This window comes from Motacilla alba, chromosome 6, assembly GCF_015832195.1.
Source record: "Motacilla alba alba isolate MOTALB_02 chromosome 6, Motacilla_alba_V1.0_pri, whole genome shotgun sequence".
Lineage (NCBI taxonomy): Eukaryota > Metazoa > Chordata > Aves > Passeriformes > Motacillidae > Motacilla > Motacilla alba.
This window is the reverse complement of record NC_052021.1, coordinates 28,365,365-28,420,800: the sequence shown is the minus strand read 5'-3', so window position 1 is coordinate 28,420,800 and position 55,436 is coordinate 28,365,365. Positions and strand designations below refer to the sequence as shown.

General features: G+C 41.0%; 1 protein-coding gene across 5 annotated transcripts; it reads right to left on the bottom strand.

The window, feature by feature from the left end:
• Nucleotides 1-27,937: 27,937 nt before the first annotated feature.
• TRUB1 (TruB pseudouridine synthase family member 1) lies at nt 27,938-55,044 on the bottom strand. 5 transcript variants are annotated; one of them, XM_038140891.1, is made up of 8 exons: nt 54,859-55,043; nt 53,125-53,217; nt 49,802-49,857; nt 36,695-36,776; nt 32,345-32,417; nt 31,002-31,147; nt 29,838-29,894; nt 27,938-28,463 (listed from the first exon to the last, which is right to left on the bottom strand). In XM_038140891.1, exons 1-8 carry the CDS (start codon nt 54,998-55,000, stop codon nt 28,249-28,251), a joined length of 864 nt encoding a protein of 287 aa, XP_037996819.1. In that variant the 5' UTR covers nt 55,001-55,043; the 3' UTR covers nt 27,938-28,248. The 5 variants fall into 5 exon arrangements, with proteins under 5 accessions (XP_037996819.1, XP_037996821.1, XP_037996820.1 ...); XM_038140892.1 differs by having other exon boundaries at nt 28,249-28,463; nt 31,008-31,147; nt 54,859-55,042; XM_038140894.1 differs by lacking the exon at nt 27,938-28,463 and adding an exon at nt 28,480-28,704 and having other exon boundaries at nt 54,859-55,044.
• Between the last annotated feature and the right edge of the window lie 392 nt (nt 55,045-55,436).

Here is a 55,436-nt window from a genome sequence, read left to right as displayed (position 1 = left end):
CCCCTCAGGCTTCTGAAAGGCACATCCACAGCCATGAGCATTATTGAAATGGCTCAAAGAAACACAAAGGTATTTGTACTGCAGAAAGTCTGGAAACATGAGTATGTGTATCATCTTTACTCAGGAAGAAAACCAGCAATTTTCAAATACAGAAAAAAGAGAGAAAGTAAATTGAAACCTTTACACAACCAGGTTTTGCCCATTCCATTTAAATTCTGATGGACAAAAAAAAGGGGAACCAGATCCCTGAAAATGTTTCTGTACCTGTGCAGATCCTTATCCATCCTATCCCTGTTGGTACAATCCTCTGCTGAGCTTTACCTTCCTGACATAATTCTCATTTTTTCTCATGCATTTAGAGCAGCACCAGTGTCACTATGACACACAAAAAGAAGAAGAAGAAAAATGTTAATGTAAATATGGGACTATGAAGGAGGAGACCTGGTTATTATTCCCTGCTCCTCTGGTGCCTCTCTGCCCCTCAGGCTCCAGGAAGACTGCACTCCTTGGTATCTGTGACATCTTCAGACAATGGCACACTGAAAGAAACTAAAATGCAAGCAGAGAATCAATATTAAATGCCACAGTCATCTCCAGTACATTTTATCACTATATTTAGTTGGATGCTTTTTCCATGTTTGAATTATCATGAGCAGACCCTTGTCATGCCCTCCATCAGCCAGCCTTTCCCCCTCTTCCACTGTATCCCTGCAACACCCCTAAAAAGGAGATAAAATTTAGTATAACATTTGTAATGGCCAAATTAACTGGCATTTCCAGGCCACCTCAGCTGCCAGAGCCTGTGATGGCAGGGGATGTTTTGCCAGCACCACTCTAATGCAAAGATATATATTTATATGCATATATATATCCAAGAACAGTGTGGGAGCTGCTTCCCAAAAAATACTGAAAATCACTGGTGACATGAGAGTTATTAGAAGATATGATTTCTACAGTGTCAAATAAAAGAAATCATGAAAATAAAAGAAAAGGTTCTTTCCTGGAAAGTAAATGTTTCAAAGCTGTTTAATTAATATGATGGCTTAGTGGGTGCCATTAAGCACCTCTTTAGGATAATTTTAGTCTCAGCAGGGGTGTGGATAAATAGGAAGTAATTTTACCTTGTTCCAGATATGGCATCATTTTATTAAATCAGGAGGGACCAGGCTTTCCCAGTCATTGCATTTATTTGACTGCACTCGGTGGTAACAAATTCTCCCTCTGTTTTAAGCATTACAGTAGAATTGAGACCATTATTAAGAACAAAACAAAACAAAACAACCCAAGAACTAACCAATAAACAATAAATTAGGCCTGTACTGCCCAGTTCCACACTACACACCAAGAAATGTGAGAATTTGAGGCCAAACTTGGAGCCAAAGGGTGCTGTCCATCTGTGAAGTAGAATTATATTTCTGACCATTCTTCTGCTCTTGGCCAAATTCAGATCCGCTCATTTTTGTTTTAAGTCCACAGCATGCAAGAAAGGACAGCAGAAAATGCAATGATTCACCCAAACATGGTGTTTCCAGTGAAGAGCTCTATCAGAGCTTGTTGTGTCCTAATACAATTTCTATATGGGACACAGAGACACATCTCTGGTAATGCTTCCACAGTTACGTTCCCACCCTTTCCTAAGCAAGCAAACTTGGCATATTCCTGTTATTTCACAGATAAAACCATATATTTTAATAAATCCTACAGACTTCTCTTTTTGGAGCATTTCTTAAATATGCGGAAACTGAGAGCACCCTTGGTGTTCTCCCAGATTGCCTTTCTAGCAAGGAGAGCTATTTTGTATGAATTTCCTCATGAAACAAGTAAAGAAACACTTTACAAAAGTTCAGCAATTGATTTTGACACAAGTGAAACCCTGAAGCCGAAGTGCAGGGTAAATCAGATGGTACAACCTACCTGACCTCACCTTACACACAGACTGACAAACAGATTTACAGGGCTTCAAACTCCTGCATTCATTTTCTGATACTTAGAAGTTTAAATATTTAAATCTGGATTTAGTTGTTATCCTAAGCAGCCTCCTGCAGGTTTACAGGCCTAAGTTCTTCAGATCTGCCTAATTCCAGTCTGTCTTTTCCTGACACATTGGAGCAGGTTTCAGCCAACACATTTGTTTCTGAGCTGTTGCAGCACCTTCAGGGTGTTCTAAAATGAGTGTGTGGCTCATCCTGGGAAATGCTAAGGAATCTTTAGGGTCCAAGCCTCAGCTGCCCCAAGGTTTTTTGATATGCAAGTTAAAACATGAATTGAGAAATATGTCCAGCAGTACCTAGGACTTGGCACTTGCCTGCTTCCATTCCCAGAATCACAAGAAAGTGAAAAGGAGAAGTAAACAAACAAATAAACAAACAACAACAAAAACCACAACAAAAAAAACTCCTCAGCTTTTAAAAAGGAATTAATGTTTTTGATATCTCCAGCATCTCAAAACTGGAATACAATAGTATAACAAACCATCTCAATACATCAGGACGAATAAATAGTGTATGAGATCATCTTAATAACACACTCAGTGTAAGAGACAATGAAGTGATAAGAATTTCAGGAATGTGTTTATAATAATCAAAATAAAAAGAGGACAGAGATAAGAGCACAACCTAATACACATTACTTGCATTATCTACAGTCCATGCCAGTCTTAGTTCTGCTAAATGCTTTTGCTGCTCTCTTACTATCAGGCACTTTTGTGGTATTGGTTGTGTCCCTTTCCCCACTGCAGTGTGAGAGTTTAATATAGAAGATAATATCAGTGTTCAAAGCCCTGCTGCTCTCTCTCCGAGGGTGTACCTGCTGTGATAGGATGCTGCTTCCCAGTTCTGAGGAAGACTCTTTGTCAGCCCGTTCCCTGAATTTCTTCACTCATTGTCATTACAAGTAGATCACAGTGATAGAGCAGCCCCTGCTCACATTCACACTCCTTTGCCTGGCCCTGATCAAGAAACTCCTGCCTTGTTCCACCTCTTGGCACCAGGCACTGGTTTTCATTTTGGTGATGTAACTGTTTATTCATTAACTTCATTGTGTCTCGTGGCATGACAACATTTGGGGGAACAGAGGGGGAGGCTAATTCCACACTGCACCCTAAAGAGCCTTAAAAGTGTCTCTATACACTATAAAATCTGATTTTTCATCCTGAAAGAATGGCTGCCTGCAAACCCAGCCAAGCAATACAGCAGTCAAAGATGCTGTTGTCAAGCCTCCCCTTCAGAGCAGCTTCTTTTTTTCAAAGCTTGAGCACCATTAAAAGAAACACTGAATTTACACCTGAACATGTGTCAGTCAGGTGTTTCTCTTCTTAGATTTAAATATATTTTGATCACATATCACCATAGTGCTGGTTACCAGCAGGGTTACTGGGGTAGCTTATTTGTATTGGAGGAAAATGGCAGCTGAGGAAATGAAGATATGATGCAGGAAGCTATAAATTATTTCAGCATCATTTTAAAATCCTTGTGCTGGCAGTTATTAAAAATAAATATTTGTTTTTCTCCTTCTTTCCCCCTTTATTCCACAAGGCAGCAGACAGTTTGTGACAGAACCTGAACTCTGTAAATACCACATTACCAAAATTCAGGACCTGCCTCCCCCAGCACAAAGCTTTGATTTTGACAGTTACATGAGAAGCAAAGCTTCTGGAGACTGAGAAGTGAACAGGGCAGCTGAGTGTCAGCCTGGCTGCCTGCTCCTGCAGGAGAAATGCCCTAACACCCCCAGTGTGCACTCACCAGCAGCCAGTCTGACATCTGCCCAGGCAGTTTCCTCTTGCTATTGCCATTATAAATCTATTTGCAAAGCCAAAGTCTTCTAATCATTCAAAAATGTCTCATTTGCACCCTGGCTGTACCTGGGGCCAGTGGCTGTAGAGCAGCACTCCAGCCAGTGCTGTGATCTCTTCTGCCTCCAATGCTTTCTGACATTCCCTGGCATTTACTCCTGTTCCCCACAATTCCTTCATGGCTATCAATATCAACATTCCTCTGACTTGCCTTCACTAAGATGGACAATCCAAGCTCTCAGGTTTTGATTTTCTGGGCCCAGGTTTTCTAAGCTGAAGACATATATCTATGTCATGAATTTCCGAGGTGGAATCAATCCCAGTTTTTCAATGTAAAATCTTGCAGGCCAATTTTCTGAAGTGCAGCACTGTCTGCTGGATGTCTCCTTGAGCACTCAAGCTCAATAGAATTGAAGAAAAGCAACGATCACCCCGTGACAAAAGAAATGAATGTTAAGCAAATATTCTTAAAAATTTATTGAAACAAGTCCTTGAAAATTAGCTTTAACACCAAGGGGAACCCAAAACCTTAGGGAGTTCCTTTAAAAATATTAATGGAGGAAAATACAGAATTTTAATGAATATATGCTAAATATCTTATGACTTGAAGCACTTAAGATGCAATTGATCTCACCACAGTGGTGACAAGTTAGGGAGCAGTGAGAACAGAGACTTATCATCAGATAAAAAGCTCAAAACAGAATTACATTCTTTGCTTGTCACCAAAGCACTAATGCTGAGAGGGTGTGGGAAGGCAATTTACATACAAAATTGGAGCCACATAGCTAATGTACTCTGATTTTTCACTTGAACTACATTTCACTGACAGAAGGGTCTTTTTCTGTAGGAAAAATGGGTGATTGTGTTCTGCATGCACTATTCTATTTTTTTCACTAGAAAATTATTTTGTGTTCTGCTGAAAATTGTAAGGTAATCTAATGAAAACTGGCCATCCCCTGTCTTCTCATCATTTCAAAGCCCCTAAAAATACTATTTACACAGTATGCAACTGGAAAGCTACACTGAATAATGTATAAAGAACACATTTCTTTGAATTTCATAGCCTTTTGATGGCAAAAACTTGACAGACTGAAGGATGTTATTCTGTCATGTAGCAAGCTAGATGAAGAGATGTGTAAAGTTTTCTTTCTTCCAAGCACACCCATCTTAGACGTAGATACCTGGAAGTGCATTTATGTGGCTTTTTGTTGGTTTGGTGGGGGTTTGAGGGCTTTTTGTGATTTTGTCAGTGGTGGTGGTTGGTTACTCTTTTTGTTGTTTTTTTTTTTTTAAATATATACATTTGGTAGTCAATTCTGAAATCTCTTCCTGAGTGTTGAACTAGAATCACCCCTTCTTCCCTATCACGTGAAATCCTTTCCTTGATGCCTCATAACTGATAGCACAACTGAGTGATCTTCTAAATTCCAAGGAACTCTTCTGTCTTCCCCTCTGTGATGCTCCATGGCAGCAGCTCACCTGCACCTCCTGGGTCCTGGTGCCTATAGCAAAAGGATTTTCCAGGGCTGGGGGCAAGGCCCTGCCCAGAAACAGGCTGGATGTGCTGGATTCAGCCTGTCACTGAGGAAAGCATGCAGCCAACAGGCACACAAAGGGACAAGGAATGTTTGTCCCGGTGCAACACCTGCCCTGGGAGAACAACTTCACTTACTCATGGATTGATTTCCCTCCTCACCCGTTCCTTCACAGCCACGAGGCAGGAAATCTCTTCAGCATGAGCATGTATTACTGCACACTTCATTCCACAGTTCCAGGAAATTCCTCAACAGCTCTCTCTGCTAACAGGCACACTATTACCTGTGCTTTATTCCCGCTGAAAAAATTAGTCACCATGCACCATCTGTTTTCCCCTTTAGTCAGCAGCCAGTACATAGCACAGAGCATCAGGCCATTGTTTCAAGGTGCAGATATATTTTTAGTGATCATTTTGACTTTTTTCATTTGTAGAAAAGCAGATTTCTCCCTCTTCAAGGATGATTGTCATGTTGTGCTTTTTCTGAGATAGCAGAATTATTAATTTAACCCCTGCAGCAGTCTCAGTTACAAAATGCACATTGCATATGAGATATTCAAAGTGCACAGCTGGTGTGACCATTTAAAAAAAATAGGAAGAAATAGCTTCTTGGTTTTCAATTTCTTCCCCAAAAGAATTTTAAAAAGGCACATTTTGTTCTGCTCTAATTAGTATGTGTGCCAGTGCATGACTTCCAAAGCAGGCAGATGCTTTGAATGAAGTGTAATGTAGATTTTCATTAATCTTCTTTGGCACAAGACTTTTCTTCTGCTATGTGTATGCAGGAAGTAATGACTAGAAAAGATGAGCAATCACAGGCATTTCTAACCAACTTAAGCTGGCTTTTATAAAGGGCAAGACAGGGTCATAAAAGAATATGGTTTCCTCAGTGTCTGACATCTCTCAGTTTCTGGTTTTTCATAATAATGAAGGGTTGGGGGTAATTCCTTTTTAATACAAAATATCAAATTCCGATATGGGGACTCTAAAGAAATTAAATACCAATGCACTGACAAATGCATGCATTTCAATCAGTTCTGGGACCAACACAAGAGAAAACCACAGATACATTTTCCTGACAGCAAGCGGAGAATTCAAAATTGCATTTCCTGAAACCAGTTTTCTGTTTAAAAAGGAGTAAGGAGAGTTTTTCCATCTTGCTGGAAACAAAAGCCTATTAGTGAGCAGTTTTAGACTAAAGCTGGAATTACTTTCATCTTTTCCTACTTCAGTTTAGGGATATTCCATTGCTTTAGATACAGCTAAAGCAGAAAAAGCTTGAAGTGGACTGTACATGTTCCTTCTTATTAAGCAGCACAGCTGGGTTATTCTGCCAGAGACAGAGATCCCATTTTGGGATGAGAGAGGTCCATGTGCCATGATGAGAGCTGATGCTGCTTCAGGCTCATTTGCCAGCAGCAAAACCCACTCTTGCCAGGAGAAGACTGACATGGAGAGTGAAAGTCAAACATAAACTCTGAATACAGAGATACTCTCTTAATTCTGAGCACATCCTGAGGGCATGAGTTTTCAACTCTTGTGTTCTCCCACTGAGCATAATTAATTTATTTTTTTTTAAATCTGATATTATTACCTTTTACTTTTCCTCAGTCTCTTCCATGTCTTCTCTTTTTCTTTCATGAGCCAGTCACTGATTCCCTCTGCACTTCTTCCCCTCACTCATGAGCTTTGCATCTTAGCACTTCCCTACCCTTGTAAGAAGAGACTGAACACTTTGCTGAGCTATACATGAGATTTGGGGATGAGCTCCTGAACTGGAATAGTGGGACTGGGAAGTTCATGTTCCCTCAGAGATGGTGACTAGGGCAAAGGCTGCTACTCAGCTGTTTGATTTCCACTTTGAGAAGAGTCTTTTTCACAATCATGAGGTCAAAAATGTAGCTTCTTACCTGAAAGCCTCAACTTTCTCTCCAACAAGAAACAGGCCCCTAAACACACTCTGCTGGATAGCTCTGGGCTAAAGATAGCATGTTTGACAGCTAAGCAGAGGAGAAATTAAATTAAAGAAAAAAAATGTTCCTATAATAACAAAATCATTAATTACACAAATGGATTTCTATTTACAGTGCAAGTGAAATGATGACTTAAGAAGATTACAGAGCAACGTGCAATACAGAACATTGCTTTCAGGAAGAGCACAAGCCAAAAAAGGAATGAAAATTATATGCAATAATTTGAGATAATACACAGGGGATACAAAAGCAAGTTCTAAAAATGGAAGGAAATGTAGTTCTTTCTGACCTCTGTAGAAACAGGCAAAGCCATTAAGCAATGGCACAGAAGCATTAACATTTCCTGACAAGACATTAAAATAACAAAAAGAGAGAAACTTGGATTTAATCTACTTTAAGTACTACCTTCTACAAAGGCCACACAGAATAAAACAACACTTTTTCCCTAAAACAACAAGAGTTCTAAGTGGTGAGTATTTCTAGGAAAAGGGAAAGGAAAGCTGTTTGGGAAAGGTACCTGCTTCAGGTTGCAGGTTATGATGGTAGAACTGGGCCAAATCTTAGGTTTCCCAGAAGCAGCAGGATTGAGCTTTTATAATATACTTTTATTTTCCCTTTTCAGAGTAGAATCAGTTCAGCTTTTCTTTCTTTTTCTTTATTATGAGTTAATAGGTACACCTACCTCACTGGGGAAATAAGGTCTCATTCTGCTCTCAGATTTGCAGCCTTCTGCATGGAACCACCCACCTGTGGCTGGCAAAACTGTGAACACTTGTCTGAATGCACACTGCTCAGCTATAAAACATATAAAACATTCAGCCTTTGCTTTTTCTTCAATGTGAAATTTTAGAGATGAGGGATAGGCAGGCTGATAAAGGGAAGAGGACTGGCAAGCTGTCTGGCCTCAGATCTCCTCTGTTTCTCTATTTGTCTAAACTCTGAAACAGATGACACCTCTCTGCCTCTCCCCTCTGGCAACGCTGCTGCAGGAGCTGAAACATCACTTACTGCCCAGAGTTTATAAACACACTGCAAGCTGCATTTTGTGTTCACTCCACTGTCTTGTCAACACTTTCTCTAGCACACACTGAAGTTGGGCATGATACCCGTGGGCCTTATCAAATAAAGGATTGAAACTCAAAAGAAAAAATGCACTCAAAAGTTAAGGCCCAACTAGAGTTTCTCTGGTTCATTCAAACAGTAAAAATGATCACATTGTACCTTGGCTTGCAGTGCTGTTTTGTGAAGCTGGCCTTGTTGGCATCTGGACACCCTGGCAGAGCCAGGGACAATTTTGATCTCTTCCCTTAAATATTCTGTTTCAGGGCTTTCTGTAAAATTTTTCACATGAAACATTGTGTCAATCCATTAGTGGTTCGTTTTATTTTATGCATCTGTATCTATTTATCTATTTGTGTAAAGTGATGATAAATCTGTCCATTACATCAGTTAGCATTGAATGTAGATACATAAATCAGCATAAAATCACCAGATTCAACCTAAATAAATCGACTGCTCAGAGAATATATTTAATATCTGAAGAGAAAAAAAGAATCTTCTGCAGGAACAGTTCACAACTTTCCTGCAGGTACCTTCACTGATACTAAAAAATTACTTTAGGTGACACCAATTTCATAACTTGGGCATTAAAAACCTCTGTTAATGACAGTAGATGCATCAATGTCTACTTTAGCTTTCAACTTATTTATAGAAACTATAGATTCAGTAGATTATTCTGGAACAGAACACACTGAGACTGGGTTTCCCTTATTATGGATCTTACCACACTGAAATGATGTAACCAACTAATTAAATCAAAAACACAATTAGGTTTTTCTCGAGGTTTGAGCCTCCTATACTGTAATATCTCATAAATACTTACAATAATGAAAGGACATACATTACTGTGCATCTAAGTGGATGTGGTTATAAAGGAAAAATCTTGCTTTTAAGGCTGACATGGTAACAGTGGAGTGGCTCAGAGAAACTGGCTCAGATAAATTATATTTTTTTAGCAATAAAACCCACCAAAACCACTCCACAAATAACCTTTGTTTCATAAAGAAAGTATTATATTCAACCTTACAGGCAGGAGAGAGACTCATATGAGCTAAAAGCTCCAAGGCAGATAAGCCAAGAGAGGAGCAGGGGATGGGCAGGAAGCGATACCGCCAGGCTGACAGCTCACTTCTTCCAGGAGTATTTTGAATTGTTTCAGTTGTCATTACCTAAAGGAAGTTTTCACTTTGACAGCATAAATATTAAATATTTTTCAAGATGAAAGTTCCAAAGAAACTGTGTGGAATTCTTATTTTCCTCTCCTATATAAAAGCAATAGTCATTAACTAGACTGCTCACGGGCTGCAGAGATAAATAAACCTGCACGATGTGACCTTAGAAACCATCAGCTGTGGACTGCATTAATGGAACTCCAAGCTGAGCTCGAAGAATTTTAGCTCTGACCCTTTGTAATGTCAAATATTTTGGCTATGAGGCCTCCTTAGAGTGCTCCATGTATAAATACCTTTAATGTGCCAAGAAAAAGAGCCAGCCATAACTAAGCAAACAATCCAGAATAACCAAACCACAACAACAAGCAGAAAAAGCCTTCACATGCCATGTGTTCAGTTATCTGTATTTAAAACTCTATTAGGGAAAAATCTTTTAAAGACTCAACATAAATTTCATTTTTAAAGTGATACTTGGACTATGCAATAACATTCAGGGCAGCAAAAGGTGCCCAATTAAAGGGTGAAAGAGAGTAAATAAATATCCTTCTCTGAAGAGTGCAGGGCTTTTTGCAAACAAGTGGGAGATTAAGCACCCATACTCTATTTGAATGTTATTCTCCACCCAAAAGCTGATGGAAGACTTAAAAGTATTTCTTAGACTCCCAAAATGAAGCTGAGGCAGAGCATAAAGTAAACAGTAGCTAGAATTGCTCTCCTGAGAAGAAGAGAGGTGCGACTCATTTGCTGAGCCCAGATGCTCCTGAGCAGGAGGATCCTTCCCTGCACACCTTGTGCAAGCTCAGCTCCTTCCAGCTGGGCTAAAATGGCACAGCTCAGCTCTGACAAAGCAGAGAGCTCCTGAGAAGGGCTCTCCTGCTGAAAAACAAACCAGACTGGGGAAAGCAGAGGACTGCAAAACAAATGAAGCTGCCAGCATCGCAGCTGGGCTCAGGGGTGCTTAAGGAAGCAGCCTGGAAGGGAATCCTTGTCCTGTGGGAGGGGAAAAAAAAGCCCAGAGTGAACATGGGATGGCCTAAAATAGAATTTCAGCAGGGTCAGCTCCTACAGCTCAGTCTGCTTTCCCCAACAAACACTGAGCAGTGCCTTAACTGCTGATCCTGCTGCCCTCGTGGTGGAGGAGACTCTGCCTGGGGCCAGATTTGACCCAGCACAATGAGGAGAACCCAGAAACACATCAGGGACAGGTGAGACAGGAGCTGGAGATGGGTGCTGGCATCAGAACCTCCACAGCAGGAGGCAGGAAGGATTCATGGATTCATGGGGCTGCCAGCCCCTCCTGAGCGCTGCTCTCCTCAGGAAAAGCCAAGGCTGCTTCGTGCCTGCCAGAAAAAAGAACCTGGTTTGAGGACAGCAAGAGGTCTGAGAAAAGCCTCCCACCATAAATCTGAGATTGAAGACATAGAGGAGCAGTAAGAAATGTCACACATCCCACGTGTGGGTAGCCTTGTTTCTGCAGTCAGATCAACCAGTAGAAACCCACTGATTTCAGTAAAACCATGGTTTTGCAAACACTGAGAATGAACAGAAATTTGTGCTGTAAAAATATTTTTAAAATATATAAAAATGCAAACTGACAATTTTTATTACTCGGGGGCAATAAAGTTATATTTCAAGAATAAGAAATGACAATTTATCAAAGACCCAACCCCAGCTGGAGAATTCGTGACTTCTGGAATACAAACAGTGAAATCCTTAATGAGACAAGCACCAGAGCTAGAGCTGCTGCTTCAGAAACACCCTGAGCAGCCACACTTACCCAATTAGTGATCTGGCAGGAAAGCGAGCACATTCCCCCATTCAGCTCTACAGAAGAAAAATAAATATTTAATGTATGTAAACTCAGTCACTGACTGATCATTAAACATTACCCTAAAGAAACAGGAATATCTTATATACTCACACGCATTTTTTACAGCTTTTCTCCACATCTCTGTGAAGATTAAAGAACTTTTGTAGGTTTTAAATTAAGAGCTCCAAGTTTTCATGAAATAGCTTTGTGTGGTTATTGTCTACACTACAGTACTGCAAATAATTATACCAAAAATATATTTTTATGAGTGAGGAAAAAAAAAAATTGCCTGTGATGCTGAAAACCCCTACATTTCCTGCAGGGTTTTCTGGGGAGCTGGGAAAAAATATTCTTCTCTATCTAAATCGCAGCTTTGCTTTTCAGAGGAAAAGGAACATTTCCCTTGCACTGCCTCTGCCCTGCAGCTGAGGAAGGAGACACCACGGGCAGTGGAGGGTCAGGACAGCGTGGAGCCAGGTCAGGCAGGGCTGGGCAGCTCTGCCCACTCGCGGGCAGCAGAGCAGAGGCCAGCCCGGAGGGGCTGAGGAGCTGCCCCTTCCCCACGGGCTGCCAGCGTGCCAGCGGTGCCCGCCTGCTGCACATCTCATTAAATGTTCCCCCAGCCTCTCAGAACTGCTGATCTGTGTGTCAGCTCTGCTCCTCAGGAAAGAGAGGCTGCATCATTAGTGGCTTTCTGCTACAGAAAGGAAAAAAAAAAAAGATTGTAACACCCCTTCAGCACAGACATGACTCAAAATGCTGAAGTTTTCAGGACACCAGCTTTTCACATCAAGAATAAAAAATGTATTCCCGGTGAAACAAGAGGAAACATAAAGAAATGGCATCGAGAGGTCAACATATACTCCTGAGGGGGCTCCAACAACCACCCACTTTCACTGCACCTCAGCACTCACCTTCAGAGCCACCCTGCCACCAGCTCTGCAGGACTAGACTGCCATGGACGTCCTCTGCCTGCAGATGCTGTCACACCAAAGCCTACACCCCAACCATTCTGTGCAGATGAAATCAAAACAGAGCTTGATCTTTTATGACTATTTTTGAATAACATTATCTTCAGTCATCACCAAGTGTCAAAAAGAAGTCCCTCTCCTATATCAGGGTGTCCATGGCACCATCTACTCCCACCCAGCTCTGAGAGCCAGGGCAGCCACCCACACCCAGCAGCACTGCTCTTCAGGCTGCAGCAGCAGCTACAACACCTTCCTCACAGCCCCAGGAGGGTTTGCTACTTAAAGCTCTTTTTGTTTCATCCAGAGCACGATGAGCTTTTGATTAATCATATGATGATTAATTACTTGCACTCTTTCTGGTTTGGATTCAGCACAGCAATCAGCTCCTCCCAGCAGCATCCCTGAGCTCGGGAGGTGGGGATTGCCTGTCACTGGCTGCACAGGGACCACATCCCTCTGCACATTCCTCATGTGTTTGGGTTCTGTTCCTGGAGCACTTGCATGGAAGAGGCAAAATCATCCCATTAAAGCACCAGCACTCTGCAGTCAGCACCACGCAACAAGAAATATTTTTAACACCTATTAAAATATAACTGTAACTTTTCACCAATGTTAGTGAATCAAGAGGCTGATCCAACAACATTTGCTATAAATAATAAATACATTTGAATATAAATAAATAAATACATGTGGCCAGACAATGTATTTTGAAAGCAAAATTTTCTTATACACACAAATATCTATTTTGGATGAAAATATTTCATATCATTGAGCAGAGGCCTGTATGGGTCAAGACAAAAATAAAATTATGTCCAACTTAGGCATGCAATATGTGGGACACACTGCTTCTGCCTGAGGCTCAGCTACAGAATTCCCATTAGGCACAGAGGTGAACAGGCAGAGGGTAACAGGCCCATCCTTCCAAGGAGCAGTGAACTGAGCTCCAGGAAGGACAGATGTCTGTCCCCACACAAGCCCAGCTGTGTCAGGTCACACCCAAGACCATCAAACCCAATAAATGACCTTTGGCCATCCTCCAATCAGTAATCAAAACAAAGAAGCAGTATAGGGAAAAGAGGGAGTGATTGAAGTGCTGTCCCAATCTCCAGTAACTTGTGGCACACACCAACTCAGCCAGAGAAGGTTTAACAGTATTCAGGTAAAGAACCTGCAATTGTAACTTTGCCTTTTATGGGTTTCTGACAGTTGCTTAAATCCCAAATGTTCTTTCTAATTAGCATGTATTTAAATATGCATGAATCCATCTACACACTTGCCTTGTCTGGGGCCGTGGGGGTGGCAGAGTGCAGGGTGTCTTCTCCCATTAGCAGTAAGTTCCCATTTTGTGAATTATCTGTTAGAAGCAATTCGTCTTTTTTAGTGTTGAAAACAAAACCCAAAATGGAGGTTAGCTACAGACCTGTGAAATCTATTGTCTGGTTGGCATTTCAAGAAAACCACTGCTTTTTACTTCATTCATGCTCTTTTCCAGGTTTAGGACTGCAGAGCTGGAGACCCTGCATCAGCACAAAGCTTTAGATTTTTATTTTATTTGTAGGCAAAGCATCGTTGAGTCTTACACAGTGACACTTCCCCAGTGTATCTCCGCCTGCTCACTCGGTGCCATTTCCCCAAGATCTGATACAGTACTTGAGCAGAGACATTGCCAGAGTAATTTTAGAAGTTTCCCTGGTAACCACTGCTGACATCTCTAACTCAAAATTTAAGAGTACAGCTCTCTGTAGCACCCTTACATGGCAAAGTGCCTCGCATCAGTTCAGCTCAGGAACCTTGCAAACGACAATTCAATTTCTTCTGCTGTTCACAGAGTTAAGGTACATGCTCACAGACATTCCTTCCACTTAAAGAAAGCTGCCCACACCTTCCCCAGGCTGCAGAGAGGGAAAAGGCACACATGAAACACTCAGAAAGTGACTCAAAGAAGGGAAAGTGAGACTGGAAAGAGGTAGATGCTGGAGAGAGCTGGTAAGAGACACAAGGGAAGGGAGGAGCTTGGAAGCAGCAGCATTTAGAAGGGAACAGGAGCACCTGAAATGTATTAAGCTGGCAAGAGAGAACTGAAAACAAATGATTTTACAGAAATGAAGAAAACAATGAAAAAAGGGGGGGATAGTACTTCTTTAATCAATCCTTCAGTGTATTTTCTGGAGGAAAAATCTCAGGAAAAAAACCTTCCTCTCCAGGTCTGGGAGGGAGGTAAAAGGGAAAGAGGGTCACTGTGAGATGCTATTGAGGGCCCCTGTGTGCCTCAATGCTTTATCTGTGCTCCCCCTGCAGTGGGTCTTACAGACAGCCAGGCCACATCCCTACCCTGCAAATTATTTTATAAAATATAATACCTTTAATGAACAGTACTGCCATGCCTGCCAAGACCCCACAGTCCCTTTCTGTGGCCCTGCTGCTGGGAGCTTTCCCCACTCCTGTTCATCCCCAGGGCTCCTCCTGCTCCTATGCCCCTGCCTATTTCCCAGTGCCCTGTGAGTCCTCTGGGTCTGAGCTTCTCCATCACCTCCTGCTTTGGAATTCTGGTCCACAGCAGGCTCCTACTGTTACGTGATCCTAGGTCAGGGTGAGACAAAGGGAAGGATGAATACCAAGAGACACGGATAAAGAACCAGGGGAAAAATCCCTTTGGATACAGAATATTGCCTTGTCTTCATTCTCCCATTTCCCCAGGTACATGAGTGGATACTGAAAGAAATCTCCAGGAATATATTTTTCCCCTCACACTATTACTTTTGTTTTAACTCCTCAGGGACTGAAGTGCTCTGATTCAGCACAGGGTGTTAAAAGGAGATTTCTTGGGCACCACTCACCACTCTGGGCCCCATCTTTCCTCCCATCCTTCATCTCCCAAGTTTCAGTTTCTTTGACATGGAACCTCTCCCTCTATTTGTGTATTGCTTATCACAAGTGAAGTCCAGTTTCTTGTTTTGGAGCTGACAATGAAGGGAAAGAAAAAGCAGTAAATAATACAGCTAAGGGCAGGATAATTTATGAAAATGCTGGAGAATCCCTGTTGATTAACCTGCATTGTAGAGGAAACCTAGGGAGTGTGGTGCTTATTAAGGAGTAAGGGAAAATAGACAATACAAAGGGACAGAGGAAGGAGAAATCCAGCTGTTTGGGCCCTTACTACAGCAAAAACAAAAAACTCTCAGAAGTCAAACCAGAGTGCCAATCAAGGACAGGGGAAAAAAGGAACAAAAAAAAAAACAAAAAAAACTGTGTATAGAAACAATAGAGTGGGGTGAAGTAGAGACTAGAGAGTTCTAACCCATTATAAAAAGAAAATGCTGAGGTAGGGAACTAACACTGCCACCACAGAGGTCACCAGGAAACTGCTGGGGGAGGGGAAGGAGGAGTGAGAGGGCATCCCTGAGACAGAATTCACCCTGAAAGGGTCAAAAATAGCTACTGCCAAAGCAGGTTAGCTATAATTAGTGCATGGGAACAGACAGTAAAAGGATTGTGATGCTAATGGTCTGGGATTTTCGAAGTATTCAGAAAGCTTTTTGTTTTCCACCACTTGAAGCCCCTCATTGTCTTTGCATCCCAGGGTATTGATGGTTTCAAGCACAATTTGAATGCAGAAGGAACACAGAACTGATAACCTCTTGCTGCTGTGCCTGAGTTCACCAGCCCTTCAGAGTGAGAAGCAGGCAATGTCTTCACGGATGAACATTTCCCCTCTCAAATCTCTGAGCCATGCACCACAGCCCCAAGCTTTCAGCATTCCCTCAGAATCCTTTAACATGTTTTTTCTTAGATGACTAGATGCGAAAATGTGCTTTCCACTCTTATTATTACATTACTGTGCCTTCTTTCCCTCCACTCCTTTATTTTCTAACTGCTTTAACATGTTTGAGAACAAGCAGTGCATGAGAGTGCAACTTGCACTATAACAGACTTCCATAAATTTAGACTTGAATTACAGTGCTGGTGCCATGCTGTGCAGCTGCTGGGGGGAAACTAGGCCAGTAGAGAGCAGTTCCTGTCAGAGGAGATTTTCCTGTGATGGTACCGTTAGCTACAATTCAAGGGTCAGCATCTCCGCTTTCCAAATGTCTCTGAAGAGGCACAAACCCCCTCAGTCCAGCTGCATTCCAATATTGCATAAAATGAAAATCAAGTCATTTATCTTCCAGAAAATCTAGACTCATCACCTGAACTTCATGGGATACGACTCCCTGGGCTGCAACACCACAAACATACCCAGGAGCATATGAAAAGTCAAAGTTTTACTTTCTGCAGTTCCTACATTACTGGATGTCTCTCTCCTTCCTCCTGCACTGGCCTAAAACCAAACCTAACCTTCCACCAGCATCTGACAGGGCTAAGGGAGCCCCAGGTTAGGACCTGAACTGAAAGAGATCTAAGCTGGACTGACCTTTTAGCTCTGCTTGCAGGTGGCATCTGCAGAGTCTGTATCAAATCTTCCTAACAGAAGACACAATCCTGCAACCTTGGCAGTGAATCTAGAAGAAATTTTGGCTTTTCCCTCAGGATACTGGATAAACTTGCTCCAGGCTTTAAACCTGTCTGTGGTAGGGAGAAGGGAGGTCCTCAGGGTCCTCAGAGCAGATCCCATCAGGAACCACCCATGAGGATGATAAGGACCAAAGAACAAATTTCCAGCCATGAAGTTTCTGGTCCATATTCTGATGAGCGGAATCTGCAGCTGCAGATGAACAGCTCTGAGGTTTACCCTTCATCACCAGCACATTTCCAAAATTTCCTAACATTTTCTCACAGAGCCTGATGCCCCAGGGCATCACAGCTCCTACAGTTCTTCAACATTTCCCAAAATGCAGGTGACTGCAAGGCTTGGATGAGCTGCTCTGTCAGGGTAGCGAGGGCAGCACAAGAAAGGACTGGGTGATAGAGTTTGTCCTGTTTCCTCTTCAGAGCTGGGAATTGCTCAGTGTCTTCCCACCCTGGGAAGCTGCCACCCCAGAAATCTGCCTCCAGCCTCTGCTAAGGTAGCCCAAGCTGCAGTGGTGCCACAGCAGAGCTGTTTCATGCAGGTACCAGAAAGGTTTTTTAAATAACACAGTCCTTCACTATCCTTCCTCACTGCTCAGCAAAATTTACTACCTGCTAATCACGAGCTGATTATAAGGTTCCTCAGTCTGCTGGAATACCCAGCAGTGTAAGTGGGCCATTTTTCAGTGCTCATTAGGCACAGAGAGCCCAGCATCACACCAGGACACAAACAGAGGCAGGACTGCAGGTGCTGAGTTTGCTGCCAGCTGCTCAAAACTCTCCCTGGATTCTGCAGCTGCAGAGCTGAGGGCACCTCACCCCAGCTGCTCCAGGTGTCCCCAGCCCTGGCCTGACCTGCAGCTCACCTTCCCAAGGAGAAAGGAGGCTGTGCAGGCACCTGGGGATGGAGCAGAAGGGGAGGGAAGGCACAACTCCCTGGCACCCATGCTCTTTGCACAGCAAACACGACACAAAGCTCAGGCACAGCTTTGCTGGCCCATGAGCTGCTCCTTCTCATGGATCCACCAGCAGACAGCACACTGAGCCCACAAGCATAAACCCATTTATATTCCGGTGTTCCTAAAGCCCCGAATGAAAGAGGGGCTTTTTTTTGCCCACACTGGGAAGGTATTTTTGCCATAAACCACTTCAGAACAAAGCAGCAGGTGAAGGAAGGGCAAAGACAGAGCAGTCAGGAGAGGTCAAGGTCAGTGAGATGGTACCCAGGACCCTGCACTGCTCACCAACCCTCTCCTAATTCATTATTTTCCCAGAGAAAATCTGTCAGTGCCTTACCACTTGCCAAAGGTGGAACCCTTAATTAACATTTGCAAATGATTTTCATATCCCCAGGTAAGAGGTGCAATACAAATATGTGGCATTATAAAAGAACAGCCCTTATACCTGAACTCCTTTAGTAGTGCTGAGTAAAAGGAATTACTTAGAGAATAAAGAAAATAGTAAAACCCAGACTTTGAAATGCCATCTGCATTTTTTACCTCAGAAATATAAAAGTGTATTTAGCTAGGACATTTAAAGAATGCCAGAATCTTCCATGTTAGCTTTATCTCTACCCAAAACAGGACAGAGGTCATTGTTCACTGCATCAGAAGATGACTTGTTAAAGAGCAAACCCCCTCTCAGAAAGCTCTGTGCTTTGAACATAACATCCTCGATTACATTTGAAAGTTGCCAGTTAAACAGGAGTGCAGATAACAGCTCAGGCAGGCAGCAAAGCCAAAGGACAGGCTGATTTAAAGGGACTCCCAGCAGCGACTTCAGAGATCAGCCCACTGCTCACGAGAGACTCCTGGGGGCACTGGGCTTTCTTTCAAACCAGGTTTGAGCTAGCAGCTAATGGCAGAGCTCTCCTGCATTCCTCCTTTATAACTAGGTACAAGCAAATGGGAGACAATGACAAATGACATTCAACTGTAACATCTTCTTTTTGTGTTCTTATTAAAGAATGGCTTTTGTGAATGCCTTTGGGGTTCCACATTCTCCAGGGCAGATTTCTGCTCTACATCACACAAGTATAAATCTGGAATAATGTCAGTGAAGTCAGAGGAAATATTTGGGCATTAGAGAGACAATCTTGAGCTGAACTGGTTAAGGCTGATCTAATTACAAGAAGGGACAAGCAGATATTCTGCCATTAGTTCAGGGCTGAGGGGAGCACAGCAGGTTGCACGTGTTGTTTTGATCAAATTTGACTTTATCACATGCAAGCTGGAGGCTTAAAGGCACATAAAACTACTCCCCAAAATATTAAAAAGTAGTTTTATACATTTTTTACATTTTTTGCATTTCCTGCCCTAAGCTACCAGTCTATATTTCCAATAACCTTATGTACATGTACATATGGCAAGCAGAATTTCAGTGTGGTGGAACAAGCCACGATCCAGGTAAGTGCTAATCTCAGACTGACTAAGAGATCTGTTGATTTTAATTGCTGTTAAGAGTTCACACCCATAAACATGGATGTTTATTTCCTCTCCTCATGATTTGCCTGGCTTCCTACTTCAACTGGGAAACATATGGAGAGGTAAAACATCATCTGCTGTGATCCACACACTGTCTGGGAAGCAACTCCAATGTTTCACATTAATGCTGTCTCATTCACAAGCCAGATCCTATTCTAAGTGAACTAAAATCCTCAATAATTGCCTTAAAGCCCTGCTTGACAGCCTTGTGACCACAAGTCAACAGTCCTGAGTCTACCATTTGCTTATGAAATTAAAGCATATTAATACCTACATATCCTGGGCTCATCCTCTGTGAAGCATAAGTGTGCAGATGAAGAACTTCCAGATGTGCAAGACAAGCAGGTAAGTATTAAGTTATACTCAAAAATGCCTTTACATGACACAGCCTTATGACACTGACAGTTCTGCAATTAGCAATAACAGTTCTGACCTGGAGAATTTCTGTGACTTTGCAGCTTCTTTTCATTCTGCCTTCAGCCTGCCATAGACTGCATAGACTAATGTAAGTTTGAGTAAACCAAATCCAAATAAATTCTAATAAAATAGAGTTGTAAAGCAAAAAAACCCAAAAATAATTCCCTCCTCCTCACATTTTTCCCTGCATACCTGATGCCTACTCCATCTTGTGCTCCTTCATATGATGCATTTTTCCTACAGAGTTAATTCTGATCCCTTGGACTCAGCCAGCTGTGTGGAAGCTTTCAAGCTTTGATGCACCAGGCTGTAACTCTTGACAGAGCAGCCAACAAACTGACCAAGTTGGCATGACAGAAACACAAGCTCAAAATAAATCCTGTTGACTTAGCAGGAGCCTGTGAGGAGCAACCCCTGAGCTGGCAGCCAGGCCCGGGCAGCTCACTGAACCCACAGACCAGAATATTCAACAGATTGTCTAAGAATCCTCCTCTCTAAACAGACATTAATCTCCGCTTTGGAAAAGTTCCCTGCTAACCCTGAGATTACTGACAGGTTTATTTGCCAAAGAAAATATTTCAAAATACAAATATTTTTTCCTCTTTTGAATCATTCTTAATACTCCCTCTCTTTTTAAAGATTTTCATACTCAATGAAATAACAAGATCAGCTGTGCTTGGTTGAGGCTCTCTGTGTTCACCACTCAGCTCCTCAGCTCACACTGGAGTCTACAGACAGCAGATTTTAGAGGCAAGAATCAGATTTCTCTCTGCAGTCACACACTGGGATGCACACAGCCATGGGGTTAAATTATAATTATTGCAGTAATTAAAGTAATCCCCCATAATGAGAGATCATCCCAGGAAATGAAATAAGCTGACACAACAGAAAGTTTCTTATTCCTTTATGCAAATGAATTCAGGTAACCATAGCCTAAAATTTCTTCCATTGTGGGTGCACATCTGGTATTTCATCAGTTTTGAGAAATAAAGTGTTTTCTTCCCTTGGCTGCAGCTCCTCTCTGGTCTCTCTGGGTCAAATAAATCTCCAGAATGGAAGATGAAGCCTGTGGCTTGGGTTATATATAACAGACAAGTCACTGAGTTGACCTTACCTCCAAACAAACACAGAAAGACATTTTTCTCACTGAAGGATAAAATACACTAACATGGAGGCTGAAGATTTCTTTTTCTTCCCAGCTGAAGAAAATTCCCTGAAAATGCCTGAACCTTCATGAGCAATGACTCTGCACCCCACAGAATGGAGCCACAGGGTCCCCTCACTCCTCCAGAGCTGCTCCTTGGGAAGTGCACTGGAATTCACTGGAAAGGAAGTTGAATTTCAGCTTTGCTGACTACCTACTGCATTTTACTGAGGGATTTACATATACAGGAAAGTCTGCCAGAAAATAAACAAGTGTTGTATCAACTGAGCTTCCCAAAACCTGCAACAGTGTGACTGGATACCAATAATCCCACTTTTCTCAGAGTGCTGTTACATTGCTGAGAAAGAACAAAGCCAAATGCTGTAAAAACACCTTGGAAAGCTGAATCCCATTTTTTTTCAGCCTTGTACCACACCAGTGTTTTCAGACCTCAGCCATTTTTCTTGATTTACCAAGACCTCTCAGGTGTTTCTGCCACTCAACAATTACTTGCTCCTGGCCAATTTTTTCTCTCCCTTCCAGACCACAGTCAGCAGCATCCCCAGACTGTAACTTTGCTTTATAGCCTCGGGCCAGTTATGAAACCAGCTCATTGTTGCAGTGAGAGATAAATGATTCCAAGGTACCAAGGAGCAGAAGGGCTTGGGAAAAGTTGTCCAACTCTGAAAAAAATCCCCAAGCATGCACATGATCCAGAAGCAATGGAAGAAAGGTGTGTTTTTCTTCCACAGGGAGCGATTCATGGGTGCCCTCTCCTACTGCAAGGTTTACCTGACACAACAGGTACAAAGCAAAATGTTTGTGGCTGAAACAGAGGAGATGCTGCCAGGCATTCCCTTTTTTTTTTTCCCCCTAAACTAAACAGGTGAAAATTTAAAAAATGGAATGTCAAGAGATGCTCTGAATCACATCTGGTATGTATAGAGTCACAGAAAACTGCAGGAATTTTGAGACCTGACCAAAGAGCATGAAAACTGGCCTTGGAATGTGAGAGTCAAACAGAATCAGTGAGCTCCTTTAGCAAAGGAGAGGTGAGAGTTCACCCAATTACTTTGATAATCCCACAGAGAAATGGTGGGAGCTTTACTCCTGTGATCCTCTACTCCTGATGCTCTTCTACAAGATGCACTTCCTTGGAAAATCTCTCTGGTGTGGTGTGCTCAGGATCAAAATGTTGACTCATGGGATAGGCAATCCTGCTGAGTTTTCTCTCTTTGCCCCCATGAAACATGCTCTGCTTCCACAAAATTTCATCTCCTGAAGTTGTAACCGTTGCTTTCTCTGTAGCAAGAGGGCTGAGTTCTGGGTCACATACAATTCTGAAGGACCAATTTAGATTTGTTAAGGCAGGGGAGCAAAGTGGGGATGTGCACTCCCTATTGCCACTGATGGAAAAGGATGGCTGAACAGCAGCTTGGATGGTATGGCTGTGCTGTTTCCAGGAATTCACATCTATGGTACAGCAAAAAAAAAAAAACAACAAAAACAGGAAAAACTGGTACAGGGGTACAGGGATACAGCACACAATTCAATAAAAATGTTCCTAACTCTAGAAACAGATCACCAACACACTCAAGTAAGTTTCTCTACTCTGCACAGCCTTTAATAGCACTCCCTAGAGAAATTAAATTCCTGGATAAACACTTTAAAAAAAAAAAAAAATAGCACTAATTCTATTCTGACAATTTTTGTGTTTAAGTAGAGAATAGAACTGCTACATATTAATTAGACATGGAACAACTCTAAGTGTTGTGCCACACCATTAATATTTATTTTAGTCTCTTTTTTCCTGTAGAAGCAATACAATTTCTCAAACCATCAGTTCACATTAATAAAATGGGGAAAAAAAACCAAAACAAAACCCAAAACATAATAGGTGAAAATGAAACACACAAGGCCTTAATTCGGTGAGTAATAACTTACATAATTTAATAAAACAGGACAGGAGTCCTCTCACTGAGGTCAAAAGAAATAATCACATTAAGTGAGCTCTGTACTCATAGACCTCACTGCTGTTTCCCACTGATTCTTACTTGGAGGGAGGGTTTCTGGAGAAATGTTGTCCCCTGTTGCTCTCTCAATCTTTTGCTGGAGGTTATCAGGACAACAGAATGAGACAAAGGGTCTTCTCCCAACATTCTGGTTCGTTTGCACCATGAACATGTCACACACCAGCCCATGGCTGGGACAGGTGGGGTGACCACCCGCTCCTTTCTGCTGGCGCTGCGCCGTCCTTGGGAATCCTACGTGGCAAATGAAGAGGTTAAAGCCAGGAATGTCTCTGTGTATGCAGCAGCTGGGTGAAATTAATCACCTGGACAAGAAATCAAGAGTCTGCCAGTGCCCTTTGTGAAATTAAGAGTAAGAAACTGTACACAAAGCAACTCAGCACAGCAGCAGGGAGGTTTAACGCAGCCTGGATGTTATTTTACCAAAAGAGCAATCTGCATAGCAAAGATTACTGAGAATTTGTCCTGTTTTCAAAATACATTTGGTGTTTGTACAAAATGTTCCGTTTCCACTGGGAATGCCTACTAGGTACCTGCAGAACTTGAAACAGTTTTGTGATCCCCAGGACAGCCAGCTGCGGGAAATGATTTACTGTGAACACACCACTCACAAGAGGAAGTTATGCCAAGGATTTACTGTAATTTCATATAAGCAAAAGAAAACACTGCCTTTTGAAGGGCATCACAGAAAACTATCTTTTCAACTGCTGAAATGAAAATAAATGCCTTCTTTCACATCAGCACACAGTAACAATCTCTCAAGCATTTCCACATAAAAGCTTCTTAAGCTTTGAAATGGCATATTTAAGCTAATTGTTCTGTGCTAAAAGAAACAGAAAAGGCAGTAAAAAATGTGTTTCTTCTCTTTACTTTTTCTCCATTATAACACTTGGTGTCTTTTCTTACATAATTACCAAAACTGAGTTCATCTACTTTAAAAATATAAGAACTGAAATATGCATTTACCTTTCGCTGTTCCTTTTCTACCCCCCTCCTTTCAAGCTGTAAAATCATGTTCTGAAGCCACTAAAACTAGCGTGACATCTGTGAAATGATGCATTTTGTTTCTAATGCATGCACTCAGATGCAGATTTGACTTTGAAGTACTTAATTCTGAAATATCTAAAATAATCCCATGTCCCAGGGAAATGGCAGTAAAGCATTCAGAACCACGTCTTTCTTACAAAAGGGTCATGGTGAGGAAAGGACCAGACACACCTCATCCTTTTCAGTTCTGCTTTGTTCCCAGCTTTCCTGTCCCCCAGAAACCACACAGCCTCCTTGCTCCACACAGCCCCAAGGCTCCCATGTCCCCAGAGAGGAATTCAAAAGACAGGATAAGAAAAGTTTTAGGATGAACTGTCTCAGACAGTAGATAAGGTAATGGGATGAAGAGTGGAAAGGCCAGACACAGAGCTGTAACCTAAAATGAGTATGTCTGGCAAGAAGAAGGCTATTTTGTGTTTATATTTCTATTTCCATTGCCTCATTTTTTGTCCTTCTCATTCTGTTCCTGTAAACTTCTGGGCAAGCCACACAATCCCCTTTAGAGCCCAGAGTTTGAGCAGAAGATTGCTCCAGCATCCACATGGAGCAATGTGACATGGAGAAGCTGGGGAGAGGCTGCAGCTTTGATTTAACCCACTTCTTGGAGCTAGAGGTGAGGAGAGACAAGGATTAAAGTCCCAGACATCCACACCCACAGCAAACCCATAAGGTGTTTCTCAGGCAGCCATGCTAAGACTTTCTCTGAACCATGGAATTGTTTCCAACATTTCCCGAAAACAGGAATTGCAAAATATGGTTTTTTTTTCCTTGCAACTGTCCTTTTCTTCTCCAGCACTGCAACCACCACTGCCAATTACCAACTTCTTGTTTTGCCTGTTTGCACCTACGTGATCTTAGCAGCTGATGGCAGAGACAGAGATGTGGCATCTCCTCACCCAGAGCAGACATAAGCACTCACATGATAAACCTGCTTGCCTCACATGCCTTTAACTATTGGTGATTTACTTAATCAGATCTCACAAATAAGATAATTAAACCCATGGCTATTAGAAACAATGACTGCTTTTTAATAGAGACAATAATTTTGCCCAGGCTGGCTGAATCCATTCACTGTCTCTGTGATTTCCCTCTGGCTGTATTTTGCAGTCACACCCTCACACACACACTTTGCCTCTGTAAGGCCTTTCTAATCAAATTAACACCACTGCAAACTCACTCCTTGACTCTGCCAAGCAAACAGCACGACCCCACTCGTTAGAGTTGGGGAGCCATTCATACACAGAGTAGCAAATTCATACACAGAGTAGCACATTCACCATCTATTAAAAAAATAAGGTATCCAAAAACTGGGGGAGTTACTCAAAGTTTTACTTTGCTGGCAGCAGAAATATATTATGAAGTAAAACTACCATTTAAATATGGAAGAAAGGCAGCCAGCTAGGCAGAGACATTAAAGGGAGACAAATTCTGAAGCCTTGTCAAACTCACCAAAGCAGCAGCAGCACTGGAGCACTCAGGGCTAGGCTGTGGTACCACACTTCCATGGACTGAAGACAGCAAGTCCACACTGAGGACAGACAATACTCAGCCCAAAAAGCAGGACACACTCTGGCATCAGGACTTTCCCCATGAACAACATTCATTTAAATGAGACAAATCTTTCCATCTGTGCCACAGGTATATTTTAAATGGTAAATCACAAACACATTTTCTGGCCAGAGTACCATAAAATTCCTATTAACTACCATTTGCTTCAGCTGCAGACTCAGTAGTAACTCTTCTCAAAGTACTGACTCTAAATCTCAGAAATATTGTATACACATTTTTCCTCTTCAATGTTGAGATATCATGATTGTCAGTAACCAAATCCAGGACCATGGGATGTTTTCTTCTAACAAGAATACGTTTTGCTGTGGATATACCTCAGTTCTGAAGGCTGGTAGCTCTGGGATGAGCATGTTAGTAAAAATAAGGAAGCTAAAACAAGTATTTCCCTAGGTTCCCATGGGAACACAACATCTCCAAATCTGGACAGTTTCAAGATACTGGGTTAAACACTTATTAAAACATAATTTAAAAGGCTATTCCTGAACTTTTTAGGGACTTCCCAGTTACTATTCACTGGAACTACAGGCTCAGGGCACAGAGAACCATTAAAGCACCGGGGAACTTGGGATAAAGCATACAAGTGAGGCCCAGCACACAGGGAAAGCATGGGGAAGGAGCCTGAGGAGTTGGAATGTTTGAACAGATAGCTCAAATGTTTAGGAATGGAATAGGAGTGACACTCATCAGTGCCTATTGCATAATGTGTTCATGGCTTTATTGCACTCTTCACACTGTGTTTTCTACTGCCTGCTGCCTGCCATGGGTTAGTCCAGCCACTCACACCTCCAGCCAAACACACCTGCCACCCAGCTGCTGAGGGAAATACCTTCTGCACTTCAATAGGAGTTATGTGGGGAGAAGTTTGTCATTAACTTGAGATAAAGAAATTCCGCCTTGATTTCTGCTGCACTGGGGAAGGGGAGAGGATTCCAGGAAAAAAGGCTAAAGCTGGTGAATTGGTGGACTTGGCACTGCTGGGGAATTGTCAGGCCTGATGGTCTTAAAGGTCTTTTCCAACCTGAATGATCCTGTGCAGATTCCTGAACATGAACAACTGCATTCCATCTCTCCCTGTGCTTTCCATATGCATCAGAACTTGCAGCCTAAACCAGAACTTGTTGAAGTCCACGAGATGCTTTTTTAAATTGCAATTTCATTCCTCTCCAGTGACTAGACCATGGAGCAGATCCTGTCTTCTCAGGATCACAGATCTGTTAGCAATAATTACAACAGACCAGTTGCAAGCTAACCAAAAAGCTGATGGAAATAGAATTCTTTTGAAACTAAAAGTATCAGGGGCTCTTAAATGGAATAGCAAGAAAGGCTTGGTGAGCATTAAACAAACAGATGAGATTAAGAATGTGTTAGACACAACACTGTCTCCAAATGTACCCTATTAATAGAGAGATTTCTCAATTGCACTGATTTTTATAGAAACAAATCCCTGAAGATGAAAGGAGGAGACTAATAGAATTATATCTACTGTGCTATTTTTCAAAAATCAGGAAGATAAATAAAATGAGAACTAAATCTAGAAAACCACTGGGGTAACATAAACTAGGAAAATACAGATTTGGACAATAAGAGAAACTGTGTTTCAATTAAAGCCTTTGATCATTCAGGATAAGTATACTGGAAAATGGAATTTTCTGCTTTTTTTTGATTTCTTTAGGAAAAAGTCTTTCTTCTGTTTCTACCCAAAGTACCAGAAAACACATCCCAAAAAGAAACAAAAATCTTCCACTGTTACCTCACTGGACTCAAGCTTTTCTCCCATCCTTGAAATCAGAATTTCTTGTATCCATTACTTCATCCACATTGTACTTTAAATATGGTGCTGCTATGGTGCTCTAACATTTCAATTTGCTTGTGCTATTTTCAACATTTCCTTTAAGTTCTTTACAAGAATATACAAAGGAAGAAAACTGTTTACTGAATAAAACAAAGTCTATCCTCCTTCTAAACAAAACTTTCATTAATCTTGCATTGACTTCAGTTTCTTATTGTATAGAAAACAAAAGTAAATCCTATAGATGTCTGGAAGGGTATCCTGCGATGAGGAACTTCACAATATTTATTTAATTTCTTAGACTGAAAATAAGTTTGGAATCAACACTTAATGTACCACCTTTTTGTAAGATGCAGGCACAAAGTAATCACCTTCAGGGATTGTTTATACTTAAAATTATTCCCTTAAAATATTAGCACCTTCATATACTGCATTCCAGGAACATTTGACTGGAGAGCAATCTGCATAAGCAAAGCTCTGGTAAAATGGACATATCCTGAAACAAATTTCAAGAAAGCAAATTGCCACACCACATTCTTGGGTCCTTTCAGCTATGAGAGACTCGTCACCATAGTATTTCAGGATTTGATTACCAGCTGCAAAGAAAAGGAAACATTTTTTGGAACACATTTATCAGACATTATTGTAAATAATTTTTTTATTGAGGAATTCTCTACAGCAGCCATCTTGCACCCTAAAAGTTCTTCAAAAGTCTATAAAAATTTGGCATCAGTTACAGCGTGCAAGAAGGAAAATAAACAATCAAGAAACACTTAGCACTGAATATTTTCAGTGCACATTCTAACCCCAGGAAACAAAAGAACCATTTCTCTTGTGTTGCAGTTTGTCACCTTCCCAGCAGAGACTTGCAGATTTACACAGGAGGCGAGACAATCCCAGTCCAATCTTAAAACATCTCAATCATCCAGTCTTTTTCCTTGATCCAACTTATCACTTATCCTCACAGATCGCAGCAGTTTCACCTGGATGCTCTGTCTTCAATTTTTTCCGAGCTGGCTCTCCCAGGAGCAGGGCTGTGCAGTGCTCCAAGGACTGAGCAATTTCATCAATTGTCCACTTGTCTTCGTGCAGGGCGTGTTCCTCCAGCGTGAACGGCCCCTGCTTGGTGCGCGTCAGCTCCTGCACCGAGGCACAGGTGGAGAGCTCTGGAGCAAAGGAGGAAAGAGGGATGGGACAAAGTACATGGATAAACTTTAAAAGTGTAACCACTTCCAGCTCACTGAAAATGTATTTTTGTATGTAGCCTTTTACATTATTCTGCTTTGTTTGACAAGGAAGGTCATGAAGATTCATCACTCATTTATTTCTTCTTAAATTTGACCCAAGGATGTCCTTTGATTTCAGTAACTGTCCAGTGTAGTGAAGAGTTCAGAATCTGACAGAAAGCTGTCAAGAATTTTCCCAGATTTAGATCAGAATGGAAAGTGAGGAAAAAATGTTGTAAGAGGTAAGCAGAACATTCTGCATTCTCAAGTGACCTTGAACTATTTTTCTACACATTTTGAGTCCTTAGCACTTCTTGCCTTCAAGAGGTATTTTTAACATTTTTAGCCTGTGCTGCCTACCAGGATAACAGAAACTAAGATAAGGAAAAAAAAATATACAAATGCTCTCCTATGTTAAATAAATACCAGCAGGGCATAATAACCTATCAGAAAGCTACAAAACATAACAGTAACAAGCACTGACTTGTAAGCACACAGGTACACTAAAATATTCTCTCCCATCCTTTCTGATGCAGGAAGGCTTTTATTTCATTTTCAATTTTTGAAAAGAAGCCAGCCATGGACAGACTTTATCTTGGTTTTCATTAAAGGGCTAAACATAAGCCAGTATGCTCAGAAGGCAGTAACAGAAACTTGGACTTGCCTAAGCACAAATAACAACATTGAAATTCATAGGGTTATTCCACATTACTTGCCTTCCTACAAATGTATCATTTAAAAAAAAAAAAAAAAGTTAGAAATGGATTATCTATTCTCCATCATGCAGTTTGATAGATACAGAGCACAAGACAAATAACCCTGTGGGAAAGCAAAACTATTCTCTGTTCAGGCAGAGAAGAAAGAAAACACTCGAAAAATCATCACCAGTGTGGAAGTCTTTCCAGCAGATAGGGTTTATTATGTGCATGGTAATGTTCTGTGCAATCTGTTTTCAAAATGTGATGAATAATGTTTAAAAAGACAGTATCTTTCTTCTTCTCATCCTTAATCTGAGTTAGCTTTAACACATGAAAGAGAGGGGAAAAAAAGTCCCCCCCCTTGCCTTGCATTATCTTGCTCAGTGCTATTGCTTGCTCCATTTTTATCAGCTGGCCCCCAAGGTCCCTGGCAATTATTTAGCCATCATTCCCCCATGCCCCTAAGGAAATTACCTGAGTATATAAAAACAAGTGATAGCACTACAGTTCTGCAAAATAACACACAGGTCTAGTTACTTGAGATATACAGAATGACAAATTTTTTCCATAAACACACACTTGCTCCTTACATTGTCATGTGTTTTTTCATGCCTACCTTTGCCAATGTCATTGACCAGGCTCCTGACATAAAAGCCACCACCACATTCAACATCTGGAATGTTAAAAGTGACACGGTAAATTGCCAGTGCCACGTGAAATCTACTTTACATAGAAGCCATGCCCCCACATAAATGTAAAAATGCGCTAAGCAAACAACCCAGTGATAAAATATTTATAGGATCCAACATCAATTATTCATCCTGGAACATATGTGAGGGTGAAATTGCTAAGCTAGACAGGAGGGAAAGCAAATAAAATGGCAACTGTACTAACTCACCAGAATTTAAGTATCTGCTACAGTATGTTAAGAAATGTTTCAGTCCTATTCATTTTAAGCAATTCAGGTTGATTCCATATTTCTAATGATGAAAGCAAGTTATTTCAAGTATAGCCTAGACTGACTGTCAGTGCTTTTCAGATACTGCAGACAGGCAGCTCCATTAAAATTTTAAAATTCACCTTTAACTTTCCCTGCTCTCTCAGCCCTTCCCTTCCCCCTCTGTCAGTGATCAGCTCCTTGTCACCCAACCATACAGTAAGGGCTGAAGTCACACAGCACTGAGTTCTGTCACTCATACCTGCTCATCATAAAACATCTGGTCCATCACAGGACTGGGGATCAACTGGGCACACAGATCAATTCAAGGCATCATCTTGACCTTACAGAAGCATTAAACATTTACAAGAGTCTTTTTGTTTTATTAATTAATATGCTTCTTAATGTACTACACCAGTTTCTCAATGAATGACAGAAGGAAGGATAAGATCCTGCCTCCTCAACAAGAAAGGGGTCTGACAATAACTGAAACTGGTCCCGGGAGAGATGCCAGAAGGTCTGGGAATCTGTGTGAAAGAATGGCAAAGTGAAGTAAGCAGACCTGAGAGAGGAATGAGCTGGAGGTTGCAAAATCATAGACAGATGCAAATAATCCCCTGACCAGTCTCTCAGAATTTTGCCTCACTGAGAGATTAGATATAATCAGCTTAACTTAAAACCAAAATGTGATGCTTTTAATACAAACTGAAAGTCTCTGCACATGGGCTCACACCAAAATAAGTAGCTGAGTGAAATGAAACCCATTTCACTCTCTTAGTCCCATTCTGAGTGTAAATAAACATTAACAAGCTGGGAACATTGCTCTATGTAATAATCTTTGACCTTTACCCAGCGTGAACAGTGGTGGCTGGAACTGCTGGAGAGAAAGGCTGTACACTCTCACTGGCCGAGCAGGCTTTGCTTCCACTGCTTCCCCTCTCTTCATCAGAGTTGAAAGCCTTTCTCCATCCTTCTTCAAAGCAGAATAGCTGATCAGACAGAGCATGAAAACATGTGTCATATGGTTGTAATAGAACAGGCTTCCCATTCTCCAGATCCTGGTAATATTGTACTGGGGTAGCACACATTTTACTACTCTCCAAGTACTCACAAAAAGCCACAAAAACCCAGCAAGTGCTGCTGAAATCTCTTGGAAACAGAATCATCCCATTTACCAGTAGCTACATAAACCAGAAAACAAGAGATGGCCTTGTATTTCTCTCTTGCTGTACAGATTTAAAAGCATTTTATCACTCACTTTGCAGTTTATGAAATATAAGTGTTTCTATAAGGGTTACAACACTTACAGCTGCCTCTAGCATCCTGTGTCTCAGCAGTCAGCAGGGCATCCTCTGTTTCAGTGTTATGTTGAGCTGAGCACTGGGAGCCACTCAGGCAACTCCTGTAATTCTACATTGCACCTTTCCTTGTCCCATTCCAGGATCCTTCTTGAACAGCAGCTGCCATGTTCTAGGATGTTTAGGGAACCACTACAGACCCACAGAGACTGATTTCACTGATTACATGGAACTTTATCCAAAGCTCCAACTTTGGTCATGACAGAAAGATGACCATAGAAAAATCCAAAAGGATCTTGCTCACAATGTTAGGGGGCAATTTGAAACAATTTGAAACAGGTCACATGAAGCAGAACACGTGGGGCATTACTGACCTGACAGGGCTCACACTGGAACCACAGTAAGTGACACATGGCAAATGCAAAGGAAAGCAGGCTAGCTTAAACCACCATAAAAGCCATCTGTCACAAGCTAAGTGATGCACACTGCCAGCTACTGTGGCTCACCTGACCAGATGAAATTTGCTAAGCTACAGAAGCTCCGTCATTAATCACTCATTCATACCCTAAGTTTTCAAAAAACTACTTCAAAGTCATTTAAGGCACAGAGATGCCAGTGAGACTGGAAGACAGAAGACAAGCCCTGCAAACCCGTTTAAGACTTTTGCTACTTTACATTTACCCAAAACACCTACAGACTCCAGATCACCATTTGTGCTCGATCTTCAAATGGGCATGACCTGCACTTGCAAATGTTAAACTTCTGACTGCCTGGCCTCTATCCTCTTGTCAAAATGTGTATTAATACTTCTGAGAGAGCTGACTTCTGTTGGCAAGTCCTGACAGCTGAACACAACTGTCAAGAGTGAGTGAATATCATGGAACTTACAGTGGGGGAACTTGCATGATGTCCCCTGTGAACTTTTGCAGAACATTTTCAAGATCTCCTTTTGTTACCTGGTCTGTGGAAAGAAAACAGTCAGTATGTTAGTATTGATTATTCAGATGGCACTAATGGCATCAATCACATTCTGCAGCAGACAAGTAAGAGTTCCCTCTCTTCAGAATTTAGATGGGGTGAAAAACACCAAAGAAAAGAGATAAAAACCAGATTGTAGGCAGGAATGTGAATTATCACAAAAGGAGTGGAACAAACTGTCCAAGGTGATCAGGACAATCTGGATACTTTCAGAAGGGCAGAAATCCTCCCTAATGTTTTCTTTTGTAATTCCCTTCTCTTAAGGCTGCAAACTCATCTTTCTTGGAAACTATGTAAAAGCTACAACATTTGGAATATTCTTATTTTTTAAAAAAGCACCAAAAAGAATAAAATGCTCATCTAACCCTGGGAACTTCTCTCAAGGAGAACTTAACTGCAGGGAAAAGCAGATTATTAGAGAACAAAACCACTGGTGTAGAAAAAGACTTTATCTGAAACAACACATCAAAATTTCCCTGTCAAACAACTAACCTGCAAATGTACTCTGGGGTATAGTTATATATTAAGTAAGGCAATTTTACTAACAAAATTCTGTAAAAGAAAGACAGCTGGTTTAGGCAATGTACTTTCTTTTAAGAGTACACACAGACATCTGTCCCACTTTTATTGGAAGACTATAACCTAAGTAGCTGATTGCACTGGTCTTCTGAAGCTCTATTCAACAGAAATTACATTTATCCCTAATTTTTTTCGAGAGTGCAAACATAAGATCTGCAATCACAATGCACTTCAGTGCATTTCTAATGTCTAGGGTTTTACTAGCCCTGTTTCTCATAAGTAATACTTAATTAGTGTCATCCCTGCTAAGTCAACAGCATTCTAGAACATAAGCCAAATTTATCAAGCCTTTGTTGTATTTTGAAACAGATATTTACTTGCAGTCCTTAAAAGACAGATGTACTTCATGCTGTAAGTAAAAAAGATGAGATTTCTCTTCCCAGCAGCTCTGGGAGATGACACTGTGGTTCCTCACTTCTATAAAGCACACTCTGCAGCCTCAATGGCAGATGCTGTCCCTAGGCCCAAACAGCTGTCCCAAGATGTGTTATTAACAGCAAGGTTGCAAAGCACAAGGCACAAAACTCCAAGATGCTGAGAGAGACCAATTTACATCAGAATACAGGCTAGGAACAACAAAACCAATTGTACAGTAACTCTGAATCTTCTGAAGAGTTTCTTACACTGTTATTTCAGTCTCGTTTCTATTTAGCAACATATCACAATAAAACTACATGGTGGAAAGTCAGCATGACCCAGCCCCATGACAGTGATCCTGCCAGCCTTCTTGTGAACCCCAGGCTGCTTCAGGTTAAAATTCAGTATTTAAGAGGTAAGCACAAGTGCCCCTTGGAGTTCTCCTTCCAATCTTCACTCCATGAACTGCATTTGTGGCCAGGGCACTTAATGAGACACCTAAGTTCAGTTCTGGCTCTGATCTCGTATTCCCTTGACTAAGAGGTTACATGTGGCCTCTGAGGAAGTCACTCATGATACAGGCAAGCTCTGTCTCAGGAGAAAAAAAAATCCTCATGTGAAGAATGATGCACTAAGCCAATAACAAACAAGAGTCGTGTCATGTGTTATCAAAGTAAATATTTACAGATGCATTTGCTAAGATCTGGTGTGCTTTTGAGCACTGGTGACTATTGACCGATTTTCCTGCTACAAAGGAAGGAAAATAAAGTTACCGAACCAAAAGGTGCCATTTGTGCCACAACCTCAAAAAGCCTTCACTGAAGGGTGATTCTGTCCTGTGCTTGTTAACAAACTACTCTAAAAGAGAACACAAGAATTATCTGTGACAGTGTACCCGAAGTTTAGCAAATGACCTCAATTCAGTCTGACCCAGCACAAATTACTTAAAAACAGACAAGCAGAATCCTGAAAGCACTACACTACCCAAATGATTCAGGTAGCTCTATAGAACATATATTTCAGCATAATCATCAGAGACCTGAGAAAAGCCTCATTAATTTTGTTCTCCATGTCTGGATATAGCCTGTAGGCAGCTGGGAGGAAGTGGCTTTCAGAACGTACATTCCTGTACACAGTTACAAACATTAAAAAAGGGCTACTAACACTAATGTGCTCAAAAAAGCATCAGAGGAATACTAAATGCTACTTGATTCCAAAGTCAGCATCTGACAGCCTGGCAGCAGTATGAAACCAAAACCTCATTTCATGTGGAAATGCAAATTCGTTGTCTGGTAAGAAACAAAAAGCTAGGAGAAGTTCAGAAGGGGTTAAAAGCAAGGAGCTCTCTTCAGTACATCCTGACATTGTGACTAACTGTACAGTTTGCTTCCTAAGCTGCTGTCTAGGGACACTTTGAGGACTAAAATGTAACACTTCCTTACAGTTAATATAGCTGGCAACTTTCTGCAGGCACTTTCCTCTTATGTTCCAATGAAGTCACTCAAGAAGAGTTTTGTACATCTTGCAAACTGGTTTACTGCCCTTTCTCTGCACTAAGGCCCAATCCTCGATGATGTTGGCACTGCAGGATTTATATTCCCTTGCTCTGCTTCTCCAAGGATCCTTGTAGGTGTCAAAAGAAAACTGAAATTCAACTCAAACATCTGGTTTGCCTTTTCTTGGAGTACCTATCAGGGCTAGAAATTAGGGATGGTGGGCCAAAGAGAGTATCCTGCAGAAAACCAAATTGTTTTGGAGAAGACACTGGAAAAGATGAGGAATACGAAACATGTGGGTACCATGGACAGCAAAAAAGGAGTATCCATGCTCTTCTCCTTCTGAAGAAATCACATCTAACTGATTTGCACCAACATGGAAAGCAACTGAGACCAATGTCACGAGCATTTATTTCAGCCATCACTTTAGGCAAAAGGAAACTGCACCCCAAACAGCACTGCCTCAGCAATGCCAATGCTGCTCTTCATCAGACCATGTGAGGAACTAGATAGTGCAACTGATCTCAGTTTAAAATGACAAGCAACTCAAAAAAGGGGGTGTTTTTAAGCCAAATCAGTTCCTCAAGCACACAGTCTAACAGAAAGGTGGTGCACAGAAAGCACCCACCACAACAGAGGTGGTACAGAGGTGGGAACTACTGTAACAGGAGCTGCCCAGGAGAGAAACACACACAAAAACAACACTAAACTCTGTCTGCAGTAAACAGCACAAAATGAAAAAAGCAAAACTAGTGTTTCAAAAAATGGATTTTTATACAGATAAATACCAAGAAAGTGAGACACCAAGAAAGTGAATCATCACTTCATTCAAGCACCATGAGGCCTCAGCAATTCTAACACCATGAGGATGCTCAGGCCTCCAGAAGCTTAGAGACTTAGAGCTTGATCCTGAAGCATAAATAAATGATCTAACATCTCTGAATAACATTACCTAGTAATTAGCACTATTTAGAATGTGGACAAGAAACTCATGCTTGCCCGTCTCATGAGAAAAGGAAAACTGCAAAAGAAAGGAGATTGGAAGTGAGAAATGAAATCCAGGCTTTTCATCATGCCATTAAAAAAGATTATTTACTTCATGTACCTATTACTAGAATGTCAGATGTGTAGAGTTGCTAAGCAACTGGTTTCCTATTATTTTTAAATTTTTTTCCCCAAGGTTGTGAAAGAACTAATAACAAATACATTTACTGTGTTACTACATTGTTTCTAAGATGCCCAGCAAAGCCACAGTCAGGATGAGTTCTGAAGCCTTAAAACCTTGCCCTGTGCTCTGTCAGTCAGAAAATTTCATTTATTAAAGATGTAAGCAAGACCAAGATCTGGAAGATAACCATATGTAGAATGTAGTTTATGCCATCCTCATTAAATATTAAGCAGTCTGCAGGTGAAGTGGTGTCCTAGAGGGAAGATCCAAGCATCTTATTCTTCCACTGGCCTTAAAGGTATTTACTAAAAGAGGACTCCTGGGACTACACTCTGAGAGAGGAAAATGTTACTGGACACAGCACGTCATTTGTCAGCCTGTCACAGATTTAAAATGACACAGTCCTGCCCAATTCTATTTCCTCCCTTCTAATCTAATGCCTGGTTTGTTTTTTTCCAGCAGAAATGAACACTTGCGTTGGACATAATTGCATGAAGCTGGTTTGAATTATATGAGCACTGAAGTTGAAGATGAAATAATCTTAGTTTAATTTCACATTTAAACTTAATTCAGAGTCCCAAACATCTCTTCCGCTTTCCTATGACAGAAACCACTTATGCCTTCAAATTACATTGAGTGTATAGATACATTTATGCTTACCATAAGGTTTTTCTTCAGTTACTTTTCCTGTAGCATCTAATGTATCAGTAGCCTTGCCCAGCATTCCGATGGCAGTGTACTTCTGGGAAGGAACAAGAGAGATTACTGAGTCAAGTCTTCAAGGTTGTTTCTTAGGATTTTTTTCTTTTTTCTTATTTTTTTAAGATAAAGACTGCAACTACCAATTGCTTCAAATCAGAACAGGAAGAATACTGCCTAAGTAGTAAATGCAGCAACTTGGGTAAGCAGAAGTCATGATGAAAAAACAGGGAATCAAACAAAAAGTAAATCCTGTATTACATGTGCCTGTGATTTCAGTTTCAGAAACCCAAGGAAGAAGCAACATGGAATCTAATTTTTACTATAAATACATCAATACCATAAAGAAAATAATAGGGTAGTAACATCAAAGTCTCTGTGGGGTGTCATATGTCACGGTTGAAGCAAGGCACAGAGGAGTACCTTTCACAGACAATTTTCCTTTGCACCATAAAAAAAAAAGAAAAAAAAAGACACAAAGACCTTCACTTGTGAAAGCAAAACACCCACTGCCAAGACAAAGCATTACAATGGTTCTACCATGAAATGCAAGGATATGCAGTAGCCTGACGCTGCAGTTTTGAATTCCTGGGATCTGGTAAGGACCTTGTGACCAGCACAAGGAGCTCAAGGTCATTGAGTAACATTTCTGTTCATTGTGAGTTCTCTGAATATTTGTTTCAGGGTTCTCCTCTAAAAAATTCTTCAGTGTAAGTGTCTGTAGTTTGCAAGAAGGAATCAACCCGATCCCAGGGAGCAGCTCTTGTCCTTACATTTCACCCGAAGCTCTCCTTTCCCACGTTTTCACCCTAAGAACTGCCAAGCTCTGAGCATACAGCACAACCTGCTGAAGCTGACAGAGGCTTCCCCTGCACCAGCTGCTCCATGACTTGTCACAAGGCTGTCAACACACCAAGGCTCACTCTGTAACATGAGTCTGAGTCAAGTTTAGTGATACCATTAGGTATTACGTCATTGATCCACTGCCTATCCCCTTCCAGTCCCCTCAGCTTCCCTATGGTAAATCCACAGGCCTTCAAATAAAGCCTGGGAGAGAAAAATCGAAGTGTTCCTTTATTTGCCAGTAAGGTTCTAGTGAAATTAGTCCCAGCTGAACTAATACAAATCTGAGGATGCATCTTATAGAAGCTGGCTGACCAAACTCTACTGGAACACATCCAAACAAGCATAAGCACTAACATTTCACTGCGAGATGCAATGCATCCTGCTTCATGTACTTGCAAAGTACAAACAAGCTCAAGTAATAGCAGTGTAGGCATATAAATCACACCCACACCACTGGACTAGTAAGACATGCCTTGGTTTTGTTCCATGTGACAACCTGCCACTTCAATGTATTTCTTCAAGCAACTGCTGCAAAATGGAAGCAGCAGAAATAGTCAGACAAAAGGCAGCAGAGTGCAGACTTTAACATAAAAATAACTGTATTCTTTGCTTACTTCATGTGCTGGGTTGGGCTGGGAATACAGAGAATTTTCTTCATAGTAGCTGGTGTGAGACTATGCTTTGCATTTATGCTGAAAACAGTGTTGATAACATAGATGCTTCCATTACACTTATTAAACTGCCTTTATCACAACCCATGAGTTTCACCTTTCTTCTGATTCTGTCCCCAACCCACTCCAAGGAGTGAGCAAACAGCTGTGTGGTGTTTTAGCTGCCTGCCAGGTTCAACCACAATATCACATTAGGGCTAAGTTTTCCCTAAATATTGCAGATGTCTGATAACTCTGCAAAATTAGGTATTTTAAAATAAAATTCTTCAAGTTTACACACTTCTGGAATGCATGAAAAAAGAAATGAAAGAAAGAATGGATGAATGCTGCTCCACAACAAATATTTAAATAAATTTTAAGGTGTATTATCTTTTACTACTGTATTAGCTGTTAGGATCATAAAACTGACTGCTTTCTGAGACATTTAATGATCTGATTCTGAACATTTAATTGCATTGCCAGAAATACACTATTCAGCACCTAACCTAGAGGTTAATAAAACCACGTGAGCAGATCACCATTATCCTAAGCATGATGAATGATCTTAGCAGCTCAGTAAAATTCTAAATCTGAAAATTTAAAAACTCACACTCTGTCTTCTGATGTTTCCAAATCAAAATACTCATAGTGCTTCAGTTTACATTACTTCTTTTCCTTTAATTCTGGTTTTGGTTATCTTGCTTTAGGCTATCTGCTACAATAACATGTTGTATTTGATCTGCCAGCAATAGAGAGATAATGTCTCATCCGTTAATATGTAAACACAAATGGCATGAACAATACAATCCAAATCTCAATATTTCCCCTTTAATTTCTGCAAAAAGAGCAGAAGGGTTTACAGCTTGTAAAAAGAACATCCTTAAATGTTAGTCACAAATCCCTATTCCTTACAGGAGCCTTTAAAGAGTCTCAAAATTCTCAAGCCAGAAATGCAATAATCCGCAAAGGAGGCTGTAACAGGTCTGGAAATTAAGAATTACAGTTGGTTTATGATCAATCTCTGGAGTGCCCTTGGCTATCTACAATTATATATCATAATTCTTACTTGCCACTGGATAAGGTTTACTTCTTCCCCTTTGGTAGGGTGCAGAGCCTGGAGGTTGTAGAAGATAATACAAGAGTCCAGAATTATTTGTGTCAAAATTCAGCATTAACACTCTTCAGACTCTCACTCACACTGCCCTCAGAAGCACCCAATGGATTCTGAGTCATTTAATAAGTGTTCAGTGACCTTTTCTCACCTGTGTTGGCAATCATTTATTTCTTCCAGTTTTATGAAATACATCTAGGGGCATTCTCCCCGTACTCTCAAATTACAAATCACTGCAGGAACACAGACAGAAACTGCTCACAACACTCTGCCTTCAACCCACTCAACCCAAAACAAAAAAAGCGAGGTAGTAGGTGTTGCAGGCAGTGGCAAAGCCTGACAAGTGCAGACTGTGACAGAAAGCGCCCCTGTATTGCAGCTCCTCAGAGAACATCCTGCCAGGCCACAGCCCCTACATCCTTGCCCTCTACTCACCTGAACAGACCAGGACCCAAATCATTTAAAATTAAAAGCAGCATCTCAACTTCCCCATGGATTATACAACATGCAAGTGCAGCACACTAAAAGCTGAGATCTAGCATTACCAGTCACGACTTACAAGTGCTGCAGCATTAATTCCAACACAGAATGCTGGGCTGGTCCCAAAGCAGAGCCTCACAACTGTACAACAGCACCCTGAGGACAAACAGACCTTTCCAAAACTATCCTGCAGCAGGGAATGGCTGTGTCTCTCAGCCAATCAGAAAACCACTTTATTGAAAAAAACAAAACCATTATGGGCAAGTGAAACAAAAGGCAGCAAAGTGACCAGAAGCCCTTGAGTATAAGCAGCTCCACCATTCATGGCAGTGAGAAGAAAGCCTTAAGAAGATACTGTACAGTGACAATGCACTGCACTCTGTCAATGATAATGCACAAACTGTCACACAGACTGGGGGATGCAACCCCAACAAGACCAGACACACAGTGAAATGCTTGGGTGGTCGTGCATGTGCACCATACCCATGACCAGAAAGAAATATACCATAAAAAGTCAGCACAGGATAAGAAAGTAGGATTACAGGAATCTATAAGAAACAAATTACAAACATCTAATAAATCTTCTCTTGGGAGGAGGAATTTTGTTTTAGTGTCACAACCACAGTCAACATTCTCACAAATAACAAACCATGTTTACCCTGATATTTTTAGTAAGAGAGTAGCTACAATTTGGGTTTTTTATTTTCATACCCAGTTTCAGAGAAGCCCTTAGACTAGCACAGAAAGAGAAAGAATATCCATAAAAAGAGAGAGAATAAAGGCAAGACTTTATCAGCATGCATATTTAACTGGGAAAAGGGGAAGAGGAGGAGAAGGAAGAAGAATCCCCTCCCATTTCAGGGGCTGCACAGCCAGCAGAGCTTTCAGCTGCACAACCCCACCCAGGGGGGCTCCAGGAGGCTGAAGCCCCTGGGCTGACTGCCAGGCATGTCTGCCCCACTTATCAGTGCAAATGCCAGACAGACCATGCAACAGAGCTTCTCAGTTTTAACTGTTGAGACATCAAGGTTTTATTTGGAAAGAAGCCAGAGACTTGAAATCTTAAATTATAATGTGTTTTAAAAGCTTTTTCATACATGGAGAAGCAACACTTTAGAAGAGCTAGACAGAACCACAAGTAATTACAAAACAAGGTCACCAGTAGCTGTCAGGAAGATTTTAAGATGGCTCCCACAACAAGAATTTCCCAGGCAAGCAAGCTCTCTGGAAGAGGCAGTTCATAAGAGTTCATCCAAGGATGACCCATTTTCTAATCACAGCAGCAACTGAAGACAGAAGTGTAAAAGAAAAATAAATAAATTAAGGCTACAATTCCCTGTGCGAGAGACTGAAAGCTGGGAAAGAGAAATCATATTCAAGAGAAACAGAACTTCAATTTATGTAAACTGATGTCTGCGTGTGGTTAACAAGTTTGAACATAAACAAACATAAAACAAGTGCTCTAGAGAACCTGATGGAAATCAGGGGGAGCACACAGCAGGCAAGCACTGATCAGAATTAGTGCTCCTGTGCCAAAACCATTTGCTCTGCACTTACAGATTCGTAGACTTAGGCCATTGAGACAGTGAAGAGACCTTAAACTCTCAGTTTTGTAATGACATTCAGTTTGTGTCCAATGATTTCTAAACCACAAATAAACAGCTCTGGATTTAATATTTACAGAACTCATTTTGCTGTTTGTATAACATTAGCAGCTACCAGTGGTTTCCAGTATGCTAATCATCCACCAAAATGGAGAAGTGCATGAGGTAGACAAATAAGCTGGAAAAAACCCCAAGGGTTGCCATAGTTTCAATTATTTTCCAAAACAAAGCACTCTCACTAAGCAGATTCCAATACATTAAAAGCACAGAGCCCTAATCTCTTAAAAGCAGGTTGCACAGAGGGCAAAATAAAGACTGCAGGAGGAGGGAGGAGTTTCATGTTTTACAATAGAGCAAATTCAAAATTATCAAACACCAAACATGGCCTTTTGATATACATAAACATTTACAACTTCTCTACCATTCATTTTTTTCTCCTAAAAGAAAAAGCTGACTTTGTGCTAAGCCTGCACTAAATTGCATTTAGGGCTGGATGCTGTAATTGCACTGTCACTGCTGAAGAACTATCTGATCTTTAGTTTGTGGACTAACAGGATTTTCTGATCTCTTATGTCAGCTTATTTTAAAGAGTTCAAACATTATGGGATGACTAGATTTTTCATGAGAAGGAAGGACCAGAACCCCCTCTAACAGGAACCCAACAGAAGATACTTTGCCTGTAGCTCAGAGAAGCTTTAAGGTGTTAGCTAAAAACTGTATCAAATTTAAATTTAGGAGCCAGAGGGAGTGCAGGAAAGGGGGCAGGTGGGAGAACAGTGCCAAGAGTCACAGGAACACTGCATCACCTGAGACAGCACCAGGCCACACATCACCTACAAACACAGTGCAGGCTCACAACATCCAAGAGGGGATGGAGGTTAATGTGCAAAGGAGGCTGTTTGAAACCCACACTTTCTTTATACAAACCTTTCTGGCAAGTGCTCTCTGTGGATACCTCCCTCACTCACCAAAATGTCTCAGGTTGGCTCTTAAATGTCATCCTCAGCTTTAATACCTGTTCCATCATTCTAGTACCCATAAAACAGATAAAAGAAAATAAAGAAAGATGACCTCCAAATTTTACCTGGGAAACAGAGTTTTAAGGATATACATAATTCTCTGTCCAGAAATAGAAGAGAGTCCTTCCAGAAGGGTAAGACTTTATAGCTACATACAAAATCACAGATAAAATTGAATGCATGAAAGTCTTTGGCTGAATTCAGAAGCATTGATAAGGAAAATATGCAGCAAATTCTAAAAGGCAGGGCTAAGAACATCTCCAAATTACTAGAAATGAACACTAGGGGAAACAGTGTAGAATAGCTAACCTAAATTGGTTACCATTCCTTTTAATTTTGGTTATTTTTAAGAAGAATGAGAAAAAAGCCTTGCCATGTTGCAGTCTTGATTTTATTAATGAATCCAAGCAAGAGCTGCACATGAAGCACAGCCATATGCACAATTATAGAAAGGTCAAGATGGAAGAAAGCACCAGAGATCTTGTCAATGGAAGAACAGGAAAATCACACCAGAATATGCTTTTAAAATATTCAGCATTTGGGGAGGAAAGAGCTGCACAATAGGTGCAGTCTCCTCAAGATTTTCAACAATTTAAAAAGAGTGTGAATATTAATAGAGCATGAAGCTGAGCTATTAATAGATTAGGTCTCTGGGGTGAGCATAAAAGAGACTTGAGCACTACACAGCATGTTCAGCCAGCTTACTAATAGTATCACTGCAGAACAGGATGTATCTATACTATCAACAGTCTCTTTTTCTTCTACAACTTTGTTTTAGAGATATTGGACAGGGCAGAAAAGACAAGATATTTAAATCAGCCTCTTCTCCTATGATTAAAAAAAAAAAAAAAAAGCAGATTAAAATAATGTATCATATGTATCATATGTTTTGCAGTAATGGGTAATTGAAGAGGTTGACAGTGTGTAAGGCCATTTCATCCCTCTAACATTTTAGCCCTTCCCAATTCCTGCATTCCCCACTGTGCAGGTTTAGTGTTCTCTCAGTGCAACTTGTTTTGTACAGACACCCCTTCAAGTTTTGCTAACACCTTCTACACATTCTGAAAACACATCAAAACCAATTTCATTCATGCATTTCCCCAGCCTTCCTTTTTGTAAGCATTTTCCTCTTGACAAAATAAGGAAGACAATCGCATTGTCTTCAATGTGATTTCAAAAACTAACACTGATCTAATATATGGAGGCATTTGGGGAACAAGAAATTCATTGTCAATAAGGTAAAATAACACAAGACAGAAACCAGTGCCAAGTTTGAATACACAACAATGGGTCTCTGAACCAATCTCCTCTGCTCTAGAGGAGAATTATTGTAGTAACTCATGGAGTTATACTACAAAGTTCTGGTTCTGCAAACACCTTCTCAGGTGCCAGTAGTGGTTAAAAGACCCCCACCAAACTATTACAGCAATTCCTGGATGTAGCTGTTAAAGGCTACAGACATTAAGCAGGACAAGTTTTATTAATAAGACATCTTTGCACTGAGTTGTGCAAACATATGAGGAAGTATTCCTTGAATGTTTGCACAATAAGATAACAAATACCACAGAACAGAAATGTCAAGACTTCTCTATCCTATACCTACATTTCAGGAATGTAATATACTTCCTCAAAATGGTAACTACATGGGTGAAATTAAGCAACCAGTACATGACAGGAAGAATTCACCTAGCCAGTCTACAAGGGCTGAAACACTTCCATCTGCCCATGGGTCAACATCTCTCATAAAATACTAACTCCATCCAATATCTGCCAGTCCTGTTCCTCAAGGAAAGCCCATAAAACATCTTTCAAAACAACCCTGGGAACCAAAATTCATAACTCCACTGGGTTCAAAAAAACTATGAACTCTAATAGAGATATTGGATTTCAGGCACAGTATGATGCTATCTCACATTAATCCCTCCATGTGCCACAACATATCATTTACCAGGTTCTCTCCTTCCCCTAGGAGATAACCTTATTATTTCCTTCTTCCCTCCTCTACCTCCCTTGTTAGGAAACAATAATTTCTTTGGGCTTGAGCAAAGGCAAAGTAGTGACATTCTGTGTAGCTACAATCCATTTTCTTTAAATGAGGAAGTCACATTTTGTATTTTATTTGTTACCTCTCCCATCTCATTACAAAAAGAAATTCAGTCAGACCCTTGGTTATTCTGGATGGGATACCATGAACAAAGAGATGTGAGAAGGTAAACCTGTGGCATAAACCATAGAGTGAAAAATGACAAGGTGCTGCAGATAAAAAAATTTCTGAGGGAAAAGGCTAAAGAGCAAACAAACCACTTTTACATGGATTCCTCAAAGAAAAATACTACAATTTGAAAGCAAAACCAGATGAACACAAGCAAGGTGGGATGTGAAGAATCATCAAGCTAGCAGTAAGTCCTCCTTGCCCTATGCCTGGGAGGTTTGCTGATCCATTGTGAACAAATCCTTGCTGCCCAACTCAGGGGATAAAACTGCTTTCTTAATGTATGTTATTAAAGCAGGTAATAAAATGCAGCCTATCTTTGTGGAGCAGTCTTGGGATATTACCTATATAACTGCTTGCCCACACAGAATTGTTTGTAAACCATACATGCAAGCATTGCCTACTTTTTATTTCAGAAGTGGTTCTAAAAGATACCTATTCCACTAAGCTCTAAACAAATCTGAAATATGCTTAGTTTTAAAATCTATGGCTTCTATTTTAGATCTGAGAGAGGGCTTACATATCCAAATACCTAGATTTCTGTACCACAACAATTAGTCTAATAAAATTATTAACATCCCCAAAAATCCTGCCCTTCCAAGACAATGTTAAAAACACCAGAATCTGAAAAAGAAAACAGAACACATCCCTATGTACTGTATGAATAAGTGGGTTTGGCTTCACCGACTCCAGAAGAAAGCACAATGAAGCACAGAGCTCAGCTGGTGATACTCAAGAGAAATTTTTAAGACTAAAAGTAAGAGCACACACCACCAAGAGGATCCTTTGAAAGGAAAGTCAACTCTATCTTCTTGCACTTGCAACTCAAAAATGAACTGGAGCACAAACACTGAAATACACTAAAAAGAAAAAGCAACAAATCAGCACAGTGAGGCTATTTAAAATGAAATTAGAATTTCAAAAGAAATGGCACTTACACCATCATGGTGTGCATGTCAATGTGCAAACACACAAATGTTGGCAGAAGAATAGAGGTCTCAGAGATGCCGAGTTCTTATAAGCCTCCTGAAAACAGACAGATAGAGGAAATAAATCTATTGCAGCTTCTACTAAGAAGGGTCCAGAGGGAGCCCCACTGAATTACTGGATACCAAAAAGTCCACATGGGGCTTTGGTGTCTAACGAGCTGTAAACAAACAAAGTCACAAGCAAAGGCTTCATTAGTTTTGCTCCTTGTAGAACCACTGGATGTGCTTTCTAATGCGTTATTAATTCATTGGACTCACTGCCAAAAGATGCAAGCAAAGGACTTAATAAAAAAAAAAAAAGAAAAAAATCATAGGGACAGCTTAAAGTATGAGAAGTTAAAGGATAATAAGTAAAAACTTGATTTTAGGACGGTACAGTAATCACAGGAGTTAAAGAAATAACCTTGTTTATGGACACTGTTCTGCAGGATCTGATGCCACCCCTCCAGAGAAACAATTTTGCAATACACAGGCTCTAATCCCAGAATCACACTGCAAAAAGTAATTTACATGTCTCAGAAGTTCTGCTAGGTGATTTGAACCAATTCCTGCTCAGACAAGCCCTCTCTCACACCATACAAGTGTGACTGGCAAGATTTAAAACCTAATCACTGATCTAGCATTCATTTTCTATCCAGGAGTCATAAGAACACAAATTTTAACTATTATATGAAATGAAAGTTGTCACATATCAGGTCACAAATGAATCTTCATTCTGCCCATAATCTCTTCTTCCTTTTCTAGGCTTTGAGAACACTTGGAGTTTGGGTTTTACTCTACCCAGAGGTTTGGGGTTTTTTTGATAGCTTCATTCCAGAGAAGCCACAATTTTGAGATTAAATTTTCTGTTTTAATCAGTCATTGCCCAAGCTTGTGTCACCAGCACAAAGAACTCATGGAACTTCCTTCACACTGAGCACTTGGGGAGGTATTCTGTGTGTGGATCATGACAAGAAGTTGCATCCCCAGACAAAACCAATACATCCCAAGCTTTTCACTCATGGAGAGGCAATGGTTGCATAGACAGTTGGATGGTGAAGCTCTTCATTTGCACTAGTATGACTAAAACTCTCTTAGGCTGAACCCAGGTGCTATGTCCATGAAAAACAAGCAAATTGGGCACAGAACTGAAGTCTGAAAGTCTCAGTTATCCATAAAGGCTCTATGTGTTGGGAGACATCTCCTCCCCATGGAAAGTATTCGATTAACAAAGAATTTCATTGCTTAGTGCTTCTCATTTTTTTTCTCTGATTAGCACATAATTATTTCCCTCATTGCTTTTATGTAACAGCACATTCTTGTAGAGGAGAAGTTTTTAAAGAGACTACTGCTTTGGAAACTGTGCTTCCCTTTTCTGAACCATTTCCTCCCCAGAAAAAACACACTTCTACATTGTGTTTGAGAAAGACATGTCATAGCTAAGACTGAATTGTTCAGAAACAATTTACCATAATAAATATTGGTCTACCCCCATCATGTTAATTTTACTGGTGAAGCATAAAATTTTTTCTTATTCTACTCTATTTTGCCAACATGGTAAAAAAACAAATCTTTAAAAATCCTGAAGTGCAAAAAGTCCAAACAAGACCAAGTGCAAGTCCCAAGCAAGAAGTGTTTCTCAGTATTTAAATTCCAGATCCAAGAGCATTCAGCTTCTCCCTCTTACTTGGAACATTTGAAACAACAAAAAGCAAACAAACAAAAGCTAAGCCAGCTTGTACATATTTTTATTTCTGGACAAATATTAAGAATTCTATGAGAAATCTGGAACACTAAGCAGGTATTGCCCTTGGCTGTACATTTCTGTTTGTCTTGAGTTAATTCCTAAGAGGTCAAACCAATGAAGAACTCAGTTTACACGTTAAGAGTAAAACTCCTTGAAGAATATGTGTGAGTTGCATACCAAGGGATAATGCTCAGAGCTGCCACACTGAGTCAGGAAAGTTTCACACAATGTTTGGGAAAAAGTCAGAGCCAGTCCAATTCCTGGCAGAGTCACCATATGGAGCTTACTGCAGTACCATACATTTTGGCCACTCCACATAGCTCTGCTGCCAGCAATGATAGACTGAACTGTTTCTTTACAAGATGCATTCCTAGAAGCAAACAGTAAATCCTGGCCAGAGAGGGTCAGACAGCTCCTCTGAATCTTTATTATAATAAAAGGAACAAAAGAAAAACATCACATTCCAACAAACACTTTAGCATCCAAAATAGTGGAAAAAAAACTAAAGAAGAGTATAAATTCCAAACACATTGTGTGGAAAGCAAAAAGATACTCAAACCTATTTAGTCATGAATGTATCTCTTGATATATTATGAGTTGTCAGTGTGGCCAAAAACCCAACAGGCAGACATCTGTGAGAGATCCTTCAACCTCTAAAGCCTCACACATTCTTGCATGCCTAATTTATTGAAGTAGAAATAGAAAATAGGAAGGCAGAGACAGGAAAGGCTCCAGATAAATGCTGCAGATTCCATATTTGGCATGGATGTCAGGTACCTCACACAGGAACAGCTGCAGTGGAAAAGCTGCTGAGCTCTGAGAAGATCCATCTTTGCCTCACTGAACCAAGTGCCCAGAGCCATGTAAGGCCAGGGATGGATCTGCCTGGGGTGGCTCACCAGGCTGCCCCCATGGTACATTCTCCCCTCCCTTGCCCCTCAGGAGTGGCTCCAAGCCCCTGTGAGCCATCTGGGAATGAGGTTTGGCTGGATAACCCTGGTTTTGGCTACAGGACTTCACAGAGAAGTTGTCAAGGAACCTGAGCATATCCTCTTCTGCCAAAAAGGCTGCAAGTATTTCATCCATCACAGCTGCTTCCACTGTCAACCTCAGCTTAATTCAACCACTTTACATGTTTTTAAATCAACAATTTACACATTTAGCTGCGATGACTTAATTTAGCTGAAGTAAATCTATGACTTCTAACTTTAAAGCTCTTTCAAGGCGGTGTCAGGTGGTAACTGCTAACATTTCCACTTTAAGTCCAGCTGTTTACTGCACATTTCAAAACACAGATGCCTCTCAAATGCACTCATGTAAACCAAATGCAAACCCATTACAGCCAGTGCAGAGACTGGCACTGCCTACCTTGAGATTTGGATCAGACTCTACAGCTATGTCCTTTTATCCTGGTCGTTTTCTGTCATATTATTTGCCTCAGAGATTAACTGAAGATTATCAACCAAATTCTACCTTTAAGCTATCAGTTCAGAAGCTGTAAAAGATCTTAAGTGTTCAGACTAGAAGAGAATGGGAAAAATGGCAGAACATAATGCATTATTGACTTCCTGCACTTAAAATGAAATTTGAAAGGTTTAATTGATTTCTACATCTGTCATTCTCATCTGAACTTCTCATGTAAAAATAGTGGCTAAACCCACAGAATCTGACTTGTGAGGAAGGAATCAACACTGGGACATTAGTCTTGGGAGTACTTGCACTTTTTTGCTATGTAACACCTAGAACCTGGGGGGGTCACCAAAGTAAAATTAACACAGTAAAATTAATCAAAACCAGCAATGAACAAAATTTCTATCTGTCAAGGCTCTGGTCTGGATTCTCTCATGCAGCCACAGGGCTTTTGCTACCTTTGGCTTCTCACATGTGTCTGCTGTTGTGTTTGTAGGGCATCCCACAGCAGCAGCAATGCAATCCAAACCACTCTAAATTCTAAAAGGTGCCTCTTAAGGCGTCACGGTATTTAAGAAGATAGAAAAGAAACAAAGACCATCAGTTACTTCAAGCTAAATAACAATGAAATTATCTACACATAAGGAAAATTACCAAAAATTGAACTGTCATCCACAACTACATCCCCAAAACATCAGTTTTAGTGCCATCTTCATTAGTTTTTCTTTCTTTTTTTTCAGTACACTAAATAGTATAGAAATCTTCCTGTAAAATGGTAATTTGGTATTTATTAACACTTCTTAGAAAACTGAGACAAAGTTTTTTAAATAACCAGTCTGAACATTAAAGTCTGAGTAACACATTTCTGACTAACTGCAAGAAAGAGCTGAAGTATACATCTGAGCTAAATATGCAGCATAGCTGACATATCTGCATGTTGGTTCAGCTCTTTACTGACAAAAAAAAAAGAAAACCAGCAAACAAAACCCCCCACTATTACAAGTCATTTAGCATTCCTTACCTTGGAACCTGCCAACATAGTCCCCAGCATCTTTGTTCCTTTTCCAATACCAACCACTGCAAAGACAGAAGAAATGCTACTTCAAAACAGCCCTGCAGTTCCCTTTTTCAACACCATTCAATACTAAATATTATGCTAGTCAGAAACTCAGCCTTTCATGCTCTGTTAGCATATGAAGAGAGTCAACACTTTTTTGAGAAAGCATCTCTGATGTTCAAACAACATGGAACTAGTGAAAGGAAAAAGAGTGTAAAGCAAAAGATAAATAACTTTCATCTATTGTTAAAATACTTTAATTCAACTGCTACATTTATTTATCTTTTAATCACCAAAGAAATGGAGAGTGCAATTAACATTGCCTCTGGTTTGATGAAGGTTATGGCTCACCAATAATGAATGAACCCTTCACTGTAACTAAATAGTCCTTTTAAAGGTTGACAGTGACCAAGAGTAATACCGCCAAGACAGCATAAGAATTGTTTATCAGACTTGCAGGAAGAAAGTAAAATAATCAAAAGGTCCAACTGCCTCTTACTGTGCACGTACAGATTACTGTTATTTCAATCTTAACACCAGTATTCTAAAAAACAGCAACCCGTCAGCTTTTCATAAAAGAAAGAGGCAGAAAAAGAGCTATATTTTATATTTTACTTTAAAGCTTTTTACAAGATGCTTGCCTTTAAAATGCTTTTCTATTGATTTTTTCACATACAGCAATCTGAAGAAAAATTTAAAAGGAAATTAGTTTTGTGTACCACTCATAGAATGTGTAACAGCTTATGTACTTTATTTTAATAAAACTAGAGGAGTGAAGGGAGCTTTCAGGAAATCAGCTTCATGTTAATCAAGAGCAGGAGTGAAAACATCAAACTGAAAATGAACTTTGAAAAAAAAAATTTTTTTACTTGTGTTCTAATGCTTCTCAATTTTTATGCTCTGACACCCATTAGATTCCTCCTTGTTCTCAATTACTACTCTTCCTATTCCTGAGGGTTTTCAGTCACACATGTGCTTGTGCTTTCATGCATCTTCAGTTCAACCTGCTCCTGTTATTTGCCAGATAGGAAAGAGCTGCAAGAAGGCTGAGAAAAGGAGATAAGCACACAGATAAGACTTTATACCCAAGCATTTTTCTTGCAACATGATGACATAACTGAACATAATTTCAACAGCTGAGCTGAAATTTGCTGAAGAGTGTCAAGAGAATCAATGGAATACTTTTAAAGAGACACTGAATGCTTTTGTGAACAAGGTAGAAATTTTCTCCATTAATCATCAGCTTTTGGAGAATGTGTGTTATTGAACAGTGACATAAATCCCACTTGAGAGACTACACTGAATGTACAAAGATTTAACTGAAACTTTATTTTTTATACTTTTTCATGTTTTCTTCTATTGTGGAAGCATAATTTATAATTGCCATGTAAAAATAAGCCAAATAAAATTCCCATTACACACCAAGAAACAGCAAGCTGGAATCACAGCCCAAGAATAACACCAAAAGAAGACATTCACCAAGACTTGACCTTGCCTTTCATAGGGCACATGTCACAGAGCACTGACCTCTGCCTCAATACCTTTGCTGTCAGGAAGAGAAGAAATATAAAAGTATGTTTTCTGATAAAGAGCACTGCTCAGTGATTGGCAGTACACCTGGCACGCTAAGCAGGACTCTGTACCAATTAATTCCCAGGACAAAGTTACAGACAGGGAGTACATAAAACCTGGGAGACAGCAGTACAGATCACAGAGGGTTTCAGAAAATTTAATACTTCTGTCATGCTCCTGTCCATGAGGAAGGAAAGCTTTCTGCTTCCCACTCCTTCCTGAAAAGCAGCACACATATTCTGAATAACTTGTTTCTCTTGTATCCTTCCCTCTCTCCTCATCACCTTACCTGAACACACAAGAAATCTGGGCACATTCCCTTTCCCACTCCTCTCCAGTTTTGTCCCTTCCAATCTAGCTACCATTGATTTTTTTTCCTGTATGTTTTGTATGGCAGTGGAATGAAAGATCCTATGCCTTTTTTCAATCCATCCACAGCTAATTAAGGTGATGTGCTTCTCTATCTACACCAAGCACATCAAGCCCAAACACTTTTTGTCATGCCACAGAAGCAGGCTTTGGAGACTGCTGGGTATCGGAGCAGTTGGAGAAGCAATTAAAAAGCACAAGTGATTTTGCTTTTCCTATGGATCAATGCTGTTGACTTTGCACAATGAGAAGCAGTATGCTCAAAGGGAACACCTGTGTAAAAGGAAAATGTCTGCTTCAGAAATGCACGCTGAATTCTCTAGTGAGTGGCCAGAGAGTACAGGAAATTCAAACCAAACCAGGCAGTGCTCCATTCTGACCCAAGAACATCACATTCTGCCAGGTTCATGAGTGACAATTACCAGCTACAGACCTATAGCAACACCTGTAGCAACCAACCTCCCCTTGGAGCTGAATTCTTCCTGAGAGAAGTCATTCATGAAAACTCAGAGCATTCACTTGCAGTGTATACTCAGAGTTGTACCTGTTTATTTTCAACAGCAAAAATGTATTGCTGTTATTTCTCCAAGCCAAGGAGAGCTACGAGGTTATGATCTGAGCAAGCTGTAGTCTGCATGTTACTTATCAATAAAACTGCTGGTGACAAAGTATGATGTGGGAACAATCACAGCCACAGCTGAGATTTTAACACCAGCAATTGACACATCCTGTTCTTTACCAAAACAAAGAAATTCAATACATGGATTGCAATCAAAATTAAAAGACAAAATATCTTTGAAGATTCCTCTTTACGAAGCAAGACAGGACAAGTACCTAAAACTTTTTCTGTGCTGAGCTTAAAGAAAAGCAGTAGCTGAATTGTTCTTATACATCTTTTTTTGTTTTTTTTGTAAGTATTAGCATCCCTAAAAGCTCCCTCAAAATCCCAGAATAGCATTACTTTGAGACAAAATAATTCAACAGATTATGATGACTATAAATCCCCAGCTTAAGTTAAAAAAGCCATCAATTTCTCAGGAACTTTACAATTCATTACACAAGAGTTTGTATTTTACCACATGTAATAAGCCCAGAAGTTATCTGAGGATTTGGAAGAGAGGAGAGAAGGCAGGAAGGAAGAATACAGCTTTCTGTTAAGAAACATGTTACATGCATGTAGAAGTATATGCACAGGAAATTTAACCCAGACCATTCTTCCACAGTAATCAGTCCTTCCCCCAGAACCTGCTATGTGCATCCCAAATTGTTCCTCTACACAACTTCATGCAGGCATGCAATGTCTCCTGAAATCATATTTTGATGACTGTAATTATGTTTTTCATTACCCAGAACTCCTGTGGCTGCACTGTCCAAAGTTCCTCCATGTCCAATTTTCAAAACCTGATTTCTTTTGTTCCCTTTTGTTTGCACACCAGCTTCTGCAAATAGAAATTAAAAGGAAGCATTACAAAATAACCTTAGAATGTAGGAAAAATGGCACACATTTCCAGACTACTAAAGAAAATAAAAATCAAATATTTAAACTATTAATTAGCAGTGTAGAAATTACTGTACTGCTGAAGACCAATGATTAATTTAGATTTACTCCTGTAAAGGTATTTGCAAGGTATTTTCACTTACATGCTAATGAAGTCTCACATACCATTACAAACAGATTTTTGGAAAGGACTGGTAGCAAACCTGTGAAGTTTCATTAGCAAAGCATGGAAGAACCAGCAGCAGAGTTCCCAAAACATCTATTATACACAAATTTTATGCTACATAATCTGAGGCAATTCTTCATGCATTTACTGCCTTATATTGGGATATGTTTATTTGCATATTCACAGCCCTAAGGCAACTCTGCAGTGGACTGAACTAAATCACTGCTGCCTTCAAGCTGTCAGTGTCCCAACCCAGCAAACTTCCGATACAGCTGATGACTCCAGGAATTTTGCAGAGTCCAATACCCCTTATTTATTAGTATTAAGTATGACAAATGGTCTAAGCTCCTTTATCCATATCTATTATTTCTCCATTCAGGGAGCCTGATTCTTCCATACAAGGTGTGTGCCAACACTACAGTTCACAACAGGCTAAGCACTCACTGGTCTGAAATGTTCTCACTTCATCAGCAAGTGCCCAAAAGCCCAGACTAGATGACCAAGTCCCTACATCCATTATAAAAAGAATCTAGGCCATAGTCACTCACACCTTTGCAATGACATCACTTTTTTTTTCCTTAATATTTGACATAGACACTTCCCTGTACTCAGAAAGTGCAATTTCTGCAGCCTGTGCCCAGGACTTTCAAACTTTTTGAAACACTATGGTTTTCGCTCCTTTGGTGATATTTTTTTTAACGGCCATGGGCAGTGGGACTGCAGCAGAACATCCTGCCAGTGCTGTGCTGCAGAGATGCTGCTGGCACCCGTTCTGGCAGATGGGCACACGCTGGCCCTGGGACCCTGTCCCAGCTCTCCAAGCAGCCCGGGACCCCCTGCACTGTGCCCCGCAGGACTGGAGCTTCCTGCTGCGGCAAATCTCTCCCCATCCAGGCTCAGGGCTCCGTCCTGCCGTACCCTGGGCGGCAGCAGGTGCCTGCCACAAGTGGCCTGCGGTTAATGTGTCACGGCTCACCGTGCAGTGTGACCAACACTGCCTGGCTGGGACAGTCTTTGCTTAGAGGCCTCCAAGGACACAACTCCACCACCCTGCGCCACCCATCCCAATGCCTAATCGCGCTTTCTGTGAATGAATTCCTCCTAATGTCGAACCTGAACCTCCCCCGGCGCGGCGAGCCAGGATGTACGCAGGAATGGCTCCATTCTCCAAGGTGGGCCGTGCCATGGCTATGAACTACTACCAAAACAAACAAAAAACCACAAAGAGAAACTAAGCCCCGCTTATTCTCAGGTTTTCTGAGCACTGAGCAGAGGCAGAAGTGGTTTGCCGGGAGTTGTAGTTCCCGCACCCCAAGGACCGCACGCACCCGGCCCCATCCCACAGCCGCGCCGGGCAGGGCAGGGCACGCCTGGCCCGAACTCTCCGGAGGTGGCGGCCCGGCCGCCGCCGCTCACCTGCCAGCAGCCTCTCCTTGAGCAGGTTGAGCACGGCGGCCGAGGTGGGTCCCTTGGGCTTGCGGACGGCGAAGAGCCCGCTGAGAGAGAAGAGCTTGTCGGCCGCGCGGCCCAGCGCGGCGCCGCCCGCCTCCCCCGCCATGCTGCCGGCAGCGCGCCCGGCCGGGGCGGAACGCGAGGGAGGAGCCGTGAGGGAGAGCTTTAAGGTCGCTTCGAGAGTCGCCGGCGAGGGCGTCGGTGCATGTTTCATGTGAAAACGAAACAAAATTGGTTGCTAAAATCTAAAATCAATCGATCTAAAATCCAAACCAAAAACCAACCCAACATTATCTGGAGGCGGCTCCACCAGACACAGAGCGGTTTGCAGTCATCGCTGGGGAAGTTCGCTGGCCAGCGTGTTGCCGTACCTTCCATGCCCAAATGGAAAGAACTGTATTTTGACAGGACAAGAGGAGACAGCTTCAAGCTGCGCCAGGGGAGGTTCAGTTTGGGTATTAGGAAGAATTTCTTTGTAGCAAGGGTGATTAGACACTGGAACGGACAGCGCAGGGAGTGGTGGAGTTGCCGTCCCTGAGGTG

What these genes read in the sequence shown, in the direction of transcription:
- TRUB1 (XM_038140891.1), bottom strand. Translation starts at nt 55,000, where the DNA reads ATGGCGGGGGAGGCGGGCGGCGCCGCGCTGGGCCGCGCGGCCGACAAG. An exon ending in CTATGTTGGCAGGTTCCAAG is followed by an intron (nt 36,777 to 49,801) that starts GTAAGGAATGCT and finishes GTTCCTTCCCAG; the next exon opens with AAGTACACTGCCATCGGAAT. An exon ending in AACTGAAGAAAAACCTTATG is followed by an intron (nt 32,418 to 36,694) that starts GTAAGCATAAAT and finishes TTCTTTCCACAG; the next exon opens with ACCAGGTAACAAAAGGAGAT.